We start from the raw sequence: 72,089 nt of genomic DNA on the forward strand, positions 1-72,089 counted from the left end.
CCAGGCAGGGGAACGTCGGTACCGATTTCTCCTATTTTCCTCAAAAAAATATAAATTTTCTAAAAAATCTCCTATTTCTCTAGAAAAATTGAAGCGGTAACAGCATGATTTTCAGACAAAAATAAATTATCTTGCAAAAGCCGATATTTTCAGATCGTAAAATAAACAAAGATTTTCGCTCAAAAGCCGGTATTTTTAGACTGTAAAATAAAATAACTTTTTCGGTACTTTCAAACCGTAAATTAGTTTTTGAAAATTTATTTTTGTAAAAACGGGCTTAAGATCTGTAGACCACTTTCTCGGAAGATGAGCCAAGAATCAAATATGGCTCTCATAATTCATGTACAAATATTTAGTTTACTAACCGTGACTTTCAGGCAAAAAGAAATAGGCACCCAGTGCAAAATTTTGGAAATAGGTAATCAATGTCAAAACCAAGGATTCAGTGCAGTTCAATGTGAATTTAAACAAGACAATCAATGTCGAAATTTAAAGAAATGTGTGCAATTCAGTGCAAGTTCAAACAGGGCAATTAGTGCCAAAATTCAAAAATTCATAGTGCAACCATGGTTAAAACAGGCAGTCAGTGTAGACTATGGGTAAAACAGGCAATCACTGCAAACTATAACTAAATCAGTGCAGTTCAGTGCAAGTTCAAATAAGCAGTCAGTGCAGACTATGGGTAAAACAAGCATTCACTGCAGATTATAACTGAATCAGTGCAGTTCAGTGCAAGCTCAAATAGGGCAATCAGTGCCAAAGTTTGAAAATTCACAGTGCAACCATGGCCAAAACAAGCAGTTAGTGCAAACTATGGGTAAAATAGGCAATCGGTGCAAATTATAACTGAATCATTGCAGTTCAATCAAAAGCTATAAGCAGGCATCCAGTGCAAGCTCAGACAGGGTAATCATTATCAAAGTTCAAAAAAATAGTGCATTTAGTTCAAGATAGGCAACCATTGCAAATCACAGAAATTCAAGCAACCAGTGCAAGCACTACAAATTAGGCAGATCAGTGCAATATCAGAAAACTTAAGCAACCAGTGCCTAATAGAGGAGAACAAGCAGACCAGACATGCAAGAATAAAATCTAAAAATCTGATACGATAATAAGCAAAGTGGCCAAATTCTTTACAAAAGAAGATGTTGTTATTAGAGTAACATCAGCCCAAAATGCGCTTTGCAGTTAATACCTAAACTACTCGAGCATAAAGTTAGAGGCATATCCTGAAAAGTAAGAAAAATAAAGGCAATGTCTAAAGGCCTCGGCGGCACCTAAGCTCATCCTACAGCATCCTGTTCTGATCCTCCAAGAAGCTCTCACGGGTTAAGTCCTCAGACAGCGCCCTTGCAAAGTTGACCAACTAAAACTGTCATCCCTTACACCTGCCTGGGGGAGGCTACACAATTAAACAATACTTCAAAGTCAGGAAATTACATAGGAATAGGAAATTGAATAGATTAAAGAACTCAGGAAATAATGTCACACCGGAACATCATCCATCAGTAGATAGGAGGCCATGCCATGCTGAGTGACATACCGCACCCGTTGCATGTCCTCAGCTAGTAGATCTGGAACTTGAGGAGCCATAGCCTTACAACCTAAAGCTAGCACCGATAATGGGGGTGGGGGCCGCTCTTGTTCTACTTGCCTAATTGGTGGATAAACAGCAAAAGTGCCCCCACTTCCGCTCGGATTCACTTAAAGGGGAGTAGGATGTAATTAGTGAATGCATTTCGATAGAAATTGGTTGAAAGGCAGCTCTCCAATAAAAGAAGAAAGTGAGAAAGGAAGAAAGGAAGGTGTGAGGAGAATGGGCCAGCCCTTCCCCTATTCATAGAAAATGGGGAGGAAAAAGCTTGCCCTTGACAAGAAGATCAGACTTTCATGACTTTTTCAAACTTGGAACTTTCCATGGTTTTAACCAAAGCGACCACAACATATTTTCAAACACAGCAATACCATTTGATGTGATAGACATCTATAGAAAGGACTCGAAAAATCAACAGTACCGAATAGGCTCCAAAAAAATGTTCTCGGAATCAAGCGAGATTTTCACAAGATGTTCAAGACATCTTCGCGACTTGTTAGGTATGAATCTGAGAAAAAATTCCATTTAACAGTGCTGAAATTAGGGGTCAAAAAGCTCGAACTTTGATCAACTCCGATCTTTCAGAGGGGGCAAACTTTTGGCCATGATTTCAGCATCGAGTTCTAGAAAATTCCACCCTAGTTCTAACGACTTGAGAATCAGCTCGATCAGATGTTGTTTAGGCCTCAAATGGACTCCCGAAATCCCGAAACCCCTAAAAATGAACTGCAGGGACAAGGCAGTAATTTGCCCTGGTCGGTAACGACCTGCCCCTTGCTGGCACCAACTAGCCTCAGATTTGAGGACCTTAAACGAATTTGAGGAGCTTGGTACCACAGCGTTTATGCAGGGCACCCCCTTGGCATATAAAAAGCACTCTTCCCCTCATTTGAAGCACATTTTGTTACTTAATCAAGCACTTCCCAAGCGTAAATGACTCTATCCCTCCCTCATGAATGATTCTAAGGCAATATAGTCCAACCTTGCTCTTCTTCCTTAGTTGAGTTAAGGCCCGACTTGGTCCTCAAAAGTTGATCATTTTGACTTTCAATCACACTTTAGTCTTCCTCAAACTAAAGCTACTAGTTAATTAATTTATTATTAAGTAATTAAGAATTAATTAATAATCTGTTAACTAACACTATTATAAGACTATATTAGGGTCCTCATGCCCATCCTCTGCTTACTTAGAGGAAGACTCGACCTCTTTGGTTGTTTACCACTGTGGAGCTTCACAACCGCACACTTGCACCACCTAGTCTCTCACTCCCTCGTCCTAGGGTATAAACACTAAAATTGAACCTTGTCAATTAAGCCCGGTCCATCCAGCACCTTATAAACTTCAAGCCCAGCCCATTCGGCATATAGCATGCTTAAAAACCTAGTCTGTCAAGCACCCTAAAAGCCCACTCCTCAAGTGGCATCCTCAAAAACCCTACCATCCTTATCGATGGTAGAACTTCGTGCGCCCTAATCCTCATACAAATTAGGCACGAAGGCGTACCTATGGATTTCAGCTTAGGTAGCCGACCTCTGACCAAACTCACCGGTTGAGATTTAGGGGAATGTGTTGCACAACCTAGAATCCTCGATAAACGAGGATAGAGTCGAGGTCCCCTCCAAATTATAAACTTTTCAATTATTCAAGCTGTTGATGTTTGTCTATAATTACTATACATTATAAGTATGACCATACATCTTATAGCTGCCATCCACACAGATATATATTTTGATTTCTCAATTAAAATCCAAATTGTTGATCCATATGAAAAAGCTGAAAACCTAGTCCCCGAACCCAATGATTCGAGGCTAGTGCATTTTATCCTATAGGCAAACTGAAAATGGAATCCATCACAGGGTTTTCTCCTTAATCTTTTCCCCGAAAACAAAAATAAAGAACATATCAGATACAGCAGGATACGAAATGCATAGTTTCATGGATGCTAGAGTAAGATATCATCAGATACAGATAAGCAAAGAAGATGTGGAGAAGATGACCTTTATAACAAATAGGGGAACCTACCATTACAAAGTTATGCCATTTGGATTGGAAAATGTAGGAGCAACATATAAAAAAGGCTTGTCAATAAACTATTCAAAGATTCAATTGGCGACTCCATGGAAGTTTATATGGATGATATGATAGTGAAAAGAAAAAAGGCTTGAGCATAATGCTCATGATTTAGAATGAGCACTTGAGATATTGCATAGCTATGGAATGAAACTTAAACCTGATAAATGTGTTTTTGGTGTTACTGTAGGAAAATTCTTAGGATTTTTTATCTCTCAAAGAGGAATTGAAGCTAATTCGTAGAAAATAAGAGTCATACTAGATATGCAACAACCTAAAACCATTAATGATGTTCAAAAGTTAAATGGACAGATCACGACGCTCGAGAGATTCATATCATGTTCAGCCAAAAGATGTCTACCATTTTACAAGACGTTAAAGAATGTACAAATTTTAGAATAGATTGCAGAGCACAAAAAGTCATTCGAAGATTTGAAGGTTTTTCTCTCTTCTCCATAGACTGCAATCAGGTGAACCCCTATATTTATATTTATCTATGGCAAAAGAAATGGTAGCTTCTGTCTTGGTCAGGGAAGAAGGTACCGAAAAATTTTCAATTTATTATTTGAGTAAATTTTTAAGAGGAGCAGAGGGAAGTTATTCGCTCATAGAAAATTTAGCATGTACAATGCTAATTACCTCTACAAAACTTAGACATTATTTTCAATCACACACAATTTTTGTTCGAACTAACTTTCCCTTGAGAAAAGTATTGCACAGGATAGAGACATCAGGGTGGATGGTAGAGTGGTCCATTCAGCTTGGAGAATTTGATATATAATATGTTCCTCAGACAGCACTAAAAGTACAAGCACTCTCAAACTTCATCCTTAAATTAACAAGTATTACAAAAAAAGGACGAACAAAAAAGCTTGCGAAAATGGCATTGGCAATTATATACGGATGGTGCATCCAACTATGCAGGAGCTGGAGCAAGAGTCATTTTGCAAGGACCAAATAAGATTAAACTCCAATACATTGTGCAACTGAATTTTCAAGTAACCAATAATGTGGCAGAATATGAAGCATTGATCATAGGGATGAAGCTAGCACAAGAGGTAAGACCTGAACGATTATCCATATATTTTGACTTACAACTAGTAGTTAATCAGTTGAAAGGAAAGTTTAATGTCAAAGAGTCAATTCTGGTAAAATACAAGACGTTGGTAGTACAATTATTGTCTCAAGTTAAAGGACGGGAGATAATCAAAATTTCCCGAGCAAAAAATGTTGAAGCAGATAGCTTAGCTAAAATGGTCGCATCAAAAAACAAATGGATAGATAGCTTCATACTATTAGAAATGCAACAGGTATCTAGCGTCGAACAAGAGCAGGTATAGTAATTATAGCACAACAAGGACGGATGAAACCAATAGTGGAATACTAAAGCACAGAATACTTCCAATGGATAAAAAGGAGGTGATTAAGAATTCTAGAAAAGCTGTAAACTATGCCTATGAATAACAAACTTTATACAACCGGTCAAAAACCCATCGATAGTCAAAGTGCTTAAATGAGGAAGGAGTCGAGTATGTTGTTAAGAAGGTCTATGAAGGATTATATGGAACACATGAAGGGGCATATTCAATTACTAGAAAAATTATCTACTGGGCTATTATTGATCATCTATGAAAAAAGATGTCAAACAAGAAGTGAGAACGTGTCAACAATGCCAGAGATATGAAAATGTGACTTGACAATGTAGTGTACTTGCAACCTCTTAGAGGAGCCTCGCCCTTTGCACAATGGGGAATAAATATCCTCGGCACATTCCCTAAAACTATTGGGTAAAAGAAATTTGTGGTGACAGCAGTAGATCAATTTTCCAAATGGGTGGAAGTAGAGGCGTTATCTACAATTACGCCGAGAAAATAATAACATTTTTTTCAAAATAATATTATTGTAGATACGGGGTACCGAATAGCATAGTCATAGAAAATGATAAACAATTCGATTGATTTTATTTTTATAATTTTTATGAAAATTGGAAGATCATGCTACAACTTTACATCTATTGCACATCCACAAATAAATGGATTAAGAGAAATAATTAAAAGAATTCTTCTGTAGGGATTAAAAAAGAGATTAGATGAAGAAAAAGGCAATTGGACGAGCCAATTGAACAGTGTGCTATGTGCATACTGCTTAACCCACGAAAGTCTATAGGAGAATCATCATTTTCCTTAGTCTACGGAGTTGAAGCAATCATTCCAATAGAAATTAGTGTACCAAGCACTCGTACTATACATTATAATGTAGAAGAAAATGATGGCAAAGTAAAAATAGCTCTAGATCTATTAGAAGAACGACAAGAAGATGCAAACATCTGAGCAGAAGCATGCAAGATGCAAATGATGAAGTTCTATAATAAAAGAATGAAAGTCAGAAATTTCCAAATTGGGGACTTAGTCCTTAAAGAAGCAGAAATCACAAAAGGATAAGCAGGGGTAAGTAAATTAGGGCTGAATTGGGAAGGGCCCTATGAAATAAGACAAAAAAAATAGGTCTGAGCTCCTATAAAATAAGAAAAATAAATGGGAGAGAAATGGCATGATCATGGAACGTAAAAAATTTGCAAAGATATGGTGTATAAAGATGTTTTAGATGAAAGGCAGGTTTTTTCACCTAAGTGTTGGGATCTTAGGACGATGAATGTAAGAGGGATAACTCAGAGGAGCTAGGGGAGTAGGATGGTCCTAACAAATAGGTTTTTCTGACCTTTTACGAAAGAAAGAAAGAAAGAAAGAAAATTGTTTCACTTGTTCGTCTCAATTTAAACAATAAAAGAGTATAATGACAAATACTCTAAAAATACAAAACTAAAAATCATACGCCTAAGTAAGCTCAAGATAAAATGAGTTAGGAAACTCAAAATTAAAGGCCTCAAAGCAAATAACAAAAGATATTTTCATTGATTAGAGAAAAATATGTACATAAACAAAACAACAAAAAAAACCCATTAATTTGGGTGAACATCAGAAGTATTAAGCAATCAAATATTCAAAAAAATGTATGATAGAAACTTACAGCAAACAATTGTAGGTTGCACAATGCAGGATGGGCATGTGGGAAGAGCACTCAGGTTCGATGCCCACTAAACGCACCTGCAAGGAGGGGCGAAGAGCCTTAATTATGACTAAGCTCCAAGTCGGATTAGGCAGTCCCTAGTCATGGATCCGAATACCGGTGGTTTACACAAAAAAGAGCGCACTCTCCTCTAGAGAATCAAAGTAATTCCAGTCTTGTTTAAGTACAGAAAATCCAGCAAGATCCCTGCTCACGGGACTCTAGGAAAATGAGTTAGCAGCACCATGCACAAATTTGATATAGAACTCCACATTTGGTATAACACCCCCTCTCCGACCTCCCAAGGCCAGACAGGAGACGTCACATTCTGTACCGGAGCACGTACAGGCTTACTTATCAGTACAGAATTAGTATCAATTAAAATCAAGAAAAAAAAGCTCAATTTGCCCCCTCAACTTGGCATGGATATTCGAAATGCACACAAAGTACCTTTTTTGGCTAAAACCTCAAGAACTTGCAATCTTTAAATCAAAATACTCGTTTCTCCCCCTGGGTTAGAGCACGTGATATACATAGAACAAGAAGCTTTTGGAATCACAATTAGGGAGTCGAACATTAGCATGGGCAGCTGTTGATCTCCCTCAATAACATTTAGGAGGGAAAATCATACCAGAATCCCTCATAACAAACTCTGGTTTAGGGCTGTTTGGCTAAGTTGTAGAAGGAATCGAGAAAATTCAAAAACCTAGAATTGATTGAAATCGCATTCTCTATCAAACTGTATTTCCCCTCTCAAAGTAACTTTCTTTGATTTGTTTTTATATTAAAAGCTTAGAATGGTACATTATGTGACAGTTTCGTTGAATAGAGAAAAGAATGGGATTTATATAATAGTATTGGGAAAATAATTTTTCTATTACAGTCAATATTTTGCATATGAAAACCTCTTTTATGTTCTTTTTTATTTGTGATCAGCATGTCTTATGAGACTGGTGTCACAATTGTAGTTCATCATAGGGGTGTTTTTACAGTAAGAAAAGGCAAAGTCAATTATGATGGAGGTGAGGTTGAATCTTTTAATGTCAATGACATTGATAGGTTACAGTATAGGAGACTAACCAAAATGTTAGGCCTTTGTGGTTATGGAGGTAATTTTAAGATCTATTGGTTATCGAAAGGAAGTAGTGTACAAGATGATGGGTTAATTGAGGCGAAGGATGCGTTGCTATTCATCACATGTTAACGTCTAGTTATTATGAGACCCCAGTTCCCATGGCCTGATGAGACCCCTAAATCCACCCTGTGGCTCTAAAAAGGGAAAGGAGAAGGTTGATCCAACAAGCACTAATAAATTCAACAAGAAGAGAAAGGGCACTTTTGGCCTTGGGCTTCACTATGATGAGGTCAATGGAGTTGTCTAATAAAATGTAAGTGCAATACTTTTGGCTTTAAGCTTCATTTTGATGCAAAGTACATTATTGATTTTCATTGTTATTTAAAATAGCCTGGCACGTGGAATGAGATGACCTTGAGGTCTTCAAATCCAATTCTTATTGAAAAACAAAGAAAGATAATAGTGGACCCCCCATAAAAATATATGATCGTAATCCCAGATATGGAGATTTTCAAGCAGTTGGCCTTCAATGGAATGGTTCTCCATATGTCACTCCAAGATAATTGTCTGAACAACAGCAAAGAGCAATTAGGAATATAACAAGAAGAATAAATATGCAAGCCTCATCAAATGCAGAATCTTCAAACATCCTAGCCTCTGCTACCTCATCTCTGCATTCCTAGTCCACTCAAATGCCTAGTAGAGAAGGAGAAAACATTCAAACACAAGAAAGTACTATCACAAGAAACAATCCTACAAATGGTGCTTCAATTGATGGCAATTTGCAGATGCTAGCAGCGCAGCAGACTAGGCAAAGGGTTCAACGGGCAAATGCAACCAATTAGGCCTCTATGGAAGCCATGAAGTACTGAAGTTATTATCAATTTTTGTTGTTTTTGTTTGTCTTGAAGATTTTAGATAATTTTATTTCATTTTACACTCTAGTTTAGCAGCTGCAGTTTTTTATGGAATAAGCTGTAGAGTATATTTTGGTCATCTTGGATAGGGGTTATACAAATTGAATAAGCAGCAGCTTCTTTTTTATTGTTGCAATATAAATGGGGTTTTAATTATAGGTTATATAGATGTAGCACAACAAGCACTTTTGGTTATTTGGGTTACAATGGTGAAGCAATGAGTAAAGAATACTATTCATCAAGTTTTTGCTTTCTATCATCATAGGTTTTAGTTTAGCTTTGCAGGTTTTAATTCAATGTGTTTGTTTTTCATGCCTTCTTTACCTATTAATAGTGCTATGTTATGAGATTTCATAAAAACAATTCCAGTATTTCTCATTCTTATTGAAATCAAAATTCAATAATACATAATAAATTCCTGCATCTAACTACATTGCAACAAGCTATGCAAAGCTAACAGAGCAAAGTGCTAGAAATTGCCAACAAGACTTAACAAATTGCACAAAACAAGCTAAGCACAGGTCAGACGTGCTCCACAGATATCTCCCATAAAAGGGCAAAGTACAAAACAACAACATTAATCCAAGGCCAACCCATAACCAAAATATTCTTCCCCTGAGCTTATTGGATTCATTCTTCTGCTCACACAAATCATATGAAATAGCTTGCATCTCAACCTCTATTTCTTGTGCATGAATATCATATCTATCCCTTATCAATTGATAGGAATGTGAATTGCCTTCATTGATAGTCAAAAAATTTTCCCTCAAATCATTTATGACATTCACAACCCTCTCACTCATCTTCTTGTCATGCCCCTGAAAGAAATGACATCCTTTTGGCTACTATTTAGAAGAAAAAATGAGAATTTATCAGTAAAACAAACTGATAAAAATTTCAAAATACATGAAGGGATATCCATATTCAATTACCTTAAAATATCGGCATGAATAGAACCTTCTTCTTGGGTTTGATTCGCTCCATTAAAGCCATCTTGGTGCCTCTAATCCACAATTATAGAATGATAAGTAGTTAATTTAGTATAATATACTCCTTGTTTAAATATTATCTATGGATGCTTTTTGGTTTAAAATGAGGATTTTCATTTGGTTTTCATATTTTTTCGTAGATTATGTTAAATTCATTAGGAAAGGAGCTTTGGAGGCTAATTCTTGAACTTTTGAAGAAATATATCAAGTTGGAGCTAAATTTCAATAATGCTCTTGAAAGTTGACAAACTAAGCTTGGGCAAGGTTAAGGGAGATGCATCCAAGGCAGTTCCCAAATCCCCTGGAAGTTTTCAAATTAAGCTTGGGCAAGGCTAAAAGAGGCGCATCCAAGGCTGAGCGGGATTAAGACGTTTGCCAGCTATGATTACTTCGGGCTTACCTCTAGAAAGTCATTTAAAGCAATTGGACCACTGTTGACGCATGTCTTTAGGCCCCCACTTGATCCAATGAGGATACGAGGATGCAAAATGAATGGGTTAATGCTATCTAGAAGTCTTTTAATCCAAGGATTTAAATCAAACCAATTTTAAGTTTCTGGTTGGGTCAGTAGCGTCACCCAACTGCCAATCGCATCAGCCAGCTGTCAGTTGGGTCACCCAGCTCAACAGTCGCGTCACCCAACTGTTCATTAAAGAACAATCGCGTCACCCAGCTGTCAGTTGGGTCACCCAGCTCAATAGTCGCGTCACCCAACTGTTCATTGAAGAACAGTCGAGCACCCAGCTGTCAGTTGGGTCACCCAGCTGTCAGTTGGGTCACCCAGCTGTCAGTTGGGTCACCCAGCTGTTTATTAAAGAACAGTCACGTCACCCAACTGTCAGTTGGGCACCCAGCTCAACAGTCGCGTCACCCAACTGTTCATTAAAGAACAGTCGCGTCACCCAACTGTTCAAATAAGAACAGCCGCGTCACGCAGCTATGAAAATGAGCTGCGTCACGCATCTACAGCTGCGTCACGCAGCTGTGTCCTGACCTACCTCTATAAATAGATCTTTTTCTCACGTTTGACAGGACGGGAGGGGACGATTTGGAAACCCTAAAAAATACACTCTGCAGCCACATTCTCCCCCAGAAACTCTTGTGAGTTGATTTGAAGGAAAATCGCCATTAGATATCAATTTTAGGTGAATCAAACCATAAAAAGAGAAAAAAATAACAAAAAGATAAAGAAAACACAGTTAAATCCTTGGAAACAAAGCATCTGGGAAATCTTAACCATCACTTGTTGAGACATTCAATCCGTTTACAATCCTCAATCTGGGGATTAGGTAATCTCTTTACCATTCTTTGTATTTTTTTTACTTATTTTTGCGGTTTTAGTAATCTAGGCTTCATTAAATTGTATTATGTTCATATTTGGCCATTTTACGAGTTTTTTTTCGTATTTAAGTAAAAAATGATCTGAATAAATCGTTTGAAAATGAGCTTAGGTAAGAATAGTTGCGTCACGCAACTGTTCATCCAAGAGCAGTCGGGTGACGCAACTGTTCATCCAAGAACAGCTGCGTCACGCAACTATTCATTAGGAACAGCTGCGTCACGCAACTGTTCATCCAGGAACAGCTGGGTGGCCCAACTGTTCTAAGTTTCCAGAGTTAATTTCTTCAATAAATCTGAAAATGCCCAACTATGAATAGATCACAGTTTAATTAAGCTTAGAATACTAAAATGTGATTTTATGTGTTTATTTGTATGAATTTTACAATTTCTGTTTAAATTAAAAATGAAATTAAATTTGTTGTTTATTAATAATTTGCATGTTTGGGATTAAATAGAAAATAATAATAAAAATGTGATTTTTATTGTTAAATAATAAATATGCATGGTTTTGGATTTTTTTTTTTTTGGGTTTATATGTTCTATTTCAAATCGGGTAGAATGTATTTTAGGTTCGGTTTGTGGCCCGCCTTTAACCCTAAGGCAAGAGTGGGTCTTTTATTTATTTGATTTAATTACTTTGGTTTGAATGGTTTGAATGATTATGGATGTGATGATTGGATTTGATTGGGATGATTAATTAATTCTCCACATAGGAACTCGGTCCGATTCATTTCGATTGGGTTCAAGTAAATAAATAAATTGGCTTTCCTAACTAAAATAAATTAGAAATTGTAGGTTAAAAGAGGCCGGTTTTTCCGGGCGTCGGCTTCCAACGGGCCGGCGTACCCAATTCCCTTACCCAGAATCGCATTAATGCGCCTGACCAGTTTTCTAAATAATTTAGCCTTTAATAAAATTGGGTTTAAAATGGAGTCATTTTTATAAAATAAAATTGGAAACGGTCTCATTGCCGAAAAAATGAGTGGCGACTCAAAAATGTTTTATAAGACCGATTTATCAGCATCGCATCCAATAAAATGTTTTGTTACCACTATTCAAAATAAAAATCACTTTCCATTTCCGATCAAAACCTAAAAAGTTAACATTTTTCGGATCGCTCGGGGGCGGTGCGAAAACAACCACTAATTAGGGAATTAGGAAGATACTCAAAATCAAATGCTTTATTTTTGTAACTGATTTGAGATTTATTTTCCTAGTTTAGGATTTTTCCCTCTCTTTTAAATAGAACCTTAAGTCTATTGAGTAGGGATCCCTTTTTATCTTTTTATTCTCTTCAACAGTAGACGTCTATTTTCTCTGCGTTTAGTCTACAGCCATGCATGGCTAAGTTTTTATTTTCAGTCAAAGGTTGAATTCAAGTAGAAACTCCTCAACGATTGAGATCTTAATGCAATATTTTCTTCTTTAATTTCGATTGTTCTTTGTGTGATTTTTGAATTTAATGAGAAACTCCATCTCTATTGTCTTCTTATTATTAAACTCCATCTCTTTTTGTGTTCAATAGGTCCCATTGTTCACTTTAATAGGAATGCATATAGCTATTCAACAAGATTAAATCCGTAATAGTTTAATTGGGTTGATTTAAGTAGTAATTAATATAATTTGATTGTAACCAGGATTTTGAGTTATATTATGAAAACTCACAATCTAATTTAAATGAACCTCGCTTGTAGAATTTGTTGATTAGGGCACGGTCTCTCTAGTTTTTATTGCTGCTAGCAAATTAAATCCTATCACTTGTTTAGGGTTATTTGCTAGTTAGGGATTATTCTTAGTGCTTGTCTATTTTAATCTAATAACATGGAAAGATTTTTTGCTTGTTCAAGGATTATAACCTATCAACTTTTCAAATCATCGAATGATCTCAGTGTGATCAATCAAGAGAGTTTTATACTAAGAATCACCTTTGACTGAAAATGCTCCCCATTGATTTAAATCTTTTATTTTTATTGCACTCTAGTTTATTTTAATTACCTTGTGATTACTATATCTTCTTCGATAAGCAGCCCCCCTTTTTATTTTTTTATTGTTTGATTTTCTAGTCCTAAATTAAGAATTAGTTTGAATTAGTCTCTAGGGTTCGACCTTCTCACCATATCTACAAATTACCTAGGTTAGGAAGGGCATTAATTATTTTTAGTGGATCCGACACCCATCACAGAACTTTAGCAGCCCCTCATAATCAAATTCTGGAGGAATTCTTCTATGATGTCTCACAAATATGTAAGAATAACAACTTGATAAACTCATACTCAATTCCTTACCTTTCACATCCTAATCTTAGGATTTTTTATTGATTTAAGGAATGCGATGTGAGGAGTAGGTATTTGTATTAGAGGATCTTCGCGAGGAGAGGGATAGGTGATTTAAGGAATTAGGGATTTCAATACTGTTATGATTTTTTTATTTTCAAAATATTTAATTGAATAAAAAATATAGTTTGACCGCGTGAGATACACAACCAAAGGCCAAGGGGGAGAAATGGATATTTTGATTTAAAAATTGCAAGTTCCTGAGGTTTTAGCCAAAAAAGGTGCTTTGTGTGCATTTCGAATATTCATCTCAAGTTGAGGGGACCAATTGAGTTTTTTTTCCTAAAATAATTAATACAACTTAGTTTTCAATTCTTAAAACATACGGTGGAAGTCTTGAAATCGTAACCTACTTGAAACAACTCAATTTTAAAAATCCAAAAAAGTTAAAATCTTAAAACATAAGTGGAAACTCATTAAAATTATTAATGCTTAGGTAAACCCTACAGAAAAACTGCAAGAGTGCCCTTTGAAAGTAAAATTTGTAGACAATAGATCAAACCTATTTAACAAAACATTCCATAAAACAAGTTCCAAAGTCCTTTAAATAAATAATCAATTTCCAGGATTAGTAAACAATTTCTCAAGAGGAACCATCCTCAAATCCAAAGTTAATTAATCCCAAACATCAAAAGTTCAAATCCCAAATAAAAGTTCATGTCCAAGTCCATGTGGAACCGATCAAAAATACTCAAAGAGTTCAAAGGAATAAAAACAAATGTATTAAAATAGATAAAATACAAGTCCCACATAGTAAACCAATGCTCTCATTATTTTAAATCTAACACATGTCATGAGTCTGCAATATAAACTCATACTCTAGTCTGGAAGTAGACAATTTTCTCTTTAGATACAAGTACTCAAGATCCACAACAAACGAACCTTCAACCTATACGAGTTAAAAACATCGTGCTGAGTATAAAATCAGTGGTACTCAACAATATATATGCATACACATAACATATAGGTATGGTCCGTTAAAACCATACACAACATTCAAGTATCATTTACTACAATAGTTCACATTCTCACACCATATTTCCATGCAAATACTCATAATCAAATCATATTCAAGTTTACTTGCATTCTAAGAAACCATCCCAATCCATATATAATAACTTGTCTCACAAGCAAACTCATATATATGTTTTTCCACATTAGTTGCAGTTCAAGTAATCTCATAACAATGTTAGTTTCATATATTTGATAGCATTATTATTCATAATATCATGTACACAAAGGTAACTTGCTATTCAAGTAATCTCATAATATCTCAATATAAAGATTCACATAACCAAATATCATATCAACTATTTGAGAATCCAATTCATATCACAAGCATAACTGTTGCATGCCTATTAAAGTATCTTGCATTACAAGTAATCATATAAGTATTCTTATAAGTAACTTGCATAACAAGTGATCATATATCAACAGTTTGTAGGTAACTTGTATTGCAAGTAACCAGTCATTACAGTTGTGCTAACGGTATCTTGTTCATTAGTCCAAATAATTATGCCTTAATAGTGACTCGGAAGAAACAGAAGTAGAACAGGTAACAGAACAGTGTCTGCTAACAGTCAGACTAATACTAGCTAGTTAGTCTTTTAACAATAGACTTAGAAAGTCTTTCAGATACAAAATTAATAAAGTGCCTCCACTCATCCCAAAAACACCCATTTGTCTGGCATATGATCATAGCATAATCCAAATCCAATTTCATAGCATGCTTTATTTGCAGAAATAGATAATCATATTCGAGCAACTACTCAACTAAGACCACAATAAGAGCCCATTAGTTCTTTTGAGCTCAATTCAGTTTAATTTCATTTCCAGGTTACAATCACATAATCCAAATATGATGCAATACACATAACAAGTAAGCGTACCTAATTACAACCTAATCATTATGCATAAAAGCTCACAAGCTTCATATAAATACAAAATATTCATTATCATACATTTTTACAAGTATTAATCACATATTCATAAGATAGATAGCTCAAGTAATTCAATTAAGATCACATCAATCCATACATATCTTAGTCCAATATTACTCAAGATGTTAAGTAAGCAAACCTGGTGTATAGCATAAAGCATAATACTAAATTGGTATTACCAAGTCATAAGCACACACATATTTCATAGTAGTTCATAGGTCAAGCAAGTCAATGTCTCAATAACAAAGTCCTAGTATGTCATCTAGCCACACATTACATTATACAAGCAAGCATAATAACATACATCAAGCTTAGTTCGTGCAATCTATAAAATCATAGTCAAACATAGAGCATACCCTAAGGACATGGTTTGGCCAGCCCTAAAGACCAAGGTACATGCTCCCTTTTCTAAGTTGGATCATACAATTATCTCATACTAGCATCTAATTGCACTTTAGTCCATTCAATTGCAAGTCCAAGCATCATTTAGGCATAAATCCCCAATTAGGTATCAATACTCAATTACCAATCCTAATCATGTCAATTATCATTCAATACATGTATATTTATTTAATTGGCATCATATAATAAAATATCTTAGTTCATAACATGTGAAAGATAAACAAATCTCACCTTAAGGACTAGTATAGGTTCGGCCTATCTTATAAAATAAACTAGCTAAGCTCGTTCCATCATGTCGTCATGCAACGCATAGCAATTGACCTTAATAGAACATTAGAACAATCAATTTCATCAAACCCTAACCAAATAACCAAATTCCCCAATTTGATTTCATAATCCAATATTAAACCCTAATTAACTTAATTGCCACATCCAAACTTACATGTAACCTTTAGGTCGTATTAACAAGTTTAATTAACTGATAATTTCCAATTAAAATCAATTAAATATGATTCATAGCTTATTCATGTCTCTTTTTTATATTTTCATATGAGGTTTTAGTCTCAATTAGAGAAGATTCTAAAGAGAATCACATCAAAGATAAATTAGGTATGCATTTAGGGTGTTTAGGCATCATTAGAAGGTCCAAAATACAAGGTTACATAGTGAGAAACAGCATAGTACACGGCTAGGCCGTGCTCCCTGACATGGCCGTGTCAGCAGGTTATGTTTCTCAAGTCAGTAGACTACATGACCTAGGTGTGTCAGGCGACATGGCCGTGTAATCTGGGTTTTCCAGTTACGAGATTTTACTCTCTTAAAGCCTTTAAACATGCCAAATCAATTCTTCCTCTCAAGAACCAAACATTAGCACTTAAAAAATACTTTCAAACATGCTAAATAAGAGTAAAAACACTCAAGGAACATTATTATTTCTTCATAACATCAAATTCAATCAATACATTCAAATTCACAAAAACTCCCAAAATATCCTCATGATCACAATCATAAAACATCAATGGAATAAATCAAATTAAACACATACTTGTAGAGTACTATCTTCAAATTGCACAATAACAAACTCAATTTCACAATTATGCCCTCCCTTTGCCCTTATCAACCTTAGAAGGTTCACTCTTCTTTATGAGTTTGAAATAAAAAACGAAACATAAATCAACAACAACTAGTGATTTACCTAATCATGTTGATTCTATATATGTAATCAGAATCAAAAAACAACTTAAGGATTATGAAATGGAAGCTTATCTTGATTACAGAATGCCTTATGTGATCACAGCCTAATTGCACCTTAATCTTCTTGCTTTAATTCACTATTCTAATCTTAATAATACTTGATTTGTTGTTGGATTGCAGATTTCAATGGTGGAAATCACATAAACGGAAGAAGAGCTTCCCGTTCTTTTCCTCTCTTTTCTTTCCAGTGTGTGTATGTGTGTGAAGAGGGGGCGACACCCTCTTTTCTCAAAGAGGGTGTCAGCCTCTCTTTTAGTTTAGGTTAATATTTTTTTTCTTTTTTTCCTTTCTTACCACGCAAAAATGGCCCATAATTAAATAAGCCCACTTAATTAACCAAAACTCATTTAATAAAATACCAATAAATATATTTAAAATATTTTAACAAATAACTCCTCTTAATAATAATTAATAATAATAATCAATAAATCACATTTTGATAATTAAATTCTTAATAAATGCTAATAATTATTGATGATAGAGTATTTAGAATTAAGGAGAAGAAACTAGTCGTGTATGTCTCATCCCTAAACTAGTATTTATATAGTCGTAGAGAGTAACTTGATTTGGATTTGAGATAAGATAATGTAGAGACTTTTTCCACCATATTTATTTCCTAGCCATTGAAGGGAGATTTTAGGAGATTTTCTAGATTATTTAGGGGATTATGTAGATAAACTAAAGATAATTATATTAATAATATTAATGTTCAAATATTAATATTATCAGGAGTCCCCCAAAAGATGTTGGTCATTTCTGTCCAACAAATGTTATAGATTGGTAAAGTGTCGTAGTTAAGTTACTTAAACTGGAATGAATGGACTACTTAAATCCAAATAGGTGAGCTGCTTAAGCACGAACAGGTGGATTGCTTAAGTCCGTTTAAGTGTAGAGCTGCTTAAGCTCATCATGTGCTGCTTAAGCTCATCATGTACTGCTTAAGTCCGAATTCATGAACTACTTAAGTCCATTTAAGTATTGAACTGCTTAGGCTCATCATGGACTACTTAAGTTCGAATTTTGTGGACTACTCAAGTTTGTTATCTTGGACTGCTTAAGTCCGGATGTCATGGACTGCTTAAGCCCATTTAAGTATTGAGTTGTTTAGGCTCGATGACCTCCTTTTAACTCAGACTAATGGCTCTTTCTTTGATTGTGCTACTTGCGCTTTTATCATGACAAATAAAGTATAAAGCACAATGAACTAATTAATAAAATTGCTTTGTTTTATCAAATGTGAAGAAAATAAATAAATATTGTTATTAACTTGTCATTAATCCAATCAAATATATATATCTATATATATTACTTGTATCATGGTTGACTTACTATCCCCTTGCCCAAAGAAAAATAAAATTAAAAGGAAACTGCAAAATTTTAATTAGCCAAGATGACTTCGTAAATTTTGATAAAAGCATTCATGGTTTACTAAAAAACTTTGGGTGTTTATTAAGCATTTATCAATTAAGGTAACTGAAGCAATTAAATTAGAAGAGATCAAATAAGATAGCAAATAAATCATGTTTTACCTCTCTTTCTAAAACCTGCGTCTATTATAGAATTTATATTTTTTTATCGAGATCAAATAAGATAGCAAATAAATTCTATTTTTTTCTATCTTTCTAAAATCTACTGCTATTATAGAATTAATATTTTTTTTTACCGAAATAGATTATATCTAGACACTGGTGTTATCTCCCACAATATTGTTTCACGTACCATATAAATACAATCAATCTAGCAATGCATGATAACAAGCTAGATCACAGGATAACAAAGAGCCAGCACAATTAGAATTCAAAACTATAGAACCATCTATCCAAGGATATCCAAATTATTAACTCAAAGATATAAATGATTAATATTCTTATTCACCGAGAAAGGAAACAATACATGATATATATATATTAAATAATATGTTTTTCTATTAGAGTTGCTAACAAAAATCAGTAAATTGAAAATAATAAGATGCACAATTTATATCCTCATATCACACAAGAATCAACATTAAGAAATGAAAAAGCCAAGTAGTAAGACAAGCTAAAACCAAGAAAGAGATTTCATAAATATTATATATTTTATTGTAGCCATCACTCTTCAAAGTAGAGATTTTTAGAAATAAAAAGAAATATATAGTAATTGAATTTATTTGTCCTTTTCTTTTTCTTTTTACCTGATATTGAATAATGTAATTATATGCATCACTCCAAATAAATAAATAAAAGGTTCTCCTAATAATAGAATATAAGAATAATCAAAATCAAGTATGATAAGACCAATTTAATTTTTCTTAATAATGACTAAACTCTTTGTAGAGAAAAATTAAGTACGATAAACTGTCATATTTAGCTAATAATTTTCTTCATTATAAGCAAACAATAGAGATTTTTTCTTAAGTGGACTCGAATAATAGATATTTTTAAACAATAAACTATAAAATATATTGTTCAGAAAATAATTAAAATTAAAAGTACAAGCTGTAAATATATCATCCTATCACAACAGTTTAATGTCACGCCCCAAAGAAATAGAAACAATTAATTATTATTTAATATGCTAATAACTTGTTTAAAAGTGCAAAAGAGAATTACATTGTAATGTCTAATGAAAACATTATTATAACTGTATGAAAATCACATTAGCTCTACATATAACAGTAGGTGTGTATGTAAATGGTATGTCGTAGGTGATTTTAACAAGAGTAGCTAAGTAATCTTTTCAATTTTATCACCTAGTAAGAGGCAACAAAAGTACTAATCTTTTTTCTTTTTAGTTCATGCAAAAGTAATAATTATATATAATTAATCTTTTATTTCCTTCGTCCTCTACATAAATTATTGAAGGATAGACTACAGACATCAATCAGTTAATTAATCAATTCAAAAATTTATTCAAGCGAAGAAGGAAAATATTGACCCCTCCTGTTTCTATCAACACTATAGAGGTGTCATAGTATGTTTATTACTCCAATAATACTGCAGCTAATTAATCATAGAGTAATAATTAGCTAGCTAATTTATTTTCGACACAAAAATAAAATAATGTGGATAATGAAGCTAAAGATTAAAGGACCTCATGAAGCATTCAACAAACAATAGGATCTGATCATAAGCTTTCTTCAAAAGAATGACGTATAAGATTTCTACATATTCTATTCATGAAGCTCAAGAAAGAAAATAAAATACTAAAAAAAGTTTCGTATAAGCATGCTTTACTTCTTTTGGTTGATTAAATTCTGATTAGTACTAAAATAATTACAATATCAATTTGCAAAAAAAAAAAAAAAAAAAAAAAACATTATGATTTGTGAATATTTCTTTTAAAAAGATGAATAAAGAGGATATGATAAAAAAACAAAGCATATTTGATTTACCTTTTGAACTTGGATGATTTCTAATAAAGCCATAAAATTGCAAAAGGTTTACAAGAAGCCTTTATTTACCTACAAGAAGCCTTTATTTACCAACAATAATTTGAAATTCCGCATGAGCTTGAGTTATTGATTCACAAGGAAGATTAAAGATTAGAAGTGAAAGCCAGCCAAGGATATCAACTAGTTATCTTCTATAGGCATAGGGGCTCCTATGAAGGGTTGAGACTAGAACTCTAACATCCAAATGACTTTGACTACTAGTCATTGATTCGCGAAGTAAATGCATTCCATGCTCACCACACAATTTGATGATAGAGTACTTAGAACTAAGAAGAAGAAACTAGTCTTGTATGCCTGATCACTAAACTAGTATTTATATAGTAGTAGAGGGTAACTTGATTTGGGTTTGAGATAAGATAATGGAGAGATTTTCTCCATTATATTTATTTCCTAGCAGTTGAAGGGAGATTTTAGGAGATTTTCTAGATTATTTAGGGGATTATGTAGATAATTAAAGATAATTATATTAATAATATTAATATTATCAATTATTAATAAATACCAAATTAAATCTTTTTATGTAAACCACCAGTATCCGAACTCCTTTACCAAGGACCGCCTACTCTAGTTCGAGGCTTAGTTACAGTTAAGGCTGTTCACCCCTCTTTACAGGTACGTTTAGTGGGGATCAAATCTGAGAGCTCTTTCCACACGCGCAGCGTGCGTTACCAACTGAGCCACAATCCATAAGTACCAAATTAATTATTTTAATTCTCAATACATAAAGAAAAATCATATTAAAAAAGGAAAAATATTCTAAAATTGATTTAACACCATTTCTAATCCCAATTCCAAATATCTAAGTGCAATTAGAACTATATAACATTAAATTCTATAACTAGACTTCCTAAGGTACTACTTCACAATTCGCAATTTAGAAATCATTTAATGCATGAATGATCAAACTAATGGCATGCAATGCATGAATCACAATCAAGACTCAATAATATGAAAATAACTTATCCAAATTGATTCATACCAAACCCTAATTAGGTATCAATTAGCAATCCAGTAAGCTATTATTCATAATTCCAGAAATCAAGGCGTTACATCTAGATATGCAGGTTGCTTCCTTGTAGCATCCTAACGGATTCTTTTCTTCTTCCTGGATAAAGGTATCTCATCATCAGCAACATGATATATTACCTCCATTGTGGGATTATCCAACTCTAATGCGTCTTGAGCAGGAGGACTAGAGTTTGTTCCAACATTAGGAGGAACAAGGTGCGCGGAAGTAGGACGATCGGAAGGTAGGACAATTGAGGTTGGAGGAGGAATAGGCCGAGCTTATGGTGGGGGAGTTTCTGTATTTTCCTTATCTTCATCTCTTAAAACCAAGCCTTCATTCCTAGTAGGTTTTTTCTTTGCTTTTGTAGCAACTTGTGTTTCCTTTTTCTTTCTTCTTTACTGTTTCGCTTTCTTCAGGAAGTCATCACCCGCTATATCTACAACAAGTAAAGCATGTTAAAAAGTCAGTTTAAAAGGGGACGATCATCTGGAATCATACTATATGTACCTTTATTAACTTTTCTTCGGTATGAGTTCTTTCCCACGCGAATCACAGGATACTTTAACTTTAAAGACCCTGGATGTGAATGAGTCTCTTGGCATAGTTGACTAAAGTTTCTATACTTGTTTTTTCTTTGTCTCTTAAGAGTCTATCTTCACGAAAGGGGGGGGGGGGAGCAATTCTTAACCAGCATGTGTTTACCCCAAAATCCTTTTGACTCTTCACCACAAAGAATTTTTCTTTCCATCTTCCCTTTAGGGAACCAGGCATTCCCTCAAACACACCACTATGATCACAAGCAGATAGGTAAAGATGATCCTCCCTTTCTCGGTTAGGTAGTATAGAGCATTTATAACATAAAATGAAAACTCCAAGTTGGCTTGGCAAGTTGTCCTGGCGAGCTAAGGTACTAAGTCCTAGCATTATCCTAATGCTATTAGTGGCGAGCTGAGAAACATTAACGCCTAATTGGTTTAGGTATTCACTTAATTCTCCTTGCGATTAAAGGTGCACGCCGACCCTCAAATCTTCCTCATACAAAATCAGAAAATTTGGGTTTTGCTTGAAATTTGTCCGAACATTATCATCCATAGTTAACAGTTTGAATTCCCCAGGGATTGAATATTTCATCCTAATTTTGCCTATGTCTCCTTCCTCCAATAAGGATCTTAACTCTGAAAATCTATTCTCCTTTTGGAGACCATTTTCCTTTTCTTGAAAGCCTTTTTGGATTTTATAGGGGTTGAAGAAAGGTCTGGATGGAGATTAAGGTGAGGAGTGTTCCCATCCCTAATAATAATGCTGGTGGCTCTCCAGGGGAAACTTGAGAAGCCTGGCTGACTATTTCCATCGCATTCAAATGACGACTAGTCGAAAACTGTCATGACCCGAAACCGTTTGTCGGATCATAGTAAGCTTAAGCCACATAGTTTGATCACACCAAACAGATCTTAGAAACAATAAGCCTCATTACTTTAAATATGAGTCTATAATCACATTATTCTTGGCCAAATTTTACAGTCAAAACGTGCTTAACCTGGCTTGGAATCACCCGTATTTTTTTTTTTTTTTTACAGATCCAAATAAAAGAATTGAGGACCATTTTCGATATGAGCTTTTTTTACCTGACCCGCTTTGAGAGTGAGCCTGCACGGGCTGGACCAGACACGTTTGCGAACTACCCACTTTAGGAGGTCAGAGAAAACTGCAACCATGTTGTGGTAAAAGTCATAACTACGAAGATTATTGCAAGTAGAACTTTATATAAAAAGAACAAAAATTTACACAACTAGCCTTTAGAAATTGTCCACGAGCTGTAGATCTGATTTTCTATATTAAAATTACATATAGACTAGTTAAGGTGGATTGTGAACCATGACCCTTCTAATCTGTTGAGATATCTCAATTTATTTAATTATTTCATTGAATTTAATTAGTTTTTAGTTTGAATGAAAATAGTTTTTTTCTTTTAAAAATGAACATGTCCAGGCCGGGCCTGGCCCGGCTGCCCGTGTGACAGTACTAAGTGTTCAGAAAAAAAAATATTACTCCATATATATAAATACAAGGACCAAGACGATAATAAATGCAAATTGAAGGATTATGGGGTATATCGATGATCTAAACATCAATCACACATTAGGATTTGGGCCCGCAATTAGAAGCGAGACGCTCCCGTAAAGCGGCTGTCGAGTTCAAAATAGAGAGGGGAGGAGGGATAGCAGGGTCGGTTCCTTTTGTATTCTTCTCACAATTCTTAAATTTCGATTTTGATTTTATTAACTAACTATTAAAGTTCTCTCTCTTTCTTCAATCCGACATCTTTTTGATTCTTCAAATATTCTACTTCGGATTCGATCAAGCCAGAGGCACAAAACAGAATCGATCCATTCGGAAAACCATATAAAAGGGCAAGAAACCAAGAAACCGGAGAGCCTTTTCCAATCCATATATTAAGAATGGAGAACAACCCTAAATTAGGTTCAGGAGAAGCGAAGAGTATTGGCAATAATAACAATAACAACGACAGCGAGAGGGAACAAGAGCAGGAACAGAACCTTAATTTAGGTTCTGCAAACGATAATAATGGAGATGAAGAGGAACAGGAAGCCCAGCCTCCACGCCAGTCTTCTAGAAGAACTCCCTTCACTAATCTCAGTCAGGTCGATGCTGACCTCGCTCTTGCACGTACCCTCCAAGAACAGGTCTCTTTCTTTCTGATTTCTCAGGATAATTTAGGGTAGATTAGCGATTGTTCGATTCTCACTCCTTTAATGCCTCCTTAATCTCAACTTCATTTGGGTTTTCAACAAACTTGATTTTAATTTTTATGGGTTTGTTTATTTGCTATATTTTGTTGAGCTCAAAGTTTTAACTTCTGACAACTGAATATACTAGACGACCAAAGTATTGGGCTTTTGATGGCTGAAAGATTTGGTTAGTAGGTGTTATTCTTCATGGTATTTTCATTGATGTTCTTATTTATGGATTAGGAAAGGGCATACATGATGTTGAGATTCGGCAATGAGGGGAGTGATTATGGAAGTTGGGAAGCTGGAAGCTATTTTCCAGATGATGAGGATGATTTTGGTGATCCTGATGATGACAGTGATGGAGATGATGATGATGAAGAGGAGGAGGAGGATGGCACAGATGTAGATGATAGCATGGATGCTTTTGATGTGCATGCTCATACTGATGCTGATGTTGATAATAATCCTGCTGTTGATCTTGACCCAGCCATGTTTTCTAGCGATGAGGCCTATGCTAGAGCCCTACAAGATGCTGAAGAAAGGGAAATGGCTGCTAGACTCTTGGCTCTTGCTGGAATAAATGAGAGTGAGTGTTGAAAGAGAAATGCCGCCATGTTTTCAACTGATGAGGCATATGCTAGTTTGTCTTGTCTAGTCAAACTTATATTATTGTTTTTCTTTACAGGAGAAGTTGAGGACGTTGAGGATCTTGGTGCTAACTCCCAGGTACAAATTTTTGTCTCTCTGTAGGATTCTTTCTATTCTCCTTCACCTGAAAATTTGTCTCAATCACATGACATGCTATCAGAAATTTCAGTTCTTTCATGATGTATCACATTTATTTGAATTGATAGTCAATCTTTTATCTTTGTAATACAAATGTAAGCCTAATTTGTGTTTTGCCCAATATGTCTGTGGTTCAATGATTCTAACATTCCTATGGTAAGAAAATAGTTGAAAAATTAACATTTAAGTAGAAGTCAATTGCACAAATATCACATACTGAAAATATGCTCCTTGCCTACGTCTTCAGAAGCTCCAACCTAAGGCATCTGGTTAAATTTCCTTTTTCTTTTTCTTTATTTCTACTCTAGATGCTGCTGTTTATATTTAATCGGAAACTTCTTAACAGACTTCGTCACTCGTTAGTCTTTCCTAACAATGTCAAGAATCAAGGAGTTATTCTTTTAGTTTGTTTTAATAGGAAGATGTGAATATAAAGTTGAAATGGTTCTTTTCAATTATTTTTCCTGGGGATAACTTATGAGGTAGTCTTGCTACTAGAGAAGATTATAAACTTGATATCACAAACAAGCAACTATCAAAGAGAGTATATGTGGGAAAAATTGATAAGCTTAAAATAATGAAACAGTGGAACAGTGGGCTAAGGGTGATTGGATTTTAACTTATGCTGGGCGGTTGACACTCCCTGTAACTGGCAATTGAGGGGGATTGCTTTTAGTAAAAATAAAGGTTAACTGAAGAAGGTGAAAGTTCTCCAAAATGCCAAGGAATGAGGAGAGAAATAATAAAAAAGTAGGAAAAATGAGAATCAAAGAGAGAAATGTTCTAGAAGCAATAGAAGAGGACTGAGGGAGGGTTGGATAGATCCAAAAAGGAAAAAAAGATGGGAAAGATGAAATAATTTCTATGACAAAGACATCTGCTAGCTGAAAAGAATCAATAAGCTCTTAACATGGTACTCTAATAAACCCTGATAAAGTCCTTGGACCTAGCTACTGGTTTTGTGTATTTTACCATCTTAGCTGAATAAGGGTTACCTCATTTAAGTAGCTACTTGGGTATCTCTTTCTGCTTTAACTTATGAAGGTGCTTAACTTGAAGATGTCCCAATGAAGAAAAAGATTGAAAACTACAAGTTCTAAACATAAAATTTAATTCCAAGTACTAAGTTATATGTGCAAAATTATTCTTAATCTATCAATTGAGGATTGTAGGAGTGAGTGACTGATGAAGAGTATCTTCATTAAGTGATTGTAAATATGCTACCAATAAGCTTAACTTACAGAAGAGTTATCAAAATTTTAGATAAAGGTAAAACTGTAAGTTCTAAATTTTTGAAACCTAATAATCATTACCTACATCATTATCTACACAAAATCTTCAAAGCTATGGATTAATTGGATGTTGTAATGATGGACTAATGGGTAAATAGATGGAGCTTCATTGAGGCACATAGACGGCTAAACTTGGTTTATGGACTGATAACTTGGGGCAAGAATCATCTTTAAAAATGCCACAACCTAAATACTGATTCAAGAACATTTTTTAGTTTTCAGATATTTTCCTGATGCTTATAATGATAATACCTGTTCCCTTGTGTAGCATAATCATCCATATCTTTGTTTTGACAGTAAACTAAGACTGTGTTGTAGTATTTTCTAAATTAAGTATTATACAGCACTATTGTTTTCCCCCTGTGGAACCTTCATTTCAGCCACTTGTTTGTTTTGTCCTGTTCCTATTCATCATAAGAAATGGTCATATTGTTTAGAGATTAGAGCTAGGGTTTCTAGAATCCAGAATTAGGGCGTAAATTGAAATGGCATATCAGGCCATTTTAAGGAAAAATAGGGAAAATATGAAATAAACAAAAGAGAACTATTATCCTCAGTAAAGTAGTGCTTAATGTAAATTTGCTAGAGTTTTGTTGACTGAAATATTGGATAGTAATGCTTTCCAAGCATGATATTGGTGACTTCAAAATATAGTCCTAAACCTTTACTTGGACTCTTATTTCTTAGAAAAAATGGACATTTTTTACATTAACATTCTGGTTTACTTTGTCTAAGATTATTAATACAACTGAGAAGGCTCATTGTTTATTTGACTCCTGTACTGACTAGGAAGTTTTGAGATAAATTCAAACAAAGTAACATTAAAACTGTAAATCTAGCACGCAAATTGGCTAAGAAACACCCATGCTGAATCTGCATCAGTTTAAGTCCTTTCAAAGAGAGAGATGATTTTGCTATTAAATTAGCTGTTGGTCTAGTATTTTAGGGGGTTCAGGTTTCTTATTGTGATTTCTTTCTTGCTGGAAACTGGAAATAATTGGTCTTTTGCAGTATTGGCTGTTTGTTTACATTGTAAGATTTTTTATTTGATTTGTGTTTGATCTTCTTAGTTTTGTATTTTTAGTGCAAGTACTAGGAGTTTGGGTTCCTTGGTTTGGAGCGAAGCTGAGTCCGTGTATCTGTGCTTTTAATCTTTTTTTTTTTTTTTTTTTTTTTTTTTTTTTTTTTTTTTTAAGAAGCATACATAAATAGAAGTAGAGAAAATTTCTAGCAGTTGTGGTTGTATTTTACAATACATTTCAACCCTAAATGTGATGTCTTTGTATCCTTTGAAATGGAAAGAGAAGAAGAAAAAGGGGTGGGGGTGGGGGGTGGGTGTAAGTTCTCATGAACTGAGTGTGGAGCTCAATCTTGTTGTTTCATTTCTATTTTGGTATCAAATATGATATAATTCTGGTCTGAAATACTTCCCTTTTCATGCTAGAATCCGTCCTTTTCAATCCTAATTTATATTCCATAGCATCAAAGAATCTCTAGTTCCTTCAAACTACTATCTGGAGCACTCTTTGCAATGCCAAATCTGCAAATCAGATCAGCTAAATTCTTCATCTTTTTTTCTACTTTCGTTTGATTACTTATTGTTCCCCTTATGGTAGCCTAATTTTTCCACTTATTTGCTACCTTTGCTTGCTTCAAAATCAACCTCAAAACAGGCTTTGAACTCTAGTTTATAAGTTGTCCTGATCAAGAAGCCATTAGGATAGGAGGTTTTACACCTGGTATAAATTGATTCTGCCCAATGAAACCTAGTGATATGGTAAAATATGCACTCCAAGAAGCTTTGTTGTAATGTTCCTTTCATTATTGAACCAAATAATGTTGTGGCACTATAAATGGCTACTTGCCCAGCCCTTGAGGAATATGTTATTGTAGATTGCCTTTTCTGTGTCTGTCTCATTTTTCTTTTTTTTTTTTTTTTTTTTTTTTTTTGGCTATTGATTCTCAATCATTTTGTACTTTTATTTTAGCTTTAAATTCATTAAAGTTATTGTATTATATGCCAAGTAATTATTTTTCTGGGTCGCATCATATCTATTAGGTTTATTCATCTAAAGGAATACTTGTTCGATTTCTTTCCTTAAAAATGCATTGGAGAATAAAATTTACTGTATTGCCACCATATTTTTCAGGCTAACTGTTTCCTCCATGCAAAGGATGTTAAATGCTATAATTTCAAAGAGTATTAGTGTTGCATTCCACTCCAAAGTGTTTATAATTTAAAAGTATCCCCTTTTAATGGTAGCTTCTAGTTATGTTTGTATGTGAATGAAAATGTGTAGAAATGAGCCCTTGTCCAGAATGTAGAATCTGTTTTTTTCTACACTTAATTTTGTTGTCTTAGAATTCCTCTCATTTGCTCTTGAATCTGCAGGATGCATGGGAGGAGGTCGATCCAGATGAGCTTTCATATGAGGTGAGCTAGGCTTTGATCTGGTGCTTCTAGTGGTGAAGCTTCTAGTTTGATTTACTCCTTATGGTATATGCTTTGATCATTATAGGAGTTGCTTGCATTGGGTGAAGTTGTTGGAACTGAGAGTAGGGGGCTTTCAGCTGATACAATTGCCTCTCTGCCTTCAGTAAACTTCAAGGCAGGAAGCAGTCAGAACGGAAGCAATGATTCGTGAGTGCAAATGCTTTATTTTATCGCAATAGTCGGTATGTGATACTTAAATATTTATGCTTGTGTTTCAGCTGCGTCATATGTCGTTTAGATTACGATGATGGTGAGACCCTAACAGTGCTTTCTTGCAAACATTCCTACCATTCAGAATGCATAAATGATTGGTTGAAAATAAACAAGGTATGATTCTTTTGTCCTATGTTGGTAGCTCTACAGAGAATCTCTTAGTGTTGTTTCTTTGTAGTTTTCACTCAGAAAGCATGCTTGTGGCTTATATTTTACTGAAAATTTTTGTTTCTAATGGACTGACATTTTATGCCATATTAACCTAACCACCTAGGTTTTTGTTTTTTATTATTTTTTAAGGTTAGGTCCCTCCTCTCACCTCTTTTTTGTTGGGCATTTTTATATAAAGATTACACTTCATTCAATAATATAAACAGGTGATATTTCTATTAGAACTCAGGACATAAGTACATGCATGAGATTCTTAAATTAATTTTCTAATGTTGCCTCGATTTCATCAACTCTGCGTAACACTAAGCTTTAAAAAGAAAATAGTTTGGGTAAGCCATTAACACCTTAGTGCATAAAAATTTAAATTATTTACTTAGTTAGCTTGATGGCTCAAGAGTCTGTCTGTGTACTAGAAGCCATTTCATTTTAATATATAATTGGCCAAAGTCTATTAAAAATATTGTATCCTTGAATGGATTAGGAAAATCCTGCTGCACCATTGACGTTTTATTTAACATATTGCACTCTTATATTTTTGTTTTGACCTATTGCACTATGTTTTTAATTTTATAATTAGTTGGCAAGATTTACAGCTCATCAATGAATGATAAGATAAATGAATAATTTTCTCTTTGTTTCAATTTAAACTCGATGATTTGTTCAATTAATCATGGTTAGAGAATAAATGGAGGGATGGGAAAGACATGGAGTGGAGGGGAAGGCAATGGTGGCAACTTCCTTCCTTTTGGGTTGGTTTCTAAATTTTTGTAACGGGGCCTAGAAAGAGAGGGTAGTATTTGCCTTTCCTTCCCCTCACATATGGTGAAAAGTCATTACCCCCCAAATTGAGGTAGAATATATTTCCCCGCGTCCCAAAAAAAAAAAAAAAAAGGTCGTCTTTTAATCCTCTTCATTTAATGATAATTTTAAAACTAACATGAGAGAATACAAAATTATGTCTTTTAACAATTAAATTTCCTCCCCATATGCCCAGACAAGCCAAAATATTTGTTCCTCTTCTTGTCATCTCGTTTCTGGTTACCATTTTAACACGGGAAGGGTCGAAGTTTTAGGAAGCTGGTCCTTTGAAAAATTCCTGCCTGACAGTTTTGTCAACCAAGCCAGTGTAATTGATTTCACTTTGAGCTTGCTGGTTATCCACAAATCTAAGAAGGGATTTTATTGCTTTCTTAATCATGCCATTTTTTTCTGAATGCATCTGGACAATTATTGTTCGGTTGAACTAAACATAGTAATGTCGGCCATTGTTGATTTGATAGTAAATTGGTGCTCAGCCTACTAATGGGACAGTGTTATTGTAATATAAAACGAAATGATAGAAATTACTCATTTATTGGATGCTTTTCCTCTGCGTATTAGAATTTTTTGTGGATGAAAAGAATCAATTATTAATTGTTGTCGAGTATTGTTCATTGATGCTCTGTTGTTCTCTCTCTCCTTAATTTAATGTTGTTTGGATAGATAGAAAAAGTAATTTAATGTTGTTGGTTGGAGTAAGAATCATTTGGCATGCGTTTTTTATACTAAGAATTTGGAAGCCTATCAAAAGGGTACCTCCTCTCCTGCCAATCAGTTCAATTTGTTGGGCCCACCTGACAGAATGGAGATGGATACTTCCATCCTTTTACACATCTTCCCAACCAAACAATGGAACAGCTCTTTTCTGTTGAAAAAATAACAGCATAAAATGCAGAAATAATTCAATTGAATTCACAGATTCCCCTAACTACTTGTTATATGATAAACGTCCTGGGTTTGGCGAGAATGTCATTATTCCATGTTTTTGCCTCTCTTCTTGATTTTGCATTACTGCTCTTGCTCTCTTTTCTACCAATTAAATTTTTAAAGAACAAATGGCAAGTAAATCACTTGTTTAAAGATCACCATTGGTATATGATGTGAAGAATGTGTTGTATGACTCCTGCCCTCTAAAACTGCAGGTTTGTCCTGTCTGCAGCAAAGAGGTCTCCAGTTCTTGACACAGCTAGTGTTTGTTGGAGCATCCTATTCTACAAGCGAAAGGTCATCTACACAAAGTTGATGGTGCTTTCCTAATAGGCGGTAATCTGAATTTGAGGACGTCTGTGGTATTCATTCTTATTTAGCTTCCATCCCCATACATAAAATTGGTATATCGAGTTATTTTATGGCTTTTTGACTGAAACAACAGGAAAGATATCCATTTCTGTTTGTTCCTCTCCCAATCTCTAAGTTTAGCTATACAAATTAGTTCTATTTTCTAAAACTTGGAATTGTGTTTATCTTTCTTGCTCTTAGAATTTCCTATACTGTGGCTTTATATTGCCAACGGTAGCTCTCAACAAAGAAATACATGGAATGCACCAACGTGGGGATCCTATATATACATATATATAATCTTGCAGCTTCTACTGCAATGGGATTGACGGCATTTTAGCTCTATTTGGTAATATTTACAGTATATATATATATATAAAATTAAATTACAATTCAGTAAATGGAGTCCAAAAATTATTGTTAGTTTTAGTTTCTTCAAAAAATTTTTAGTATAAAAATATTTAAAAACCATTTCCTGTTCCAACTATTTAGAACGAGATTATTGCCTTGGGCTGCTTCATTGTGCCACAACTTATAGTTTGTATTGGAAAAATTCATTCACTTGACTTCTTTTTTGGCTTAGTTACTTGAGCCTGACCTTTATTATATTTTCAGTTTCAGCTCATTATTTTTTTTTCCATCAATTAAATTTATTCTCCAATCAGTTTATTGACCAAAATATTATTAAATCAACGACAATGTTATTTATTGTAATTAGATGCTTGAATCATAGAAAAAGTACCAATTAAATATTTTATTGTTGACTGGACAAGTTTGAATGATATTTGACCGAACCAATGCAAACCGAGTAGATTAAAATTTTGAATGATTTTGTAATTTCAAAGAGAATTTTGTACATTAACTGAAACCAAGGATAACATTAGGCTTGGCTAGTAATAAAATCACCATAACCTATCTTAAATCTTTGTAACTACCTTAGGTTTGTATAACAAGTTCAAAAATCAATTTATAGACCATTCTTGTCATAAATGACGGAACCCACAAACTAAATTAGAGTATTACAATACAAACTTATGGTGGTGAAGCTCTTAATTGATGCTTCAAGTGCTCCACTGTTTCTCTTTTAGACCAATCCAAACATCAGTTTCTTTTCCTTTTTCCTTCCTTTTCTGGTAAAAGGTATTGTCCTTTGATGTATAAGGCTAAAGAAAGAAATTTTTTAGACTCAAAAGCATTAGTAATTGGTAAAGGTCTTGATGCTTAAATAGTGCTCCTCTGTTACTTTCTTTTATAACCTTTGAAGCATTAGTAAGTGGTCACCATTATAGATATAGCTCTATTTGATCATATGGGCCCTACTAGGTTGGACAATTTTTGGTATCCCTATTCCAATAGTTACAGAATATTATTTTTCTAGATATAGCCACGGGCCCATCTCTCTTCATTAACCTTTAACACTTTAGCCACATTCAATGACACAAATCCAATAATTTCCTTGCTTGCGCCCAACAATAATTGCACTCCATGCAGTAGGATCTCTCTGAGTCATTGAATCAAACAGTTTTCTTGCAAAAACAACTTCACCACATTTGGCAAAAGCGTTCACTATGGCTGTTCGGCGCACCAAATTTGCATTAGGAATTGAATGCAAATGTCTGGTCACAAAAATCCAAACAAAAATAAATTAAATATTAAACTAAAATTAATTAATATAGTAAAAAAAATTATGAGGGGTAAAATATAAATAATACTAAAGTTTAAAAATTACTATTTACAAAAGTCTAAAGTCCCCATGGTGAATCTGTATTTTAATTCTCAATTATCCCCTATAGAACTCGGTCTTTTGTGATGCAGATTCTGATAGTTGGTTAAGAAAAATAAATTACTACATCAACTACAAAACCAACTGCTGCCTATTTGATTCCTCAGTGTAATACTTTTTCCAAAATAAAGTTGCTGAATCAGGAAAAAATGAAGGATACTTGTTGCCAATGAGGCACCTCCAATTGCTTCATCCGCTGCTCCAACCAAGAAGGGAACCTAAGCATTGACTGTTGTATTCTTATTTATACCTGAAGATCTAGTCCAGTTCAATTTTATAAAAATCTCAAAACCATATTTATTAAAACAAACACAAAATTATTAGCAAATATTATTCAACCTGGCTTCAAGTTCGACTCAATCAAGTTTCCAGAAGCTGAGCTTTCTTTGGGGATTGGAACAGCAAAGAGAATTCGTGTTCCAAACTTGTTTCGAATTAGCATCTGCAATTGGCAAAATTAAAACCAAAAAGAGAACTAATAACTTGTTCTGATCAAGGGAGGAAACAAAGATGAAATAAAACAGACATCTTCGCACTCTTATCAGGTATATACTCAACAAGGTGCCTAGATTTTGGAAGAAAACCAACCTCCTCTAAATCCAAAGATCTGAAGAAACATTAGGACCATGAGTGTTATCCTGGAATAGTAATGTGATGCTATGCATAATAGCACCAAAAACATATGATTAATTCATAAAAATATCACAGGAAGAAAATTGGCAGAGCTAATTCCTAAATTGTTGCAAAATTAGCTCATGCAAGCAAAAAATGGAATTTAGATGTATCCATATTACAAATCTCAGAGTGTGCATATTTTATCTTCTAGACATGTGAATCTGTTCCAATCTTTCTAGAGCAAATGTCAGAATCCTCATAACCAAAAAAGGGTGCAGCAAGTTCCACCATTAAAGCATAGCAATACAATGACAAGAACATTAAAGGATGTACATCTTCAAAGAGAATAAAATAAAGGCGGACAATGGCCAGATTAATTTGAAATCGAAATTGCTAGTGTTTCCAAAATAGTATTTGTTACAAGGAAATAAATAAACACTACAATTATTAGCATTCTCTGAAGCTATCTAGAAACCATTCTCTCAAACAAAACTGAAAGACTACTGAAAAACAGATAAAAGCTAAACACAAAAATGCAAAAGGAAAAAGAAAATTACACTTTGATTATCAGGTTGGAACACTGCCAACAAGCCTAGCACCAACTCTATCTAGCCTCTTCACCATAGCCACAGCCTTCAAATTTCCTTCTTTCAGAAAGGCCTCCACCATCTTCTCTCCAATCTCCTTTCCTCTTTCCTCATCATCAATCACCGCCACAGCTGTAGGCCCTGCTCCACTAATTGTACACCCAAATGCTCCGGCACTAATGGCCGCCTTCTTCACTTCTTCCATTCCAGGAATCAAGGGTGCCCTTTTAGGCTCCACAATTTTATCATTTGAGAGTGCCTTGCCCAACCCCACCAAATCTCCTTGCAGCACAGAAGCAACTAACGCCCCAGCTTGGCTGCAGTTCCAGACGTGATGAGGTATCCCGACTTCTGCCGGCAAAGCAGCCCGCATTTTCTTTGTGGGTGCCTCAAAATCCGGACTTACCAACACAAAGAAGATTTCTTTCTCTTCTGGAAAATTTAAGCTCATCAATTCTAAAGGATTATAATTTCTAATCAATACGAACCCTCCCATTATTGCTGGCGCTATATTATCTGCATGATAACCTGAAACTTTAGCTTCAGATTCCAACCCAGCACGAACAAGATCCTTAACTTGTAATTTTCCACCAAAAATCTCATTGACCGCCACAACAGCAGCCGCAGCACTGGCAGCACTCGATCCAAGGCCGCTCCCTAAAGGAAGGCCCTTTTCAAGTGTAAGAGAAAGACCCACCGAGCGGATATTAAGCATTTTCATGGCAGCAATAGCAGCGATAGTTGCGCAGTTCCATAGAGGGTTCTTTGAGAGTTTTTTACTGGCGTGGGTTCCGGTAATGTCAGAGATAGAAATCTCGCCGGGATGAACGGAGGGATCAATTCGAACGGCGACAAAGTCTCCTAGACCATCGACAGCGCAACCCAAGAAGTCGAATCCGGGACCAAGATTGGCAACTGTGGCAGGGGCGAAGGACCTGACGGATGTGTAGACGGGTTCGGGTTCAGTAGTGGCGATGGTCGGAAGAGCGAAGTTGCAGCGGAGGAGGGGTGGTGGCCTTTTGTTTTGTAATGAAGGAGAAAATGTTACCGGTTTCGAGGGTGACAGAAAACAGATCGCCATTATAGGATAGCGGGAGGAACGACAGTACGGGTTCTATTTCCAAGTGACATGACAGTAGGCTGTGCAAGTACGGTTCCGGCATGGTTATTAAGAGGAATGGAAAATATTCGGTTCCTTCGTTTTTAGAAACCTGAATTCCTTCGTTTTTAGAAATCTGAATTGGTACTGGAGGAATAAATAATCAGATTCAAACCGAATTAAATTTTTTGTGCAGTTCTAATATAGTTTATCGATTTTTCAATTTTAATTGTTTGATTTTGATTTTAATTTCGATTTCAATTTTAGTTTTTATTGAAAATTATTATATTTTTAAAATACATTACAACCTCTCTTTATATAAAATCTAGATAATGCTGATTTTGCAGGTTATTTTTTTATATATTATACTTTTAGTTTTTAATTTAATTTATAATTTATAAATTATTTAGTATACATAGTTTCATAGGCTATATAGACTTTTCAAAATTTAGAAAATTAAAAATGATGACTTGAACAAACATAAGTTGATATATATATATATTCACTTTATGAAAAAATAAAAATATATTGACTAATTCAATCATAAAATAAAAGGATTAAGTAAAAAAGTTTAAAAATTAAGATATACATAGATACTTATTTTAAATAAATAATAATTTTTTAAATAAAATTATTGATAGTTTGTGATTGATTTCTAATAATGTAGATAATAAAATTAAAAATTTAAATTATTATACATTTAATTTCAACCAGATTAAATAAACTCTTTACATATAAATACAAGTTAAACTAATTTTATAAAAGGGAAAATTATTATTTTGTCCCTGAAGTTTGCCATAATTATTTAAGTAGTTCTCGACATTTATACATATATTTATAACGTCCCTGAGGTTTGCCACCGTAATATTAATTGGTCCTTCCATAAAAAAATACACTTTTTCCGTTAATTTTGAGAAGAAAAGACGAAATTATTCTTTGGAAAAATAATTATTTCGTCCCTGAGATTTGCCATAATTATTAAGTAGTCCCCGACATTTATACAAATATTTATAACGTCCCTGAGGTTTACTTCCGTCATATTAATTGGTCCTTCCATAAAAAAAATACACTTTTTTCGTTAATTTTGAGTAGAAAAGACGAAATTATCCTTTATAAGTTTTTATTGACATTATTATTAATCTTTTTCCTCTAAAATACCTAAAACTCACATTTTCACCATCTTCCTCAACCCAACGCGGTCTTCATTGCCATCACCATGTCAATGAAAACTATCATCTCCATAACCAGATCACCACCAAAACTAAAACCCAACATCCAAGCTCAATCAAGCCATCATCACCCTTCATCTATTTATCTCTCTCTCCTTAATTAGAGGATTTAGGGTAGTTTGGTCATTCTATTAAAAATTAACAGCACAAAGTGTGTTTTTTGGACGGAAGGACCAAGTGATATGACGGAAGTAACCTCAGGGATGTTATAAATATTTATATAAATGGCGGGAACTACTTAAATAATTATGGCAAACCTCAGCGACGAAATAATTATTTTCCCTTTTAGTTTTGTTGGTGATCTAGTTATGGAGATGATACTTGACAGAGACACGGTAGTGGCAATGAAGACCGTGTTGGGTTGAGGAAGATGGTGAAATTTTGAATTTTAGGTATTTTAGAGGAAAGGGATTGACAATAATGTCAATGAAAACTTATAAAGGATAATTTCGTCTTTTTCACTCAAAATAACGGAAAAAGTGTATTTTTTTTTTATGGAAGGACCAATTAATATGACGGAAATAAACCTCAGGGACGTTATAAATATTTGTATAAATATCGGGGACTACTTAAAAATTATGGCAAATCTCAGGGAAAAAATAATTATTTTTCCAAAGGATAATTTCGTCTTTTCCTCTCAAAATTAATAGAAAAAGTGTATTTTTTTGAGGAAGGACCAATTAATATAACGGTGGCAAACCTCAGAGACGTTATAAATATATATATAAATGTCGAGGACTACTTAAATAATTATGACAAACCTCAGGGACAAAATAATAATTTTCCCTTTATAAAATGATTCTAGAAACTTTGATGGAGATTTAAAATTGTAATATTATTTAAAATTTTATTAAATTATTTTATTCAATGTAAATTTAAAATTACTGTATTGAGTAATAAGAGCTAAAATTTTTAACTTAGAATATTGAATGATATTATTAAATATCCCTTAATTAATTACGGGTCTTGAACTTATTTCTTATTAACACATTTAATTAAGAGTATGTTATGACTTCACATAAGAGTTCAAACTAATTCATTTAATTTAAATTTGAATAATTAATTGATATAATTAGTTTTATATAAATAAAATGTTTCAAAAAATTAGACCACCAAAACATATTAAATTAAAATATTATCATAAAACAAAATTAATCATTTTTACGTACAATAATCCTATATCATTTTTTATATACAATAATCTTATACTATTTATTTTAGCACCTAATTGTTCAAAGCATCCAATACAGTAAAAACATGGTACATGGTTCAATTCTGCTGCCCTCTGTGAGCACAAATACCAAGACCCCTTCTCAAGCTTATCTTTGCAGAAATCATTCAGCTCAACACGGTTAGTAAATCTATCCACACGACTTGGCGCTTTTTTAATACAATTTCTCGTATTACACATAGGCAATCCACCTCTAACGTGTTTCCTCCAGTATAAAATGCTAAAATGGAACCACCATAAATTAACAACATAAAGTCATAAAATTAAGACAGTGATAAATAATTCATATGAAAATAATTCAAAATTAAAATCATTGTTTAATAACATAATCATAGAGTTAAAAACTCCTCCAAATCCAAACTGTAATTTCTAATGATGCCTGCTTGGTGCTTCACTAAGCTGCTTCTTGCGGCACAGCACGTTACTAATGAAATATGGCTCTTGTGACCATAAGAGAAGTGAGAAAAAAAAAGGAGTTTTTATAGAGATAAAAGTGTTGGGTCAAGGGTCAATTTCTAGTCTCGGATTTTGATGATTAATACAAAACAAATAAATTTAAATTATGTTATTTGTGCTAATTTTATTTTATGCAGAATTACTATGGAAAGAAATCGTACAAGGCAAATCCTACATTGAGTGTGAAGATATTCGAAGATCCTAGTAGCTAGGTATTTTAGGATATTTTGTAGGATAGAGGGAAAATCCATATATGAGCACAAAAATTTATTTTTCTCTCAAAAATATTTTTCGGAAAATTAGATTCCTTCAAAATAAATTCTTTTATTTATTTTCGAAAAATATTCCTTAAATCGAAATGATCTATTTTCCTAAAACTAAAAAGATTTCTTCTCTAATATTTTTGGTAATAAAATAATACACTTTTCGAAAATATTTTTTGAAAGATCTAAAGTACTTAAATTTATTTTCTTACCTTAAAAACGAAGGAGAATCTTTTTCGTTTTTAGTAAGAGAATCCTTCTGTAAAATTATTTTCCAAATAATGTTGCCGAAAATCTTTTGTTTAAAGGAAAGCAAAATCGTGTTTTATTCTCTTACCAAAAATGATAAAATAAAATTTTGGTAACAAAGTTTTTCATATCTTCTAAATAAGGAAAGAAGATATTCTGATTTCAAAATAAAATCTCTTTCTAAAGGCGACAGCTTCTTAGCTCTCTATATAAAGGAGCTTTCACGTCTTGAACATTTGGTGAAGTAAGAGTTTTCGTTTTAAGAGCATTCTTTCATTGATCAAATCTTTTTCTCTCAAAACTTACTCTCTACCCCCATTTTTCTTTTCATCTTTACACTTAACGTTTTTATCTTTAAAGAAGAAAAATATTTTTACAACTACTTTTGAAAAACAGTTCTGTGTTCTAATCGATCTTCTAATCTGATAAACTGTCTTTCCTGTGCTTATATGTGCGTTTCCTTCTGTCTATTTAGATTTTGTAATTTATAGTAGACATGCTTTTATTTGATAAACATTTGTGTAATAGCTTAGGTTAGAAGCTATTGTAATAGAGGTTATCAAGCGACCATCTCCATGTGTGGGATTTCAATGTCTTGAATTGAGTTTCTGTACTCTGCCAAAAACAGAAAGGGTTGAGGTTAACTAGAACCTTTGGAAAATCTAGTGGGACAAAATGGTAGATCTAGGTGTTGATGTATTGCCTTGTACTGTTGGTTTGTCTCTTACCCTTGAAAAGAGATAACATAGTTGAGGATCTCAAGATGCGTCTTGGGGAGTGGATGTAGACGAGTTAGTGCCGAACCACTATAAATCACTGTGTTCATCTTTTAATTTCTGAAGTTTGCTTGATATTACTTTTATTACACTTCTATTTAATTTTTAGAAACGCTAAAATTGTTAATGATTCAGATGTTCTAAAACGGTAATAAGTCTTATTTTCTCTGAACATTAGAATTCTGGAATTCTAATAAGTGAATATACCATGTTATAACTGTTGTTCTATTCACAGTATATTTCACTGCTTGGGTTTCTAATTGATTTTCTAAACTTTATGAGGAAGTTCTAATTATAATAGCTTTCCATCATAAAGTAGTTCTGATACTTGATTAAGGCTTTGTGAAGCAGTTCTAAATTCAATAACTGTCTCTCACACGGTCTTATGTGATCTTCTAAACTTTATGAGGAAGTTCTAATTTCAATAGCTTTCCTTCATAAAGAAGTTCTAATATTGAATAAGTTAGTGTGAAGCAGTTCTAATCGATAGTTGTACTTTGCACAGACTTTCTATCTTTTATAAATAGAACATTGTGAGGTGATTCTAATCCATAATCTATTCTCACGAGTTCTGTATTTTTTCCGCTGCACTTAGAATTCTATATTTTGTTTAGAATTTCTAAAATTTATATTTGTTTTTAGAAAACCCAATTCACCCCCCCTCTTGGGTTGTGCCATACATATACGGGACCCACAATTTGGTATTAGAGCTTTGGCTCTTGACTTACCGAAGCTTAACCGCTTAAGAGATAAGATCCCATGGCAACCTCACTTTCTCTTTCTTCTTTAGAAGGACAATCTGTTTCTAGACCTCCTTTGTGCAATGGCTCTAATTACTCTTATTGGAAAACTAGAATGGAGAATTTCATGAAATCAGTTGATATAAACTGCTGGAGGAATGTTATCATTGGTCCTCGTATTCCCATAAAAACTATAGGAGATGAGCTAGTTAGAAAAACAGAAGAAGAATATACCGATGCTGATTGGAATGACATTGCTGTAACTGCAAAAACCATTAATATTCTTCATTGTGCTTTAGATGCAACTGAATACAACAAAGTGTCTGGATGTAAATCTGCAACAGAGGTATGGCAAAAACTTAAAGTAACCTATGAGGGTACAGATAGAGTAAAAGAATCCAGAATAAACATTCTTTGGAGAGAATATGAAATGTTTAGTATGAAGGAAGGAGAAACTATTGCAGAGTTAAATTCTAGATTTACCAATATAGTTAATCCTTTGAGAACTCTCGGAAAGGAAATTTCAGAAGATGAGCTTGTTAAGAAAATCCTTAGAGTTCTACCTAGAAAATGAGATTCTATAGGAACTATCATGAATTACAAAGAGACTCCTATCACTTACGATTATCTTATAGGGGCTCTAGTTTCAGAAGAAATGAAATCTTCTTTGACAATAGAAGATAAGAAAAAGAAAGGACTGGCTTTGAGGGTAGATTCCAGTGAAGAAAGTTCTTCTGATCTTGATAGTGATGATTTAGCACTCGTTGCTAGAAGATTTAAAAAGTTCTATAGAAAGGATGGAAGGCCACAGAAAAAGTTTAACAAAAAGAACGTTCCATCCAAAAATAGTAACTTGCCTAAGAAAGAACCTTCTGAAGTGGTTTGTTATGAATGCAACAAACCTTGACATATCAAGCCAAATTGTCCTAAATTGAAAAAGAAGTCAACAAAAGAGAAGCTGAAGCAGGCCTTTGTAGCTGCATGGAGTGATTCAGACAATTCTAATCCTGAAAGCCACAGCGATCAAGAAGAAATTGCTAATATCTGTCTAATGGCTACTATCGATTCTGAATCTAAAGAAATCAGCACTCTGACTTCAACACAGAAAGCTGGAATCAACGAAACAAATGCAACGATCTGTGAGAATGATGAAAGCACTGTAAGTATTTCTGAACCCGAATCAGAAAGTGATCTTCTAAATACTTACAATAATCTTTGCAATGAGTTTGAGAAGCTTGTTAGAAAGCATAAAGTTCTAAAGAAAGATTTTAGAAAATTAAAATATGAAAGTAATCATTTAAAAGATGCTTTTTATCAAGAAGTTACATGCAAAGATCTTATTATAGAAATCAAAGATCTTAAAAGTTGTAATCTGACACATCTTGAAGAAAAATGCACAAATCTGAATTCTGAAAATGAATATTTGAAAACTGAGATTAGAATTCTAAAGTCAATTTCAGAATCATTTTCTAAAGAGAAGACAAGTTCTAACTATGATAGCATTTCTAAACTGAATCGTGTTTCTAATCAGAAAAATGCTGTTTCTAATGTTGTGACTTTAGAACATCAAAGTTTCAACAAAAAGAAAAATCATAGTGCACCTGTTACCACTAATCCTCCAGGACCCAATGTAAGTTGGGTACCTAAATCTGCTTGATCTTTTCAGGTGTGCTTAAGGAGCGAGCTGAAAATAGAGATGTGGTACATGGACAGCACTTGCTCTAGGCATATGACTGGTGACAAAAACAAGTTCACCAGATTAGAAAAGAAAAAGGGAGGTATAGTAAGCTTTGGAGACAAAGCAAAAGGTAAAATCGTTGGTATTGGTGTGGTAGGTTCTAATCTTTCAATAGAAGATGTATGCTTAGTAGAAGGATTACATTATAACTTGTTAAGTGTGAGTCAGATTTGTGATAAAAATAGAAGAGTGATCTTTGAACCTTCTCATTGTGAAGTTCAGAACATGCATGATAATAAAACCTTATTTGTTGGAAAAAGGTTTGGAAATATATACCTAGTAGATCTTTCTGATATGCATAACCAAGATATATGTTTAGTTTTTATTGATAATTCTAGTTTGTTATGGCATAGAAGACTTGGACATGCAAGCATGCTCCTTATTTCTAAACTGTCTAAGAAATATTTGGTTCGTGGTTTGCCAAAGTTGAAATTTGAAAAAGATCACATTTGTGATGCTTGTCAAATGGGCAAACAAACCAGAACTTCTTTTAAATCTAAGGGCATGGTTTCTACTTCTAGACCTTTAGAATTGCTACACCTTGATTTATTTGGTCCAATTACTCCTTCTAGTCTTGGAGGAAAATTCTATGCATTTGTTATTGTAGATGATTATTCAAGATTCACCTGGACACTCTTCCTTAGAAATAAGGATGAGTCATATGACATGTTTGTTCATCTTTGCAAGAGAATACAAAATGAGAAAGGATACAACATCACGACAATTAGAAGTGATCATGGAGGAGAGTTTGAAAATCAGAAACTCGATGCTTTTTGCAACGAGTCAGGAATCTTCCATAACTTCTCAGCACCTAGAACACCTCAACAAAATGGAGTGGTGGAACGCAAGAATAGAACACTTCAAGAAATGGCCAGAACCATGCTAAGTGATTCTAATCTATCAAAGTATTTCTGGGCAGAAGCAGTTAACACTGCCTGTTATATTCTAAACAGGGCTTTGGTAAGATCTTATCTTAAAAAGACTCCATATGAGCTATACAAAGGTAGAAAGCCTAATATTGGTTATTTTCATATCTTCGGGTGCAAATGCTTTATTCTAGATAACAAGAAAAATCATCTTGCTAAATTTGATGCTAAATCGTATGAAGAGATTTTTCTGGGATATTCTAATAATAGTAAAGCATATAGAGTATTTAATAAAAAGACTCTAGTTGTAGAAGAATCTATTCATGTTGTGTTTGATGAAACTGACTCTACTTCTAGAACATTAGAAAGTGATGATGTTATAGATTCTAATTAGAACAATCAGAACAACTAGAACAGCCAGAAAGCGATCAGAACATCAATAGTCAGGCTGAACCAGAATTAGAACATGAAGATCAGAACATAGTTGAAAGTCAAATGCCAGAAACAGAAAACGAAAATTCTCAATTACCAAAAGAATGGTGATTTCATAAGTATCATCCCCAAGAAGATATTATGGACAATCCCTCGGAAAGGATGATGACCAGAGCTCAACTTAGAAGATATTTTGGTAATGTTGCTTTCATTTCTCAATTAGAACCTAAAAATTTAGAAGATGCTCAAAATGATGAAAGTTGGATTCTTGCTATGCAAGAAGAGCTAAATCAATTTGAGATAAACCAAGTTTGGAAACTTGTTTCTAGACCTAAAAACCATTCTGTTATTGGGACAAAATGGGTGTTTAGAAATAAGCTTGATGAACATGGTAACGTTGTGAGAAATAAAGCGAGATTAGTGGCTCAAGGGTACAACCAAGAAGAAGGCATCGATTTTGATGAGACCTTTGCCCCGGTTGCTAGACTTGAGGCCATTAGAATGCTTTGTGCATTTGCATGCTTTAAAAACTTCATGTTGTATCAAATGGATGTGAAAAGTGCTTTTCTAAACGGTTTTCTAAATGAGGAAGTGTATGTAGAACAACCTCCTGGTTTTGAAATTTTTGATAAACCTAATCATGTTTACAAACTTACTAAAGCTCTTTATGGTTTCAAGCAAGCTCCTAGAGCTTGGTATGAAAGATTGAGTAAGTTTCTATTAGAAAATGGTTTTTCAAGAGGAAAGGTTGATACAACACTATTTATTAAAAATAAAGCACATGATATTCTAGCTGTACAAATCTATGTTGATGACATAATCTTTGGCTCTACTAATAACCTTCTTTGTAAGGAATTTTCTAAGATTATGCAGGGTGAGTTCGAAATGAATATGATGGGAGAATTAAACTTCTTCCTTGGACTTCAAATCAAACAATGTGAGAATGGAATTTTCATTAATCAAGAAAAATATACTAGAGAGTTGTTGAAACGATTCAAAATGGAAAATGCCAAGGTATGTAGTACACCAATGAGTCCATCGTCAAAGTTAGAAAAAGATGAAAAAGGCAAGAACGTGGATATCAAGCTGTTTAGAAGTATGATTGGTTCTTTGCTATATCTAACGGCAAGCAGACCAGACATACACTTTAGTGTTTGTCTATGTGCTAGATTTCAATCATGTCCCAAAGAATCTCATTTAATTGCTGTAAAGTTAGAAAAAGATGAAAAAGGCAAGGACGTGGATATCAAGCTGTTTAGAAGTATGATTGGTTCTTTGCTATATCTAACGGCAAGCAGACCAGACATACACTTTAGTGTTTGTCTATGTGCTAGATTTCAATCGTGTCCCAAAGAATCTCATTTAATTGCTGTAAAGAGAATACTAAGATATCTTTGTGGAACTTCTAATCTGGGTCTGTGGTATTCTAAAGATGATACATTTGATCTTGTTGGGTATAGTAATTCTGATTTTGCAGGAAGCAGAATAGATAGAAAAAGCAAGTTTGGAACTTGTCAATTTCTAGGTAGTGCCCTTGTATCATGGTTTAGCAAGAAACAGACATATGTTGCTCTTTCTACTGCTGAAGCAGAATATGTTGCTGCTGGAAGTTGTGTTGCACAAGTTCTATGGATCAAACAACAGTTGGCAGACTATGGACTGAAATTAGAAACAGTGCCAATCAAGTGTGACAACATAAGCGCCATCAATTTATCCAAGAATCCAGTTCAGCATTCTAGAACCAAGCATATAGAACTCAGACATCACTTCATACGTGATCATGTACAAAAAGGTGATATTGTGATTGAGTTCATTCCCACAGAAAAGCAATTGGCAGATATCTTTACAAAACCTTTGAATGAAAGTCAATTCTGCTCAATTAGAAGAGAGCTTGGTATGTTAGTTCTAAACTCATAATTTTAGAACTCTGTAAGTATGTTCTAAACTGCTTTCTAATTTCGAAAATAGAAGATTTGCTATGTTCTAATTTTTGCTCTGTGTGAAAAATGATTTATGTCTAAAACGCAAATTGCCTTGATATGACTTTCTAATGTCATTATCAGAATCCTACTTTAGACTAAATCCAAAAACAGTTACTTTATTGTGTGTGTTTATTTTTATTATGTTTTCGTGTCTTTAGTGCTTTGGCGGTTTTAGTGTTTTATTCTTTTTGTTTTGTTTTATTTCCTTTATTTATTTTATTTCTTTTGTCTTATTTGTCATTTTGAATTCCATTTAAAAACTGCTCTTTATTTCTTTCTTCCGCCACTTAAGTGTCTTTATTTTCTATTAACTGCTTAGTATTCTCTCTATCGTCTCTTTGCTAACTGAAACCCTAAGTTGCTTTGAGTTTCGAAATCTGCATCAATGGCCGAATCTAGTTCAAACTCTTCATCCGATTCTCTTACCGAGCAAGAGCTTCAACTTCTGAGGAAGCTCTCAAAGAAATATGAACAGAAAGAGTAGAAAGAGAAAAGGCATGAGAGGAAACAAAGAAAAGATATATCAAAACTGCTGTATCACAGAAACAGGTAGCGAAAGTTCATGATAAAGGAACTTTTTGAGTTCCAAGGCTGGATGAAGTTTTTGTCTTCGAATGAACTGTGTTATGAGAGTTTAGTTAAGGAATTTTATGGCTCTTTGAAAGTAAATGGGACAGAGTCAATTTCTGTCAAACTTCAGGGTGAGACTAGAGAGTTATCGTATGATGATTTTGGGAAAATTTTTGATGTACCGAATGCTGGGTCCAGGGTGACCAAAATTAAGGACGTGTCTAGGGTTAGCGATTGCAAAAAGGAAGATTTTGTGAAAAAGATTATGAAAAAGTTTTCTGCAGACAAACAGGGATCAATAGAATGCTCTAACTTGACAGAGAGCATGAAATGGTTGTACAAGCTCATTATACATTATATCTATCCCAAGAGCGCTTCACTGACGTATGTGAATCAAGTAGAGCTATGCATCATGTGGCACATAGTTGAGAAGAAACCTCTCAATCTATGTCACATTGTTTTTGACAAACTGCAGAACAATCACAAAAAGCTACCCTACGGTATGATTCTTACTCCTGTGTTTGAGTTTCTAGATGTTGATCTAGATGAGTATGTTGGTCAGTCTGTTTCCAATTTAGATAGCGGGTCACTGAAAATGAAGGACGAAGGAGGAGAAGAGAAAGAAGAAGAAGAGAAGGAGAAGAAAGAAAAAGAAGAGAAGAAGGAGAAAGAGAAGGAAGAAAAGAGAAAAGAAGAGATTGAAAGAGAAAAGAAAGTAAAAAGGGAAGCTGGAAAAACAAAAGAAAAAGTAATGAAGGACAAGGAAAGTAAAGAAGAAACTGAGAAGAAGAGAAAAGAAAAAGGAAAAGGAAAGTTAGGTGGAATAGAGGAAGAAGAAAAGAAATCAAAAGAGAAAGTAAGAGAAGAGGAAAAGAAGACAGAAGAAAAGGCAGAAGAAGAGAAAGAAGGAACACGAGAAGAAGAAGAAGAAGAGAGAAAAGAGGAAACTGAAAAGGAGAGTGCCACAGAGAAAGAAGAATTAGAAGAAGAAGAAACAAAAAAGAAGAAAGAGCCTAAAAAGTCAGAAAAAGGGAAGAAAGCGGAGGAAGGTAGTGATGCTAAAACTGAGAAAATAGAAATCAGTGATGAAGAAAAGACTACTGAGGATAAGACAGAGCAAGAATCTAAGTTATTGTCGGCTCAAAGGAGTAGGGAAGCTATGCTGAAGAGAATAGAGGAGGAGCTAATAGAAGAGCATAACAAAGAGCTTGATGAGGCAATACAGCATTGCCAGACTGTAATTGGACAGAATCAGTCCCTCATCAAGACTTTGGAGAAAATGAAGGATATAAATACAAGGAAGTTAGCTACTCTCAGAGTAAAAGGAACACCCTACATCCCCTCCTCAGAAAAGCCAAAGAATGTGAAGCATACTGTTAACAAGCATAGGACTCATGGAAGAAAGCCTCCACTGCATCCATCTTCTAAAAGGCCAGAAAGTTCTTCTGAGACTGCTCTAGCTCAGAATTTAAGGAGTTCTAAGAGACTTAGAACTGGTTTTAAGCCTCTCTGATTTGTTTCTTATATGTTCTGAACAATTTCATTTTTGTTTTATCTTCGTAGGATTATATTTTTGGAAATTTTGCTGTGATTTTATCTAACCCTTTTGTATGATGACAAAAAGGGGGAGAACAGGTATTTTGATGGTACTTTGAACACTTTTGGTACGTACTTGGTAACCAAAGTACTTATATCTTAGTAGTTATCTATCTTAGTGGTTATCTGTCTGCTTATATTTTCTAATTTGTATGCTTATCGTTTTCTAATATGGTCCATTTTGGTGAGCTATATTTTCTAAGCTATGTGATTTTAGAACTAAGATTCTTATTCTAACGACTCTTTTGCAGGTTGGACATAAGATTTCTTGTTCTATTTTTATCAGTTTCTATTCTATTCTATTGCTCTGACCATATGCTCTGAATATTAGAACTTAGAATATCCTGTCTATCTTTGCTAGTTCTAATACTTATGTTCTGATTATTAGAACTTAGAATATCTTGCCTATTTTTGCCAGTTCTAAAATCAATTTCTAAAAATGCCTCCCTAGTTCTAAGTTTCACAAAATAGTTTTATTGCATCTATTCAGGGGGAGCAAAATACATGTTCTAAATTGCTTCATATTAAAAATCTTTTGGCATGATTAGAACTTATATGCATAAGATTTAGGGGGAGCACATGCTTTTATGGTTGTTAAATTTATTGGTTTTGTCATTATAAAAAAGGGGGAGATTGTTGACTCAAGGGTCAATTTCTAGTCTCGGATTTTGATGATTAATACAAAACAAATAAATTTAAATTATGTTATTTGTGTTAATTTTATTTTATGCAGAATTACTATGGAAAGAAATCGTACAAGGCAAATCCTACATTGAGTGTGAAGATGTTCGAAGATCCTAGTAGCTAGGTATTTTAGGATACTTTGTAGGATAGAGGGAAAATCCATATATGAGTACAAAAATTTATTTTTCTCACAAAAATATTTTTCAGAAAATTAGATTCCTTCAAAATAAATTCTTTTATTTGTTTTCGAAAAATATTCCTTAAATCGAAATGATCTATTTTCCTAAAACTAAAGAGATTTCTTCTGTAATATTTTTGGTAATAAAATAATACACTTTTCGAAAATATCTTTTGAAAGATCTAAAGTACTTAAATTTATTTTCTTACCTTAAAAACGAAGGAGAATCTTTTTCGTTTTTAGTAAGAGAATCCTTCCGTAAAAATATTTTCCAAATAATGTTGCCGAAAATCTTTTGTTTAAAAGAAAGCAAAATCGTGTTTTATTCTCTTACCAAAAAGGATAAAATAAAATTTTGGTAACAAAGTTTTTCATATCTTCTAAATAAGGAAAGAAGATATTCTGATTTCAAAATAAAATCTCTTTCCAAAGGCGACAGCTTCTTAGCTCTCTATATAAAGGAGCTTTCACGTCTTGAACATTTGGTGAAGTAAGAGTTTTCGTTTTAAGAGCATTCTTTCATTGATCATATCTTTTTCTCTCAAAACTTACTCTCTACCCCCATTTTTCTTTTCATCTTTACACTTAACGTTTTTATCTTTAAAGAAGAAAAGAATTTTTACAACTACTTTTGAAAAACAGTTCTGTGTTCTAATCGATCTTCTAATCTGATAAACTGTCTTTCCTGTGCTTATATGTGCGTTTCCTTCTGTCTATTTAGATTTTGTAATCTATAGTAGACAGGCTTTTATTTGATAAACATTTGTGTAATAGCTTAGGTTAGAAGCTATTGTGATAGAGGTTATCAAGCGACCATCTCCATGTGTGGGATTTCAATGTCTTGAATTGAGTTTCTGTACTCTGCCAAAAACAGAAAGGGTTGAGGTTAACTAGAATCTTTGGAAAATCTAGTGGGACAAAAGGGTAGATCTAGGTGTTGATGTATTGCCTTGTACTGTTGGTTTGTCTCTTACCCTTGAAAAGAGATAACATAGTTGAGGATCTCAAGATGCGTCTTGGGGAGTGGATGTACACTACAAAAAAAATGCTAATTTGCGACCGACAAATATTGCGACCGATTTGCTACACAAGAACATTCAGTCGCAAATTTTAGAGGTAAATATTCCCGCGATTTTGTTTCTCAGTTTGTGACTACTATACGACGGATTTGCGACCGATATTGCGACCGATTGGCGACTAAGGGTTATTCCGTCGCAAAATTGCGCGGTTCAAAATTTATACACTTTTATGGTTGCCGGTGGGGGGCAACTGTGAATACTCAAATTTTGAGGCTCAAAAAGCCTGTTTTCCCGGACTGCAAACAGTCCGGTCGGACCGGAGGCCATTCGAAAAGTTCACTGAAAGTATGCCAATATGATACTTGAAACGTCCGGAAAATTACGAGGATCGCAGAACTGGTCCCGGAATATTTTTTGGAGGTACGGAACTTCCGAAAAAGCCTTTGGAACGAAAAACTAGCGAGTGGACAGGATAGGGCGACAGCAGCCGCCCTTCAACCTAGTTTTTCCCTATAAATACAGCCCCAAATCGACAGTTTTGGGGGCTTGGTCTGTGCTGACGGACGCTCTCTTCTCTCCTACGCTCCTTGCGGTTCCTCTATTGCTTTTCTGCATTTAGTTTAGGCTTTTATTACTCTACTGTTGTGATATTTGGTCACTTAATTGAATTAATTAATATTCCCCAAAGGAGGAGCTTAATCTGGAATTTTCAAACTGAAGCTAAGAAGCGGCCGCCGATTAACTCAGGTAGTAACGAAACTCTGCCCATTTAATTTCAGCATTTTGTGCATATTCTCTTCTACTCTAAATTCTAATTAGATAATTAAATAACTGCATTCACACCATCGTCATTTTGGCAGCAAATTGCCTTAAGTAAATAAGTTTAGGCTAAAATGCCCGGTTAATCAATAATCGTGGTATTAATGCTTAACTCCGAACATATTGGCTAAAGTGCCTAGTTAATTAATAACTACGGTGTAATTGCCTTTATTTCGAACAGTTCGGCTAAAAGTCCAATTAATCAATAATTGTGGCTGAAAGCTTTAATCAATCACGTTTTTGGCAACAAATTGCCTACAGTTTAATCAATCACGTTTTGGCAACAAATTTCCTACGGTTTAATCAATCGCTTTTGGTAACAAATTGCCTATAATTCAAATAACCACTTTTTGGCGACAAATCGCCCAAATATCACCTTTTCTTTGGCAATAAATTGCCTAAATTACATATCATCTTTTGGTACGAATGCCTTAATCATTTTGGCGACAAATCGCCCAACAAAACCCCTTTGGCACAAATGCCCTTAATCAACCATTTTGGCGATAAATAGCCCAAACATCAATTTTTGGCAATAAATTGCCCAATCAAACACCTTTTGGCAACAAATGCCTAAAATAAAAAAATCAATCAATCTTTGGCAAAAATGCCTAAAAAAATGCACGAAGCATGCACACACTCATGCATGAAGCATACCCCTTCAAAATACCTTTGAATAGGCTTTATCGAACTACGTCGGCTTTGATCTCTCATTCAAACGAGAGTACGTAGGCACGTTCGGGATTTAACCCCGAGCGGCAAGTCGAAATCACAAAAACACTTTACTGGTCCAATTGCATCAATTTACCTTGCAAAGCATTTACACTTAGGTTAGTTAATCAGCATGACATAGTCTCGGGATCCACCTCGGATTCGTAGATTGTGCCTTAAACTTTGGGGTAATTAATCTAGACTTAGGTTAATTAAAATTGGAGTCATTTAGGGTTCTTTCTTAGTTTTCCCTTATAAAAATATACTAGGTGGCGACTTCATAAAACACACATGTGAGCATACCTCATTCTAGCACAATTTTGCCTTCGGGGAGGGTTCACAACAAGTTTCACACTGAGGGTTATGGGAGAAGCAGAAAGACAATGAACAGCGGTGTGTGCATAAAGGGATCAAACTACAGTGACGTGTTAAACGATTTTTATGGGAAATTGGTTGAGGTTTTGGAGTTAGAATATCCAGGCCTACCAATGAAGTGCACAATCTTATTCAAATGTGAATGGTTTGATCCTACGCCAAACATTAGCACGAAGGTTCATCCTAAGTATAATCTGGTAGATATTAATCAAAGAAGAAGATATACAAAATATGAACCTTTTGTGTTGGCAATGCAAGCTGCACAGGTGTACTATGTCCCATATCCATCGTTTAAACGAGATCGATGCGATTGGATGGCAGTGTGTAAAATCAAGGCTAGATCAGTTGTTCATGCACTTGAAACCAAACATTCTGCTTCACTCGCAGTATCGGAGCCATTTCAAGAAGTTAGGGTTGAAACGCAACCGATGCAAGTTGTTGAAGATTTAACAGATAGATTGGATGATGAAAGTCGATCTTATGTTGAAATAGGAGCATCAGATGATGAAGAGGAAGAAGATCAAATCATCATGGGTGCCTCAGAAGATGAATATGAAGAAGAGGAAGGTGATGAAGAGGAGGAGGAAGCAGATGATATTGAAGACACTTAAAACTTAGAGCAGTTTTACTGTTACAAATTGATAAATGTATATCTAATTAATAGTATTAATGAAGAATTTCAATGGTATTAACTTTCTTTACTCATATTTACCACATGTTCTACAATTCATATAATTGTATAAATTCATTTTATCTAGGTTCTGATATCTGCAGTACAGATGGCTAGAGGCAGAGCATTTGATTCTGACGCGTCTGGTAGTGGTTCGCGTGGAGGTCGTGGCCCTGGACGCAGTGCCCGTGGACGAGGAGGGTCGATCCCTCATCCTTCTTCAGGTACGTCTGGGGCTTCGTCATTTGCTCATCGACCAGTACTGCCGCCATCACATCCTTCTTCAGGTACGTCTGGGGCTTCGTCATCTGTTCAGCGACCAATACTGCCGCCATCACATCCTTCTTCAGGTACGTCTGGGGCTTCATCCTCTGCTCAGCGTCCAGTACTGCCGCCATCACAGCCTTCTACTCCTTCCTCTTCTACCCCCATTTCTGGACCAGTACAGACTCCACCAGCTGCACAGTCACCTACTATGCAAGGTAATCATAAATGTCATAACTGTCATTTTAATTATATATTAATTATCTAAAAATTTATAACATTTGTCACTTCTTTTGCAGCTTCATCAGATCCACGTATCACCCTCAGTTTGGTAGCGGGACAGTAAGTACTTATTCAATTTTTCCGCATGCATATTTTGTTCAGATTGTGATGCTTTCGTGTAATTACATTTCACTTCTGTTTTTTTTTCAGCATATATCCATCTTCTCGAGCAGTGAGGCAAATTTTGAGGATAATCAAGCTCCAACTGCATAAAGAAGGATACACATGGGATGCCGTACCACAAGAGGCGAGAGACTTTTATTGGGAGGAGTTTCAGGTACTCTTTGGTTTAAGTTATATCATCATTCAATGTTTACAATTCAAGATACATCCTTAGTGTTGAAACGCTATATTTCATTTTTTGCAGAAACATTTCATATGGGACGAGGCCATTACGGCTATGCTGAAAGTAGCATGGGAGAAGATATGCGCCGATCAATATGCTGACTTCACCTATAGGATGAGAAAAAGCGGTAAGAAGCAGCAGTGCGTGTCTCCGGAGATACGGGAGAGCTGGCAAAAGGCTTGGGAGGATCCTGCATTCAAGAGAAAACGGGAGATATTTGCACAAAACAGGCGCAGTGAGACTGGCGGTGATGGAGCAGGACCTTCTCAACACACAGGCGGATCTATATCTACTATAGAGACAGCTCGATTATTAGTAAGCGAACTAGTCCCTTTACATGAAACTGATGTTTAATGAAAGGACACTATATATATTAATATATCATGCATAAAAATTTATTACAAGCTGGAAAATTAGATCGTGAGCCCACACCGATTGAGGTGTTTACATACACTCACACCAAGGACCACGATCTGAATACGTTTGTCGACAGACGTGCGGTGAGCGTCAATGTAAGTAATAATGAATAATATTTACATTTACCCTCTACTCGTTGTGAAGATGTACAAAGTTCAATATAATAAAGATTGCAATTGCATTGATTAATTAATTTTTTGTTTTTAGGAGAACTATACTACAGCTCGGGAGCGTATTGTTACTTCTCAGACCGATGAATCCGAAGCTGAGTCAAGAATTGACGAGGTAACGCTTTATCTCGAGGCTGTAGGGGACGAGAAGAAGAGGAAGGTATACGGCATCGGGTCTCAGGCATCACAGTTTTACTACGGCTCAGCAGCTCACGCTTCTACAGCCAGCGCAGCACCACAGCCCGAGCACATTGACGAGCACTATACTGATGATATACGAGCTCAGCTTGCCCATCATCAGAGACAGATTGTAGAGCTTAGAGCGCATGTGATGCGGCTGTCCGGTGAGCCCCGTGCTGGTACTTCTTCCTCTGATCCTGCGCCTGCTACAGACCGACATGTTTCGACGTCTCAGCAGCAGCCACTACCGGCTCCTGATCTTGATGCTGCAGACGATACCTTGGTCACCCCTCCTGGCGCTACATCACATCTAGCAGGTACTCCTCCCGGCGATCCGACATCAGATCCTGCAGATGAGCAGCAGCATAGATTTGATTTTGGACCTTTTTAGTTTTTCATTTGTATTTTGATATTTTAATTTGTTTAGTACAATAAAAATTACATTTTTATATTGTTCTTGAATTGCGTGTGTGATATATATGTATATATGTCAATTTTCACAGGTGCGGAAAAATTTTGGTTTCATAATAATATTTAATTTTTTTTATTTTTTTTTCAATTTTGTGACCGATTTGATACCGAAAATTAAAATTTTAAATTAACACTTTGCGACCGATTTAAAACAATTGTGACAGATTTGTCTGCGACCGAATTTGCGACTGAATTTCCAATTAAACCACGACCAAATATTGCGACCGCTTATTCAAATTTGCGACTGATTATATCGGTCACAAATTAGCGACCGATGACATCATCGGTCGCAGAAATTTTTTGCGACCAGCCATTTTGCGACCGATCTATGTCGGTCGTAGATCGGTCGCTAAGTGAATTTAGCGACCGATCTTAGCCATTTTGCGACCGATTTGTCGGTCGCAAAATGGCGTTTTTTTTGTAGTGGTAGGCGAGTTAGTGCCGAACCACTATAAATCACTGTGTTCATCTTTTAATTTCTGAAGTTTGCTTGATATTACTTTTATTACACTTCTGTTTAATTTTTAGAAACGCTAAAATTGTTAATGATTCAGATGTTCTAAAACGGTAATAAGTCTTATCTTCTCTGAACATTAGAACTCTGGAATTCTAATAAGTGAATATACCATGTTCTAACTGTTGTTCTATTCACAGTATATTTCACTGCTTGGGTTTCTAATTGATTTTCTAAACTTTATGAGGAAGTTCTAATTATAATAGCTTTCCATCATAAAGTAGTTCTGATACTTGATTAAGGCTTTGTGAAACAGTTCTAAATCCAATAACTGTCTCTCACACGGTCTTATGTGATCTTCTAAACTTTATGAGGAAGTTCTAATTTGAATAGCTTTCCTTCATAAAGAAGTTCTAATATTGAATAAGTCAGTGTGAAGCAGTTCTAATCGATAGCTGTACTTTGCACAGACTTTCTATCTTTTATAAATAGAACATTGTGAGGTGATTCTAATCCATAATCTATTCTCACGAGTTCTGTATTTTTCCGCTGCACTTAGAATTCTATATTTTATTTAGAATTTCTAAAATTTATATTTGTTTTTAGAAAACCCAATTCACCCCCCCTTTTAGGTTGTGCCATACATATACGGGACCCACAAAAAGATGACTAGGTTATAAGAAAAATCTCTTAAATATTGATTAGTTAGAAATCAGATATTATAAGAGATATGATTAGGTTGCTAGAAATAAAGATGAAGATACACTTTAACAATTTAAATGATTTAATATAGATAACATATAATAGAATTTAAATTTTAAAAAAAGATATTTATGCAAAAAAGAAAAAAAAGAAAAACCTCAAAAATTTCTAAAAAAAAGGAAAATAGGTAGAAAAGTCAAATAATTTTTTTTTTTAAAAAAATAGATTGCTGAAAAAGCAAAGCATCACATTAGCATTTTATAATTATTTTTTGCTTCAAGATTATATATATATAGATATTCTAATACCAAAATAAATTTACAACATATGCTAATTAAAAAATAAAGATTCATACCATATAGTATAGACATTAAAAAATAATGATCCATAATAAAATTTTATTTTTATTCTTTGTAAAAAAGGAGCTCCCATCATCTTTCAAATTATAAGCAATCTCCAAAATAATAATATGAACATTACAAATATCAATAAATCATAATTAATAATTGAATAATGAAATTTTATTTTTGTTGTCCATAAAAAGAATCTCTATTATCTTTTAAGTTCTACGAATGTTAATAAATTAAAATTTTTAAAGATAAAAATAATCTATATAAATTGTGCCTAAACAATAAATAAATAACTTCCAAGAAAATTATAGATATAGTAAAATACTATATACACATTTATGAATTATCATATTGTTCAAATATTATAAAAAATAAGAGATGCTGAGAGTAATCGGATATTAATTTTTATATGGGATAAATAATTTTAATCTACATCCATTTCTATTATTAATTAAATAATACCAACTAATAAAGATTTTATTTTCAAATAATAAAATTTGATGTCTACTACAAATAACATAATATACTAAAACATTAAAGAAAGATATATGTATTAATCGATTTTTCGGATCGAATCGGTTCGGTTCAATATGGTTTTGGTACGATTCTTTATAAGAACCGGAACTAGTATCAAAATAATAAATTACATTCGGTTCAGTACGGTTTGACTCCTACTATCTCGGTTCTTTTCCATTTCCAGTTCAACTCAGTACGGTTTCTCGATTCGATTCAGGTCCCCTAGGAACCATGCACAGCACTACATGACTGTAGATAGGTAGAAAATTCATGTTGAAAGGAAAAAGGGAAAAAAATGAAAATTATTAAATAATTAGGGGTGCACTACACGAAATACAATTGATCCACAGGTAAAATAACTAGGTTAAGATTAAGGTTAAATGAGATTTGTCAGTTTATAAAATGAATACTTCCTCTGTTAAATTTAGATCGAAAAGGAGAATTTAACTTATTGATCACTTTGAAAGCTAACCAATGTAAATAGTTCAAATTACCTTTGTGGTGTTTTTTTTTTTAATTAAACATAATTCAAATATGCTAATAAAAACTCATGAATAGAGCTGGGATAATCCTCAACCTAATATACTTATTCTAAACTACCAATAGCTGCATCATTAGTTAAGTGATGAGCTGGTTTGTTGCAAGTCCCACCGGCATAAATAAAAGAGAAGGAGCTAAACTGATATGCTAAGTGTTGAATATTCGAAAATCTAGTTCCCACTTCTAAGTTTGGGAAGTCCTTTGGGGCAAAATGTCAGATTCCAGTGTTGTGACTGCTAGGACATACGAGAGATTGAGATCGAGTTTGCTACTTGAAAATCATGAAGACATAAAATTGCAAGGGCCATTACCTAAATCTCTGACATCCTCACTTGTTGAAATAGCCAATTGTTCTTGTTTCTCAAAATAGCTCATGATAGAACCATTAATAGCTCAATTTGTTCTTTTTAGAAGACGTCCATCTTATCAAAAAGCCATTCTTTGAAACTCAGAGCCTACGAATCCATGTGAAGACGGAGTGGGCAAGCCATCCAGACTCTAGAGGAAAAGGGACAGTATAAAAGACTATGCTCAATTGATTCGACCCCCTCACTACACACAGAGCAAATGACATATACACTAACTCCTCTACGAACCAGTGCTGGACTTACTAGAAGTTGAGAAGCACTAGTGTGAAAGATAAAGTGTTTGATCTTAGGGAGTATGTCCTGGTTCCACATCTTTTTCCACCATTCTCAACTACTAAGTAGATGAACTTGGAATAAAAGAGCCTAAACTCGAGTTAAGAACCAAGTGGTAGGCTGATATGATTGTAAATGTGCCTTGCTTTGTGTGAATCTAGCTTAAAAATGATCCTCCTTGTGAACACAGCTAAGAGGGCTTTTGCAAATAAGAGTAGTAATGTTACCAGAAACACACTATAGATTAAATATTTGTCCCATATGCCCAAATTAAAATCTAACTGAGGCATTAACTTCTAAAATGGTTGGAGGAGAAGGAATTCTGAGTTCTAGAAGGCTCAGAATCCATTTGTCTGACCATAAGCTAATTTTTGCACCGTTCCCCACTACCATATGCTACTTTGATCAATTATCCATCGAGACTCCATAATACTATGCCAAACATGACTAGGGCGATATCCTAGAGTAGCTCACACAAAAGAAGATGTAGGAAAGTAATGTGCTTTGAATACCTTAGAGAGAAGTGAGTCCTCATTGGATATTCATGAGTCTTTCTTTCTTTTGTTGAACCCACCAGAAATTAATCATAAGGCTCTCAATCTTATTACAAATTTCCTTAGATAGCAAAAAGCAAGATATCATATAATTTGGGATTACCTAAACCACTAACTTTAACATTACCTCCTTACCAACCCTAAAAAGAATTGATTCCTTCAGCTATTTTTCTTTTTCTTTTTTTTTTTTTTTTTTTTTGCGACCCTTTCCACTAGAGAACTAAATGATTGCTTCTTTTTTCTTCCTTTAATCGATCGCAAACCGAGGTCTTGCTAAAACCATATATCGGATAAACCCCCAAAGTAGTGCTAATTTGTAACATCTCAAGCCTAGTACGATATTGTCTGCTTTGGGCTAATCCTGTACGTTTTTGTTTCTAGGCTAGAGCCTTACCTTTGAGCCCAAAACGTGTCTTACTTGTCTAAGGCTTGTCCATCCTTATGTACATCACTTCCTCATTGTGCTTAGCCGATGTATGATTCGCCTAAAGGGAAGCTCACATCTCAAACTAGCACCTCATTTGGTGCAGATGTTACACTTCGCCACTCTATGGGACTTAGTGTCCTCGCTGATGTTTGACCCACCACTAGCCATGAGGACAAGGCTTGGCTCTGATATAAAGTCTGTAACATCCCAGGCTTAGCAAGATATTGTTCGCTTTGAGCTTAGCCTGCACGATGTTTTGTTTATAGGCTAGAGCCTCACCTCTAAGCCCAAAACACGTCTTACTAGTCTAAGACTTGCTCATCCTTATGCACATTACTTCCACCTTGTGCTTAGCCTATGTGAGATTCGCCTAAGGGTAAGCTAACATCTCAAGCTAGCACCTTATTTGGTGCGGAGGTTATGTAATTATATCCCGAAAATATGGTGAAACATTCCTACTAAATGAGATTTTTGACTTATCAAAATTAATTTTCTGATTTGATGCCTCCTTATAGTCTTTAAGAATCTTAGCCAATGCGTAGACCTATTCAAAGTTTGCCCTCCTAAAAATGATATTATCATCTACGGTAAGAGATATAAGATGCTCTTGTGGCAATTTGAATACCATGAATCGAATGATTATTCTCTACTTTCCTGATAAGACTTGACAACACCTTTGCATAAAACAAAAATAGATAGGGGGAGAGTGGTCTCCTTGTCGAAGACCACGGTTAGGCTTAAAAAATTCTTGAGGCTCCTATTTATAAGTAAAGAATAGGACATAGTGGTGACACATCTTATTACCAAATCGACTCAATTACTATCAAAATCCAATTTAATCATAACCTAACTAAGGAAATTCTACTCGACTCTATCATAAGCCTTACTCATGTCAAGTTTTCATGCAAAGAAACATTTACTCCCCTTAACCTTATTTTTCATGTAATGAAAAATTTCAAATGCAATTAAAACATTATGTATAATTAAACAACCAAGTACAAAAGAAGATTGACACAGACTGATGATAGAAGGTAAGACAATTTTAAACTTAGTAACTACAACCTTGGTCATATTATCAAGGCTAATAGGCCTAACTTTACTAGTAGGGTCAGGGTCCTTAACCTTGGGAATTAAAGTAATAAAGGTTTTATTAATGGACTCATGATTATTGAGAATGTCTAAGACTTTATCAATGACATCAAGCCCTACAATGGACCAATATTTTTGAAAGAAAAAAGGATGCATACCGTCTGGCCCAGGGGCCTTTGAAGGATGCATTTGTTTGAGAACATAAACTTCTTCCTTTGTAGTATAGGGGCAACACAATTTTAGGTTCATCTCCATTGTCATTTTAGGCTCTATTGAATCCAACACCTCAACAATAGTAGATGGATTTGAGGATATAAAGAGCTGTTGAAAGTAACTTGTCATAATATGGGCACTTTTTGTATCCTCATAATACCACCTACCTAAATCATCTTGGATTTTGGAAATTAAATTCCTTTTTTGTCTACCAATTGCTTTATAGCGGAAAAAGCTATGTTTTTATCACCTCCCTTAAATCAGTCTATTCTTGATCTTTGGAGCCACATCAATTCTTCTTGACCAACTAATTCTTTAATTTTTCCATTTAATTCTTTTTGTTAACAATAGTAGCATATGTTTGTGTTATATAGTGATTTTTGGCACTCATTGAGTTTACATTTAACATGTGAAACTGAGTATGCTCCCAAAAATGTAGAGCTTTGCTGCATCTGTTAAATTTTTCCTTAATGATGTCCAAACCACTATTGTGATAATTATTGTCCCACATGAGTTGAATTTTCGCTCTGCACCACTCCTCCCTTACCCACATGTGCTCGAACTCGAATGGTCTATGTCGTCTCTTCTTTCTATTATTCTGCTTCGTAAAAGATAGGAATACTGGAAAATGGTCAGACCCAAACTGAAGCAAGTGGGAAATAATGTAATCTAGAAAAAGAGAGATCCATGGATTAGAAGCACAAAATATGGGTCCCGTATACGTATGGCACAACCTAAGAGGGGAAGTGAATTGGGTTTTCTAAAAATAAAAATTTAACTTTCAAAAGCAAAATCAGAAAATTCAGTTGCAACAGAAATAGAATGCATTCATGAGAGTAAGTTATTAAGATTAGAACTTCCTCACAAAGCTCTATGCAGAAAATAGAAAGACTTTGTAAAGAGCAGCTATTGATTAAAACTGCTTCACAATATCTTAATCAATTTCAAAACTACTTTATGAAGGAAAGTTATTATGTTTTTGAACTACCTCATAAAGTTTAGACAAATATTAAAGAGTATGTGAGAGATAGTTATTGAATTTCTAAACTGCTTCACAAAGCTTTAAGTAAACTTAGAAAATTGATTAAAACCCAAATTGTGAAATATACTGAATATAGAAGAACAGGTTAGAACTTGGTATATTCACAATGCAGAAGTCTAGAGTTCTAACGTTCAATAAAGATAAAGCTTATTTGAGTTTAGAACAACAAAATGATTAATAACTTAGCATTTCTAAAAGATTAATAGAAGTGTAAGTACAATGGTATCAAACAAAACTACAGAAAATAAAAAGATTAACACAGCGATTTATAGTGGTTTGACACTAACTTGCCTACATCCACTCCCCAAAACTCATCTTGAGATCCTCCACTATGTTATCTCTTTTTAAGGTAAGAGACAAACCAACAATACAAGGTAATATATCAACACCTAGATCTACCCTTTGTCCCACTAGATTTTCCAAAGGTTCTAGTCAACCTCAACCCTTTCTATTTTTGCAGAGAACAGAAACTCAAATCAAGACATTAGAATCCCACACAAGGAGAATGTCGCTTGATAACCTATTTCACAATAGCTTTTCACCTAAGCTATCACACAAAAGTATTTCAAATAAAAACATGTCTAAAACAGATTACAAAATCTATATAAACAGAGAGAAATGCAAATGTAAGCACAGGAAAAACAAAAATCAAGATTAGAAAATCGATTTAAAGAACATAATTGTTTTTCAAAATAAGTTGTTATAAAATTTTCTTTTCTCTTTTAAAAATAATATGTGAAGTAGTAAGATGAAAAGAAATAAGAGGGTTGAGAGTAAGTTTTGAGAGATTAAAGATTTGATCAATGGACTTTCACTCTTAAAACAAAAACCCACATCTTTATAAGGGAAAGACGCCTTTTATAGAGAGGGATGACAATCCCATTTTAGAAAGTCAAATCTTTACTTTTTAAATAAGAATATTAACATTCCAAATTTAAAGATACGGAGATCTTATTGCCAAAAATTCTTTGAGTCAAAATCTTTTCTTTTAAGGTAAGCGAATAAGAGTAAAATTTTAGACTTTCCTTAAAAATAGTTTCTGAAGATAAAAATCTTTTTCGAAATATTTTATTACAAAAAAAAATTGAGACAAAATCTCTTCCATTTAGGTAAGCGAATAAAAGCAAGATTTTTATAGAGATAGTTTTCGAAAATGAATAAATTTTTTCAAAAATTTATTACCAAAAATGATTGAGACAAAATCTCTTTCATTTAAGTAAGTGAATTTAAAAATGAGATTTTTGACTTTTCAAGGAAACTTTTTTGAAAATTATTTTTGAGAAAGAGAGAAGAAATGTTTTTGTACTTATAAATGAATATTCTCTCTATCCTATAACAAATCCTAAAATGCTAACCACTAAAATCTTCAACGCTCTTCATGATCTTCAATTATCCTTGGACTTGTAGGAATTTGCCATGTTTATTATTTTCCATATTTAAATATGAATAAATCTGCATAAAATAATATTAACAGAAATAATTAAATTTATTTATTTTGCTTAATCATCAAAATCTCAAGATAAAATTGACCCTTGAGCCAACACAAATCTATCAAGTCTTTCTTCTATCAAAGTAGCTCGAATATGACCATTTGACCATGTGAATTTGTAACCGCAATAGCCTAAATCCAGAAGCTGACAATGATCTAGGGCCATATGGAAATTGTCTAGTATTTGTTGATTTCTAGGGATACCCCCAATTTCTCAAAAGTATACAAGACTTCATTATAGTCTCCACCCACTAGCCACGCCAAAGTAGAGACACCATTTAAACTCCTAAGCAACTCTCACGACACGTATTTATTTTAATCCTCAGGCCACCTGTAGAAGCCAATACACATCCATTTGGCATCCACCTCAATATCTAGATGATGGACTAGTAAAGATAATAAAGAAACAAAAACTTGATTAGACCAAAATATGGCAAACCAACTTTTCTTCTGACAGTACGGCTATAAGGAAAAGGCATCATATTATTATACTTTCATTTATGAGAGACTTTCCAAACTTCGTCCTCCACCTAGTCTCCATAAGAGATACAATATCGAGACCTTGTTGCTACAACAACTTTTTAAAATGATGAACTACATTTAGGATCCCAAGCCCCCTGCAGTTTTAAATTAACGGACTCATGATGCACATCCATTTCTGCCAAATTCTCTTTTATTTTCTTACCATTGCACTTGGAACAACTTTTCCTTGTACTTCCCTTTATTTCTTACGATTCTTTTCCAAGAGCTTTTTATTGGTTGGTTTTCCCTGATGAGAAGAGGTTATAGAAGGGGTAGTGAGGATGCGTGATTTTTCCCAAAAGTTTGATTTAGAAAGAATCGAATCGAATGGGCTTGGTTCATTTTATTAAAAATCGTTTTTCCTTATTAACCCATTCGTTTAATAATCAGAAAATGGTTCTCTTACTTTGGTTAGAGTTTTATTTTTTTGGAGTCGCCACCCTTATTTGGGAAAAACTCGAATTAGTCGATTCTTTAGAACCGACTAACTCGGTTTTAAACCAGAGATGGGGTCCGAGAGTTGGGTACGATAAGGGAAGGTGTTAGGCATCCCTATCATTCACACAAATTATTTACAAGCATAATAAGTATGAAATATAAAGCATCCACAAAGAAAGGGGGAGGAGAAAAGAATTACAATCCATCCCTAAAAGTACAATCTGCCCTTGTCCCTCCAAATTTCCCAATTCCCCAAACTAATTATTACATATAAGCATTTTAATGAGACCTATTAAGATCTCTTTACATTTTGCAATAACAAATACTAAAACACAAAAAGAAAGATAAAAGATACAAGCACAAAGTAACCATTAATCACAGAATAATAAGACATACATTCCTAACTACCATTACACACATTCATAAAAATGGAAGCATGATGCATGTATAGAATAAAAACTTGAAGAATAAGGGTTTAGCACAGTAATAAACATAAAGGCATAAAATAAAAAAGTAGAACGATAAAATGCTAGAAAAGTAAAGTGCAATAATTTAAAGACATGAATCTAAATGGTTAACCAAGATTTAAGCTCATGGTCTCGATATTCATCATAGATGATGACCAAATTCAGCAATCTTGGCTCTCAACCTTGTTTTATTGCTTATTAGATCCATTTGTGACTAGATACGCATCCCAAACCTTTTAAGGTTGGAGCTTGGTCACTGGATATCTGAAAAAAGGCGTTTATTGAACTTTTAATTATTATGGACTTCTAAAATGAAGGGCCTAGTGCCACAGGGAGCTATGGCGTGCACCACATGGGTGTGGTGTGCACTCCATGTAGTCGCGTGAGGTCTATCCCAGATTAGGAAAGTCCAGACATGTTTTAAGTCGAAATAAGGGAAATTTGGGCTCTTGTGGTGCTAGCCACAAGCCTATAGTGCACGCCACATGCAGTGGCTTGTGTTGCTATCTCAGGCTATACGCCACAGAGGCATAGAAATCCTTTGCAGGTTGATCCTTGTTTCCCTCTCAACCAGATCCAAAAGAGGTGTTCAAAGCAGCAAAAAAAGAAAGAAAAAAGTGTAGGAATTAGATTAAGGTTCTCAGAAACAACTTTTGAAGCTTTCTTTGAATATTTGATAAAAAATGGATGAAGAAATAGTCCGAGGTTCAAGATTTAAGTATATGCTTTTAGAAAGATTGATTGCAAACTCATTGAGATTCTTTAAGAAAACTATTCACTCTTAACCCTGTGGGTCCCGTTTATGTATGGCACAACCCAAGAGGGGGGTGAATTGGGTTTTCTAAAACTTTAACTTTCAAAAACAAAAATCAGAATTCTATTGCAGCGGAATTAGAAAGCATTTGTGAGAATAAGTTATCAAGTTTAGAACTTCCTCACAAAGCTTATTGCAAGATTAGAAAAACTCTGTGAAGAACAATTATTGCATTTAGAACTGCTTCACAAAGCTTAAGCAATTTTAGAATAACTCTGTGAAGGATAATTATTGCATTTAGAACTACTTCACAAAGCTTAAGCAATTTTAGAATAACTCTGTGAAGGATAGTTATTGCATTTAGAACTACTTCACAAAGCTTAAGCAAGTTTAGAAAGACTCTGTGAAGAACAGCTATTGAGATTAGAATAGCTTCACAAAGTTTATTGCTATTTTAGAAAGACTTTGTGAAGAATAGCTATTGCGATTAGAACAGCTTCACAAAGTTTATTGCTATTTTCGAAAGCCTCTGTGAATAACAGTTATTGCATTTTAGAATTGGTTCACAAAGCTTTAAGCAAGATTAGAAAACTGATTATAATTCATATTGTGGATTACACTGAATATAGAAGGACAGATTAGAACTTGGTATAATCACAATACAGAAATCTAGAGTTCTAATGTTCCACAGAGATAAAGCTTATTCACGATTAGAATCAGAAACTCATTAACAACTTTGCATTTCTAAATAGATTAACAGTTGTGTAAATAGAATATAATCAAGCAGAACTTCAGAAAGTAAAAGAAGATAAACACAGAGATTTATAGTGGTTCGGCACTAACTCGCCTACATCCACTCCCTAAGACGCATCTTGAGATCCTCCACTATGTTATCTCTTTTCAAGGGTAAGAGACAAACCAACAATACAAGGAAATAGATCAACACCTACATCTAACCTTTATCCCACTAGATTTTCCAAAGGTTCTAATCAACCTCAACCCTTTCTATTTTTGCAGAGAACAGAAACTCAAATCAAGACTTTAGAATCTCACATAAGGAGAAGGTCGCTTGATAACTTATAACACCATAGCTTTTCACCTAAGCTATTACACAGAAGTTTTCAAATAAAGAGCCTGTCTACAACAGATTACAGAATCTATATAGACAGAGAGAAATGCAAATATAAGCACAGGAAGAACAGAAAATGAATTTAGAAAACAGATTTAAAGATCAGAATTGTTCTTCAGAAAATGTTGTTAATAAATTTTCTTTTCTCTTAAAAAATTTTTCTTGAAGCAAATAGACGAAATGAAATAGGAGGATTAAAGAGAGAGCTTAGAGAGATTTAAACTTTGAACAATGGACTCATACTCTTTTGCAAAAACCCCAACTTTTTGAAAGAGGAAATGGTTTTTATATGAAAAGATGATATTCTCTTTTGAAGTTAACGTTGAGATTATTGCTTTAATAAGCAACGAAGTTTCTGATGTTTTTAAACTAACGAGGCAATGCATGGGTTGCAATTAAAAGGGCTGTCAGACCACATTTAATATTTACAGATGCAAGGTTTGGAGATGAAAGGTTCAGTTTAGAAAGCAGTGTAACATTTATATCAGAAACAGCCAGCTGTATCAGAAACAACAGCTGTATTAAATCAGAAAATACTTTTTGCAGAATTTCATTTAATAGCTACCAAGAATATTTACTCCAAAGATATTTTAGATGGGACAACATGAAGAGTAAAGATTTTGGCTATATCCTTTTAATAAATTTAGTCAAAAACATTTCAAAACAAATTTGAGAGAGAGATAAAATAGATTTGTGCTTATAAAATTATTTACTCTCTATCCTACAATAATTTCCTAAGACTTATTATAATACTAACCAATAGAAAATATCTTCATTAATCTTCATGGTCTTCAATAAAAATCTTGGGATGTAGGAACTTCATTTCTTCAATAATTTTCAACAATAATTTCTGTATAAAATAATATTAGCACATACAAGAATATTAAATTTATTTGTTATGTATAATCATCAAAATCTCAAGATAAAATTGACCCTTGAGCCAACAATCTCCCCCTTTTTGATGATGACAAAACCAATAAATTTATCAAACATAAAATCATGTGCTCCCCCTAATTTATGCATGTCAACAAAATACAAGTTCTAAACATAACAGATTCATCATGAAGCAGGATTAGAACTTCTTTAAAACTCCCCCTGAATAAGTGCAATATAATATCTGTGGGGATTAGAACAGATACAGATTTAGAAACTGACATTAGAATTAAAACAAAGTTCTAAGTCTTTTGATCAGAGCATATAATAGAATTGAAACTAAGTTTTAAGATCTAACAATCAGAGCATGCAAAGCATATTCTGTTCACATAGAAACGAAACATTATAACAAAAATATCACAGATTAGAACAAGATAAGCAAAGAGATTAAGTACTTAAATAAATATACTATGTGCTCCTCCAAGTACTCAAGCATCAAGTGTACTGTGTTTTCCCATATTATAATAAAAATATCACAGATTAGAACATGATAAGCAAAGAGATTAAGTACTTAAATAAATATACTATGTTCTCCTCCAAGCACTTAAGCATCAAGTGTACTGTGTTCTCCCCCTTTTTGTCATCAGAGAAAAGGGTTAGTAAATCAGAGCAAAATAGAAATAAAAAATAAACAAAGTGAGAAAATTCTAACTGACACAAATAAAAATCAGAGCAAATAACAGAAAATTGTTCAAAAAACAAAATAGAAACATAATCAGAGAGTAGATTAGAATGAAATCAAATAGGTTTAGAATCAATTTTGAGTTTTTTTCGAACTCTCGAGATTCTGAGCAGGTGAAGTTTTAGTTGGATTCTCAGATTGTTTAGAAAAGGGATGCAGAGGAGGTTTTCTTCCATGAACTCTATTTTCCCCTTTCTTCTTCTTACTATCAGCTTCTTCTTCTAAACTTAATGTTTCCTTTTCTATTTTGTCTTTCTCAGCTTTTTCTTTTTCTGAAGAATCTTCTTGTTTTTTTCTTTTTAAACTTGATTCCATTACCAATTTAAAAAGAAAACTAAGAAAAATAATAAAATAAAAGAAATAACAAAAAAATAAAAACACCGCCAAAAGTAAATGAAATAAAACAAAATAAGATTAAATAAATAAAAATAACATAATTTAAAAAATTGATTTTTTTTTATATATAAAAAAAATAGAATCTGATGTAGATGAAAACATTAGAAATCGGTGACATTAGAAATCCACATCAGAACCTTATATAGCTCTTCTAAACACAAAAACGTTTTTCAAAGACACAAAGGATAGAATTTTAAAACATAACACAGAACAGGTTTTTCAATGTCAAATATAGAAAGCATTTTTAGAATATACTCACAGAGTTCTAAAATTAAGAGTTTAGAACTAACATACCCAATTCTCTTCTAATCAAGCAAAATTGGCTTTCATTTAAAGGTTTTGTAAAAATATCTGCCAATTGCTTTTCTGTAGGAATGAACTCGATCACTATATCACCTTTTTGAACATGATCACGTATGAAGTGATGTCTGAGTTCTATATGCTTGGTTCTAGAGTGCTGGACAGGATTCTTAAATAAGTTGATAGTGCTTATGTTGTCACATTTGATTGGAACAGTTTCTAATTTCAGACCATAGTCTGCCAATTATTGTTTGATCCACAGAACTTGTGCAAAACAGCTTCCAGCAGCAATATATTCTGCTTCTCCAGTAGAAAGAGCAACAGAAGTCTGTTTCTTGCTAAACCATGATACAAGGGCGCTACCTAGAAACTGGCAAGTTCCAGACGTGCTTTTTCTATCTATTCTGCTTCCTGCAAAATCAGAATCACTATACCCAACAAGATCAAATGTATCATCTTTAGAATACCACAGACCCAAATTAGAAGATCCACAAAGATATCTTAGAATTCTTTTTACAGCAATTAAATGAGATTCTTTAGGACATGATTGAAATCTAGCACATAAATAAACACTAAAGTGAATGTCAGGTCTGCTTGTAGTTGGATATTGTAAAGAACCAATCATACTTCTAAACATCTTAATATCCACATCCTTTCCATTTTCATCTTTTTCTAATTTTGAGGATGGACTCATTGGTGTACTACATACCTTGGCATTCTCCAATTTGAACCTTTTTAACAATTCGCGAGTGTACTTGCCTTGGCTTATGAAGATTCCATTGTCACATTGTTTGATTTGAAGTCCAAGGAAGAAGTTTAATTCTCCCATCATACTCATTTCAAACTCACCCTGCATAATCTTAGAAAATTCCTTACAAAGAAGGTCATTAGTAGAACCAAAGATCATGTAATCAACATAGATTTGCACAACTAGAATATCAGGTGCTTTATTCTTAATAAATAGTGTAGTATCAACCTTTCCTCTAGAAAAACCATTTTCTAATAAGAACTTACTTAATCTTTCATACCAAGCTCTAGGAGCTTGTTTTAAACCATAAAGTGCTTTAGTAAGTTTATAAACATGATTTGGTTTATTATAAGCTTCAAAACCGGGTGGTTGTTCTACATACACTTCTTCATTTAGAAAACCATTTAGAAAAGCACTTTTCACATCCATTTGACACAACATGAAGTTTTTAAAACATGCAAATGCACAAAGCATTCTAATGGCCTGAAGTCTAGCAACCGGAGCAAAAGTCTCATCAAAATCGATGCCCTCTTCTTGGTTGTAACCTTGAGCCACTAACCTTGCTTTGTTTCTCACAACATTACCTTGTTCATCAAGATTATTTCTAAACACCCATTTTGTACCAATAACAGAATGATTTTTTGGTCTAGAAACAAGTTTCCAAACTTGGTTTATTTCAAACTGATTTAGTTCTTCTTGCATAGCAATAATCCAACTTTCATCATTTTGAGCATCTTCTAAATTTTTAGGTTCTTATTGAGAAACGAAAGCAACATTACCAAAATATCTTCTAAGTTGAGCTCTAGTCATCATCCTTTCTGAAGGGTTGTCAATGATATTCACTTGAGGATGATACTTGTGGAATCGCCACTCTTTTGGTAATTCAGAATTCTCATTTTCTGTTTCTGGCATTTGACTTTCTCTTGCGTTCTGACCTTCATGTTCAGTTTCTGGTTTAGCTTGATTTTCAACATTCTGCTCATTTTTTGGCTATTCTAGTTGTTCTGATTGTTCATTCTGCTTTTCTTGATTGAAATCTACAACATCATCATTTTCTAATATTCTAGAAGTAGAATCAGATTCATCAAACACAACATGGATAGATTCCTCTACAACTAGAGTTTTCTTATTAAACACCCTATATGCTTTACTATTACTAGAATATCCTAGAAAAATTCCTTCATAAGATTTAGCATTAAATTTAGCAAGGTGATTTTTCTTATTATCTGGAATAAAACATTTACACCCAAAGATGTGAAAATAACCAATGTTTGGTTTTCTACCTTTGTATAGCTCATATGGAGTCTTTTTCAGTTTAGATCTTACGAATGCCCTATTTAGAATATAACAAGTAGTGTTAACTGCTTCTGCCCAGAAATACTTTGGTAACTTAGAATCACTCAGCATGGTTCTGGCCATTTCTTGGAGTGTTCTATTCTTGCGTTCTACTACTCCATTCTGCTGGGGTGTTCTAGGTGCTGAGAAGTTATGGAAGATTCCTGATTCTTTGCAAAAAGCATCGAATTTCTGATTTTCAAATTCTCTTCCATGGTCACTTCTAATCGCAGAGATGTTGTATCCTTTCTCATTCTGTATTCTCTTGCAAAGATGAACAAACATGTCATATGACTCATCCTTATTTCTAAGGAAGAGTGTCCATATGAATCTAGAGTAATCATCAATAATAACAAATGCATAAGATTTACCTCCAAGACTAGAAGGAGTAACAGGTCCAAATAAATCACGGTGTAGCAATTCTAAAGGTCTAGAAGTAGAAACCATGCCCTTAGATTTGAAAGATGTTCTGATTTGTTTGCCCAATTGACAAGTATCACAAATGTGATCTTTTTCAAACTTTAGCTTTGGCAAACCACGAACCAAGTCTTTCTTAGACAGTTTAGAAATAAGGTGCATGCTTGCATGTCCAAGCCTTCTATGCCATAACCAACTAGAATTGTCAACAGAAACTAAGCAAATATCTAGGTTATGCACATCAGAAAGATCAACTAGGTATATGTTCCCAAACCTTTTTCCAACAAATAAAGTTTTGTTATTATGTATGTTCTGAACTTCACAATAAGAGGGTTCAAAGATCACTCTTCTATTTTTATCACAAATCTGACTTACACTTAACAAGTTATAATGTAATCCTTCTACTAAGCATACATCTTCTATTGCAGGATTAGAACCTACCACACCAATACCAACGATTTTACCTTTAGCTTTATCTCCAAAGCTCACTGTACCTCCCTTTTTCTTTTCTAATCTGGTGAATTTCTTTCTATCACCAATCATATGCCTAGAGCAAGCGCTGTCCATGTACCACATTTCTGTTTTCAGCTCACTCCTTAGGCACACATTGCTTTCATCACATTTTTGGCCTGTTGCATTTGCTTCACTACTTTAAGCTTTCTGTGTTGAAGTCGGAGTGCTGATTTCCTTGGAGTCAGAATCGATAGTGGCCATTAGACAGATATTCGTAATTTCCTCCTGGTCGCTTTGATTTTCAGAATTAGAATCGTCTGAGTCACTCCAAGCAGCTACAAATGCTTGCTTCAGCTTTTCTTTCTTTGATTTCTTTTTCAGCTTAGGACAATTAGGCTTGATATGGTCGGGCTTGTTGCACTCATAACAAACCACTTCAGAAGGTTCTTTCTTAGGCAAATTGCTATTTTTAGGTGAAAAGTTCTTTTGATAAACTTTTTCTGTGGCCTTCCACCTTTTTTATAGAACTTCTTGAATCTCTTAGCAACAAGTGCTAAATCATCACTATCAAGATCAGAAGAACTTTCTTCACTAGAAACTACTTTCAAAGCCAGTCCTTTCTTTTTCTTATCTTCTACAGTCAAAGAGGATTTCATCTCTTCTGAAACAAGAGCTCCTATCAAATAATCATACGTTACTGGAGTTTCTTTATAGTTCATTACAGTTCCTATAGAATCCCATTTTTTAGGTAGAATTCTAAGGATTTTCTTAAGAAGCTCATCTTCTAAAATTTCCTTTCCGAGAGTTCTCAAAGGGTTAACTATATTTGTGAATCTGGAATTTAGTTCAGCTATAGTCTCTCCCTCTTTCATACTAAACATTTCATAGTCTCTCCAAAGGATATTAATTCTGGATTCCTTCTCTCGGTCAGTACCCTCATAGGTAACTCTAAGTTTTTCCTAGACTTCTGTTGCAGACTTACATCCAAAAACTTTGTTATATTCTGTTGGATCTAATGCACAGTGAAGAATATTAATGGCTTTTGCATTTATAGACATGTCATTCCAATCAACATCATTATATTCTTCTTCTGTCTTTTTAACTCTTAAATTGTCTACAGTTTTCATAGGAATACGAGGACCAGTAATAATGTTTCTCCAACAATTTATATCAACTGATTTTATGAAATTTTCCATTATGGTTTTCCAGTAAGAGTAATTAGAACCATTGAACAGAGGTGGTCTAGAAACAGATTGACCTTCTAAAGATGTAAGAGGAAGTGGGGTTGTCATGGGATCTTTTCTCCAAGCTATTAAGCTTCGGTAAGTCAAGAACCAAGTGCTCTGATACCAGATTGTGGGTCTCGTTTATGTATGGCACAATCCAAGAGGGGGGGGGGTGAATTGGGTTTTCTAAAACTTTAACTTTCAAAAACAAAAATCAGAATTCTATTGCAGCGGAATTAGAAAGCAT

General features: G+C 34.1%; 2 protein-coding genes across 12 annotated transcripts; one reads left to right on the top strand and one right to left on the bottom strand.

Moving 5' to 3' along the window:
- Positions 1 to 23,527: 23,527 nt before the first annotated feature.
- LOC105634576 (RING/U-box superfamily protein) lies at positions 23,528 to 31,399 on the top strand. Its single transcript, XM_012217449.4, has 7 exons — positions 23,528 to 24,129; positions 24,418 to 24,763; positions 24,863 to 24,903; positions 28,648 to 28,689; positions 28,775 to 28,896; positions 28,968 to 29,076; positions 31,095 to 31,399. Exons 1-7 carry the CDS (start codon positions 23,884 to 23,886, stop codon positions 31,131 to 31,133), a joined length of 945 nt encoding a protein of 314 aa, XP_012072839.1. The 5' UTR covers positions 23,528 to 23,883; the 3' UTR covers positions 31,134 to 31,399.
- A 1,049-nt stretch (positions 31,400 to 32,448) lies between these two features.
- Positions 32,449 to 35,468, bottom strand: LOC105634575 (homoserine kinase). Of its 11 annotated transcripts, none has more exons than XR_016318483.1 (5): positions 34,186 to 35,468; positions 33,353 to 33,455; positions 33,174 to 33,263; positions 32,960 to 33,048; positions 32,449 to 32,846 (listed from the first exon to the last, which is right to left on the bottom strand). XR_016318483.1 is itself a non-coding variant. In XM_012217448.4 (2 exons), exon 1 carries the CDS (start codon positions 35,294 to 35,296, stop codon positions 34,196 to 34,198), a length of 1,101 nt encoding a protein of 366 aa, XP_012072838.1. In that variant the 5' UTR covers positions 35,297 to 35,468; the 3' UTR covers positions 32,933 to 33,455; positions 34,186 to 34,195. The 11 variants fall into 11 exon arrangements, 1 of the variants encoding a protein (XP_012072838.1); XR_016318485.1 differs by having other exon boundaries at positions 33,174 to 33,271; XR_016318487.1 differs by lacking the exon at positions 32,960 to 33,048.
- Positions 35,469 to 72,089: the final 36,621 nt, after the last annotated feature.

Source organism: Jatropha curcas, chromosome 1, assembly GCF_041381405.1.
Source record: "Jatropha curcas cultivar XTBG-Jc1 chromosome 1, XTBG_Jcur_1.0, whole genome shotgun sequence".
Lineage (NCBI taxonomy): Eukaryota > Viridiplantae > Streptophyta > Magnoliopsida > Malpighiales > Euphorbiaceae > Jatropha > Jatropha curcas.

Excerpts from the sequence above, each read along its gene's own strand:
- LOC105634576 (XM_012217449.4), top strand. The coding sequence starts at position 23,884 with ATGGAGAACAACCCTAAATTAGGTTCAGGAGAAGCGAAGAGTATTGGC. Across the intron at positions 24,764-24,862 it reads TCTTGCTGGAATAAATGAGA|GAGAAGTTGAGGACGTTGAG; the intron begins GTGAGTGTTGAA and ends TTTTCTTTACAG. Across the intron at positions 28,690-28,774 it reads CAGATGAGCTTTCATATGAG|GAGTTGCTTGCATTGGGTGA; the intron begins GTGAGCTAGGCT and ends TGATCATTATAG.
- LOC105634575 (XM_012217448.4), bottom strand. The coding sequence starts at position 35,296 with ATGGCGATCTGTTTTCTGTCACCCTCGAAACCGGTAACATTTTCTCCT.